The sequence below is a fragment of the Dryobates pubescens genome, chromosome 18 (genome assembly GCF_014839835.1).
Source record: "Dryobates pubescens isolate bDryPub1 chromosome 18, bDryPub1.pri, whole genome shotgun sequence".
NCBI lineage: Eukaryota > Metazoa > Chordata > Aves > Piciformes > Picidae > Dryobates > Dryobates pubescens.
Genome location: NC_071629.1, coordinates 20,010,325 through 20,078,615, shown reverse-complemented (window position 1 = coordinate 20,078,615; position 68,291 = coordinate 20,010,325). Strand labels below are relative to the sequence as shown.

General features: G+C 54.5%; 2 protein-coding genes across 2 annotated transcripts; one reads left to right on the top strand and one right to left on the bottom strand.

Annotated features, from left to right (window-relative positions):
- Positions 1–12,235: 12,235 nt before the first annotated feature.
- On the bottom strand, positions 12,236–16,623 carry MMGT1 (membrane magnesium transporter 1). Its single transcript, XM_054169565.1, has 4 exons — positions 16,526–16,623; positions 15,535–15,587; positions 14,093–14,196; positions 12,236–12,560 (listed from the first exon to the last, which is right to left on the bottom strand). The coding sequence occupies exons 1-4, from the start codon at positions 16,605–16,607 to the stop codon at positions 12,398–12,400; spliced, it is 402 nt and encodes a 133-aa protein (XP_054025540.1). The 5' UTR covers positions 16,608–16,623; the 3' UTR covers positions 12,236–12,397.
- A 1,904-nt stretch (positions 16,624–18,527) lies between these two features.
- On the top strand, positions 18,528–57,898 carry SLC9A6 (solute carrier family 9 member A6). The gene is made up of 16 exons (XM_054169566.1): positions 18,528–18,798; positions 27,650–27,849; positions 29,000–29,077; positions 29,773–29,849; positions 31,703–31,815; positions 37,384–37,489; positions 42,440–42,581; positions 43,418–43,523; positions 43,753–43,841; positions 44,065–44,178; positions 47,437–47,548; positions 48,993–49,146; positions 51,110–51,140; positions 53,484–53,563; positions 54,651–54,756; positions 56,332–57,898. The coding sequence occupies exons 1-16, from the start codon at positions 18,540–18,542 to the stop codon at positions 56,608–56,610; spliced, it is 2,046 nt and encodes a 681-aa protein (XP_054025541.1). The 5' UTR covers positions 18,528–18,539; the 3' UTR covers positions 56,611–57,898.
- Positions 57,899–68,291: the final 10,393 nt, after the last annotated feature.

Genomic DNA, 68,291 nt, shown 5'->3' with positions numbered 1-68,291 from the left:
AACTGGCTAGGGGCTTGAGTTTGCTTCCTTTTGCTCTGTTCTTGAGTGTCTGCTAAGAAACTTCTGATGGGGGGGGAAATAGGACTGGAAACGAGGTGGTTAACACCCAAATGATTGAAGTACCACCTGTGAAGCTAAAGCAGCAGCATGGCAACATCACACCTTGAGCAAATGGACTGTAGAGCACTTGTCTGGAGGAGTATGCAGCCGAGTGAAGTTGAAAGCAAGGCCAGGAACACTTCAAGTCTGGCAGAAAGGAGGCTTGGCAGAGACCTCACGGAAGGATGTTAGTCACTGGATTGCAAAGGAGCTGCTGCTTTCAGGTCTGCAAAACCAAGCTGAACTCTGCCTTCAGGGGAAAAGGAAGAAACTGGAGAAGAAGAATGCCTTGGGATTTAGCAGAAAAAACCACCAGCTTGTGGCCTGCAGGAATAGTTAAGCTGTACTTCTAAATCTGAGTCTTGTGATTGTTTCAGGGAGGGAAGCCTAAACCAAACAGACTGGACTTGCCTGATTTTCTCCATTCCAGGTCAGCTGCAACCTGGCATCTTGTTTCATCTTTGCAAGCAGACTGTTGGCTTGGCTTTAGCATTGCTTTTTGTTGCCTTGTTCTGCACTGTCAGTGTTTGTGCCTTGGTAACGGCTAGAGCAGTTCAGGGGGACCCCTCTTGTTGTCCATGGAGCAGGGAGCACAGGTAGGGACCCTGGGTAGGAAAAGCAGCCTGCATTTGCATGCTGTGAAAGCTGCTTCAGCTTTTGTCTGTTCTGCTGCAGAGCCTTCATTTTGGAAGTCTGAGAGGTGCTTCTGAGGGCTGCTAGTGCCAATCTGGTACCTTCAGCAGCTGATTACTCATGGTTGTTCAGAGGAGTGTGCCAAGGAAGGAGCTGAGCTATTGGTACAGGCTTGTGCTAAACTCACCAGAGGGTATTTTCACAGACAGTGGAAGAACACAGCTGCATCTGCCTTCCCTGAGGGGACAGCCAGGACTGATGACTGCTGGTCCCCTGTTAAAAAGCCCACAAACCAGAACCACCCTTTAACCAAGAGCTGGGAAGCTATCAAAGAACCTGCCTGTGTCTTAAGCTTGGGCTGAAGCTCCTAAAACAATTTATGGTCCAAAAGACTAGTTTGGCCTGTGAAGGGCAGTGGAATGGAAACCCTCCTGTCAAGACTTTTTCCTGGAGATTTATTTGGGCTTTTATTGAGAGCTTGGGAAGTTTCATCTTCACACCTGCAGCTGCAGTGGGAATTTCACAGCTATTTTCCAGTCCTGGATCAGCTCCAGCAGCAGTGGAAGTAGCCAGATCCTGGGCTTTTCTATATGCTTGCTGTCATCTCCATCACTGTCACTCCTCTAATGCAAGCAGTCTTGCATAATGCCCCTTCAAATATTGGGCACCTCTGGCACTTTGCTGTGTCCCAGAGCTCCTCTCACTCCTGCTGAGCAGCTGGGAAGGACAGAGGGCTGTCTGGGAAGCATCCTCATGGCTTGTGCCCCTTGTCAAACCCTCCCAGCCTCCCAAGGTGGTGAAACAGGAGGAGAGGTTTATAAAGCACATTGGTGGTCAGCAGGGTAAAGCTCTTGACTGCATGGTCAGGCTGCTGCTCACCCTTGTAGAATCCCAGCACTGTTTTGGTTGGAAAAGAGCCCCAAGGTCCTTGAGTTCACCCTCTCCAAAGCAGGTGCATATTTCAATGGTACATTTAATTTGCAACTGTTTCGTATGCTGAATAGCTCAAGGGTATGGAGCTGAAAGACTTCAGGCTGCCCAGGGAGGTGGTGGAGCCTCTGTCCCTGGAGGTGTTTGGTAAAAGTGTGGTCATTGGCACTTTGGGACATGGTTTAGTGGCCGTGGTGGTGGTGGGTTGACATTTGGGCCTGATGACCTTAGAGGCCTTTTCCAACCAAATCAGTTCTGTGATTGATTTTGCAGCTGTGACCCAGCTGCTTGTGCAGAGGTGGCCCTTGCAGAGAAGGATGCTGGTGTGTGCCCAGGTTCTCTGCTCTGGAGCCATCCTAGGTCTTGGAGGTGTGATGACAGGCAGCTGGAGCTGGGGTTTTGCTGGATTTGTGGCTGTGTTGTTTCTTGGGGTGGTAGTAGTCACAGATTGATAGAATGGTTTGCTTTGGAAGGGACCTTAAATACCATCCAGTTCCAACCCCTCTGCCATGGGCCAGGGACACTTCCCACCAGCCCAGGTTGCTCAAGGCCTCATCCAACCTGGCCTTGAACACCTCCATGGAGGGGACATCCACAACCTCCCTGGACAACCTGTTGCAGTGTCTCCCCACCCTCACTCTATTCTTCCTAATCTCCAGTCTCAATCTCCTCTCTTCCAGCTCAAAGCCTTTGTCCCTCATCCTGTCACTCCCAGCCCTTGTAGAGCCTTCTCTTCTCCTAGCCCAAACTCCTTCACCCTGTTCCCATAGGGAAGATGCTCCAGCCCTCTGCTCATCTTTGTGGCCTCCTCTGGACCCACTCCAGCAGTACTGTGACCAGTGCCGGCCTGGGCACAACCTTTAAAGCCTGAGAAGCTGGCAATGTGGTTGGGGTTTGACCACAGACAGTTGAAGGTGGTTTCACTGATCTCCACTGCTGCAGTAGCTGCCTGATCTCTTGGTAGCAGGTCCCTCAGGATTCCAGGGTGCTTTCATGAGGAGGGCAAATACAAAGGAGCCCACTGCCCCAAGACTAAAGAGTGATTGCAAAAGAGGGGGGGAAAGAAGGCATTTTGTTGATTGCAGGTGAGGATAATGCAGCTACTCCACCAACAATCCCAGCCATGGGAAGCTAGGAGTGGCTCTTGGAGCTGTTTTCCAGTCCATATCAAGCCCCTTGATGCACAGCTGGCACACAGAACTTCAGTTCTGAAGTGACTGATGGGGGGGGAGCAGCCTGCATCCCACTGGCTGGCAGAGCTCACAAATAAGGTTGTTCCACTTCATCTGCACTTGGTTTGTCTCTCTTCCAAAATAACCACCTCCAGCCCTTTCTAGGGATGCTAATTAAAGTCTTGTGGTGCTCCTGAGAGGGAGCCTTGAAAGAGGGCTGGAGGGACTTAGCCAAGGTCAGATAGTGTGTCACTAGCAGAGGTGATTATAGAATCCATGCCCTCATTTGGCCTTCTACATAGAATTATTTTCCTGCTGTTGCAAATCCCACCCCAGCACAACACCCTGGCTGCTGAGCTCTTGTGCCTCTCTGTGTGCTGCTCCCTGTGCTCTCTGGCTTGCCAGCCTGGGTCTGGCATGGGATGGACTGCCTGGGGCCAGCTTCCACACAGAGGTGGCTGAAGTGGGGTTCCTTTTGCTTCTGGGGTTGGGAAAATGCAGGAGCTTGGAAAGAGGGAGGAGGGAAGGCTGTAGAGAAGTTGTCAAATCCTATGGGTGCTTGTGGTGTTGCTGCCTCTTCAAATTGCAGCCTCACAGCTTGGAAGGGACCCTCAGAAGTCGTCTTGTACAACCCCCCTGCAGTCATCAGGGATAGCCAAAGCTAAATCAGAGTTGCTCAGGGCCCCATCAAGTTTGACCTTGAATGTCTCCAGGGATGGGACCTTGACCACCTCTCTGGGTGGCCTGTAAAAAGCCCAAGTCATAATATCATAGAAGTGTTAGGGTTGGAAGGGACCTCAAGGATCATCCAGTTTTAATCCCCCTGCCATGGGCAGTGATACCTCACACTACAGCAGGTTGCTCACAGCCACCTCCAGCCTGGCTGCAAACACCTCCAGGCAGGAGGCTTCCACCACCTCCCTGGGCAGCCTGTGCCAGGCTCTTACCACCCTCATGGGGAACAACTTCTTCCTAACATCCAATCTCAATCTACCCCTCTCTAGTTTTGCTCCATCCCCCCCAGTCCTATCACTCCCTGACACCCTCAAAAGTCCCTCCCCAGCTTTCTTGGAGCCCCCTTCAGATACTGGAAGGCCACAATTAGGTCTCCTCAGAGCCTTCTCTTCTCCACACTGACAACCCCCAGTCCCTCTGTCTGTCCTCACAGCAGAGCAGCTCCAGCCCTCTGCTCATCCTCCTGGCCCTGCTCTGGACACCTTCCAGCCCCTCCAGATCCTTCCTGGCACAGAGGCTCCAGAACTGGCCCCAGAGCTCCAGCTGTGGTCTCAGCAGAGTGGAGCAGAGGGGCAGAATCCCCTCCCTGCCCCTGCTGGCTCTGCTTCTCTTGCTGCAGCCCAGGCTCTGCTTGGCTCTCTGGGCTGCAAGTGCTCCCTGCTGGCTCCTGTTGAGCTTCTCCTCCCCCAGCACCCCCAAATCCTTTTCTTCAGGGCTGCTCTCAAGCCAGTCCCTGCCCAGCCTATATCGGTGCTTGGGATTGCCCGACCCAGATGTCCTGGCTTCTGAGCCGAGCTGCTCCAGCTCTCTGCCTTCCCCAGCCTTGTGGGGGTGTGCTTCAAACTGCACCGGCACCCCCTGGACCCAGGGCTCTGCGCGAAGCAGCAGACTCTAGAAGCCGCTCTCCAAGAGGCCCCTGCGTGTGAGAGGAGGCGGGGTGGGGGTGGGGAGCGATGCTCTCTGGAAGAGGTCGGCGTGAGTGCTCCGGCAGGACCGCAGCTGTGTGCCCCGGCTGGGCCGGCCGGCGGCTGGCTGCGGGCAGGGCAGGGTAGGGCAGGCCGGGGCTGGACGTGGCGGCCGGGAGGTGCCGGTGAGGCTGCTCACAGCTGCCGCTGCGGGCAGCCCCGCGGCTGCGGCGGGTGAAACGGGGTGAGATGGGCTCCTGGGAACCGGCAGAGAATTCCCCCAGGACAGGCGGTTGCTGCTGAGTCACGGCCCGAGCTGCGGTGGGAAACTGGCGCTGGGTAATAAGGATGAGCGGCGGCGCTTTCCAGAAGCGCACACGGCAGGGCCCCGGGGGGGGCTCTGACCTCGTGGGGCAGCTGAAAGCTCTCTTTTTGTCTGCATTCCGGGTGGCCAAGTCCTGCCTTCCTGCGGGTGTCAGCAGAGAAGGCTGTAAGGACAGCGTCTCTGCTGTCTTGCACCCTGCGCTGGCTTCCCTTCTCCCTCCCTTCTCCCTCCCTTCTCCCTCCCTTCTCCCTCCCTTCTCCCACCCTTCTCCCTCCCCTCCCTCCCTCTCTTCTCCCTCGCCTCCCTCCCTTCCCTAGCCTCCTTCCCTCCTCCCTCCTCCCTCCCTCCTCCCTCCCTCCTCCCTTCCTCCTGCCTCCCTTCTCCCTCCCTTCTCCCCGTAGCCTGTGTACTTGTGCTGTTGAGGCAAAGGAGGGTTGTAAGAGCAAGGAAAGGAACGGGACTGCTCTGCTCACAACAGAAAACCTGCAAGAGCTTGAAAATGCCACAGAATCATGAAGTGACCTTAGGCATCATTGATTTCCAACCCCTCAGCCATAGGGAGGGACACCTCCCACCAGCCCAGGTTGCTCAAGGTCTCATCCAGCCTGGCCTTGAACATGTCCAGGGAGGGGACATCCACAACCCCCCATGGCAACCTGTGCCAGTGTCTCCCCACCCTCACTTCCTAATTTCCAGTCTCAATCTCCCCTCTCCCAGCTCAAAGCCATTGCCCCTGGTCCTGTTGCTACAATCCCTTGTCAAAAGTCTCTTCTGAAAGCATCAGTGAAAGCCCTGCCCCGGTCACCCTCAGGCAGATGTGTGGATGAGGAGCTCCTTGGAAGGTGGAAACCTGCACCAAGATGGTGTCCTGGGGAGGGCCTGCCCTTAGCAGGACCTGCTGAACTGGCTCCTCTGAAGCTGTTTTAGATGCAAGTGTCTTGGTTTGTGCACTTCTGTGTCCCAGACAAGGAAGGAAATCACTGCTTCAGCATCTGCTGCGCGCACCAGGAGCTCCTCCCGCCTCGGGCCTGCAGCAGAGGCTTCCTGGGGACAGGGGATGGATGCAGGAGCAGCCTGGGCCTTGGAGGACGTCAGCACTGGCCTTGCGTGGCTGGCCCTGAGCTGCTCGAAAATATATCTTGGGGAGGAGGGGGAAGGGCTCTTTTTCGTTATGTTTTTCTTTCTTTCTTTTTCTTTGGTTCATTTTCTTTTTATTTTCTTTTCCCTTCTTCCCTCTCTTCCCTCTTCTTCCTTTCTCCCTCTTCTTCCTTTCTCCCTCTTCTTCCTTTCTCCCTCTTCTTCCTTTCTCCCTCTTCTTCCCTTCTCCCTCTCCTTCCCTTCTCCCTCTCCTTCCCTTCTCCCTCTCCTTCCCTTCTCCCTCTCCTTCCCTTCTCCCTCTCCTTCCCTTCTCCCTCTCCTTCCCTTCTCCCTCTTCTTCCCCTTCTCCCTCCCCCTCTTCTTCCCCTTCTCCCTCCCCCTCTTCTTCCCCTTCTCCCTCCCCCTCTTCTTCCCCTTCTCCTTCTCCCTCTTCTTCCCCTTCTCCCTCCCCCTCTTCTTCCCCTTCTCCCTCCCCCTCTTCTTCCCCTTCTCCCTCCCCCTCTTCTTCCCCTTCTCCCTCCCCCTCTTCTTCCCCTTCTCCCTCCCCCTCTTCTTCCCCTTCTCCCTCCCCCTCTTCTTCCCCTTCTCCCTCCCCCTCTTCTTCCCCTTACCCCTCTCCGTGTTCTTACCCGTCTCCCTCCCCGTCCTCTTCCCCTTCTCCCTCCCCCTCTTCTTCCCCTTCTCCCTCCCCCCTCTTCTTCCCCTTCTCCCTCCCCCTCTTCTTCCCCTTCTCCCTCCCCCTCTTCTTCCCCTTCTCCCTCCCCCTCTTCTTCCCCTTCTCCCTCTCCCTCTTCTTCCCCTTCTCCCTCTCCCTCTTCTTCCCCTTCTCCCTCTCCCTCTTCTTCCCCTTCTCCCTCTCCCTCTTCTCCCTCCTCTTCTCCCTCCTCTTCTCCCTCCTCTTCTCCCTCCTCTTCTCCCCCTTCTCCCCTTCATTATTGTTTTTCATTCCCTTTTTTCCTTTCCCTCCTTTACTTCAAATCCAGAGTGAATCTCTCCTGCAGCCCAGCACGCCTCTGGTTCAGCCAGGGCCAGTCCAGGCATGGAGGGCACTGCCAGCCCTGGGTGCTCAGCCTGGGATAGGAACCTGGAGTAAGCAGCTGTGTCTATCTGCGTGGGGGGTGGGTGGGTTCCCCAGGACCACCAGCAGGGGATGAGCCCAGTGGTTTGATAATCCAAATGTCACCTTTTCACTGTTCCTCCCCCCTCCTTCCCACCCACTTCTTTCCATTTGAAATGGCCTGGTGAGCCCTGCCACTGCACAGCCTGGGCCCCTGCCAGAGATCCCTGGGGCTTCTGTTCCTGCTCACGCTGCCAGGCTCCTGCCTGCCTCGCTGCTCCATGAACTCCCATTTGCCTTTCTTGGCTGGAAAAAGGATTAAGTTAGCAGGATGGGAAAATTAATTAGCTGCCATTTTAAGGAGGGAGCTTTGGTTGCAGCCCACAGTGTGTTGAAATGCCATTGTAGCACTGAGACCAACCTGGGGCTGATTAAAAAGCCTTTTACCTGCTGGAATCCCAGATTTATTTCCACTCTGCTTCTCCCCCAGGTGATTACTGCTCAAGGTGAACCTCAAGGCCAAATCAGAGGAGTCACTGCTGGTGCTGGCTGTGGAGAGCTGGTACCAGGTTTGGGGTTTTTTTTTCCTGCTTGTTTAACATTCAAAATAGCCTTTCTTTGCCCTTCCCCTCTGCATGGGCTGCCTGCCAGCTCAGCACAAGGCACTGACTGGGACAGCAGGGAGCTGCAAAGCCAGCTGCAGCTTCCCTGCCCTGCTGAACCTTGGGGCCACAGGACAGGATGGGGAGGGGGGGAAGGGGGAGAGGGCTGTGGCCCCTGGTGCTGCAGGGTGAGCCTCAGCCTTTCCAAATTGGCTGGTGGAAAATTGCTGCCTTTTGGTGCAGGTGACTTCCAAAAAGGAGCAGAAGTGATGCCACTCCTAGGGAACTGCAGGGGCTGTGTCCAGCTGGAGGATGTCCCCATAGCTAATGAGCTGGCTGAAGGTGTTGGGAGACAGAGAAGGGCAGTTCTGCTGCAGAGTGGTGAAGGGCAAGGGAGCTCACAGTGTGGGGAGTGACCAGGAAGCCAAAAATCATTTTCAGGTTAGCAGGTAGTGGCCATCCCCTGCTTTCTCCAGGCAAGGGGCTGCTTTGGTGCTCCAGAGCACTGGGAAGGGGCCAAGAAAGCTTTCCCAAGACAGCTGGAGCAGCACTCTGCACAGTGGCCTCACCCTTCCCATTTCTGGGTTTCACAACTGCACTTTGCTGTCCTGCACTGCAGCGATGGCTCCAGCGTGCTCTCTCTGCTGACAGAGCAGAATCTCTGCATTCTGGGATCTCTGCATTCTGGGATCTCTGGATTCTGAGAGGGGAAGCACAGAATCATAGAAGTGCTGAGGTTGGAAGAGACCTTTGAGGTCATCAAGTCAAACCACTCACCTAGGGCTCACAATGCTGCCACTGCCACTAAACCACATCCCTGAGCACCACATCCATCAGTCTTTTAAATCCCTCCAGGGATGGTGAGTCCACCACCCAAAGACACAGAGCTCCTCTGCAGCTGTTAGGTGTGTGTGCTCAGAAGTGATTTTCACAAGCAGGGCTACAGTTCAGCCCTCACTGAGCTCTCCAGGGAAAGATTTCTGCCAGCTGCATTTCCACCCCAGCCCCTGGTATGGAGAGGGCAGCGATGGTGAACCCCCTGCCCAAACTGTGGTCCTCACCTCCTCAGCAGGTGAGGGTCTAAATGACCTCTGCCCTCCTCAGCTTTAAACAGACAAAATTCACTGACAGAATGATGGGGGTCAGAAGGGACCCCTGAAGATTTGAGTCCAACCCCGCTGCCAGAGCAGGATCACCTCAAGTAGGTCACACAGGAACATGTCCAGGCAAGCCTTGAAAGTCTTCAGAGATGGAGAGTCCACCACCTCTCTGGGCAGCCTGCTCCTGTGCTATGCCATCCTTGAACTGGAGAAGTTCCTTCTTATGTTTAGATGGAACTTCCCATGTTCCACTTTATGCTCATTGCCTCTTGTCCTGTCACTGGGAACCACTGAGAAGAGCCTGGCCCCATCCTCCTGACACCCACTCCTTAGGTATTTGTAAGCATTGATAAGATCCCCCCTCAGCCTCTTCTTCTCCAGGCTAATCAGCCCCAGCTCTCAGCCTCTCCTCAGATGAGAGCTGTTCCAGTCCCCTCAGCCTCTTAGTGGCCCTGCACTGGATGCTCTCCAGTAGTTCTTTGTCCTTCCTGAGCTGGGGTGCCCAGAACCGGACACAGAACTCCAAGTGAGCTCCCCCTGAGCTGTTGAGGAAGGAAACCCCAACAAAATCACCACAGATGAAACTTGGTACTCCAGCAACAACTGCAAATTGTTTGGGCTTTAATCCCCTGCAGCATTTAATGTGGCAGAAACATCACATCCTGTAGCCAAAGCCATTGTAGGTGTGATGCCAACAAACTGGAGCCTTCCTCTTCGGGCTAATCCAAGAAGCTCTTGGCACAGCTTTTGTTTTGCCTGTGAAGAAGGGAAGCTCATCTGCACAGCACTGCACCTGGCAAGGTGAGCACCAGGAGCTGGTGAAGGTGCCCTTTCCCTAACCCCCCCTTGGCTCTTGGGCTTCCCCACGCTCCTGCTGAGTGCAGACCACAGCAGCAAGGAGGCGAAGGGTGAGTCTGCTCTGGTGCAATCGTGATGGATGCTGTGGTTAAGCAAACTCCTTTAGTTCTTTGCTAACTCTTCCACCTCCCCCAGTGGAAAAGCAGTGAAAAGTGAGCTTGCTCAAAGTCCAAGATTTTAACTGACTCCAGCCCCAGCAGCAGGCTGCTCCCCGCAGCAACCGTTGCAATCCCAGGCCTGGCAGGAGCCTGTGCCGTGGGTTGGCAGGGCATTAGCAGCTGGTGCAAAAGCCTTTGCTGTGGTTAAATGGAGGGCTGAACATCTGTCAGCTCTGCCAGGCACAGCTGGCTCCCAATCTCAAAGGCTCATCCTCAGGCTGGGAAGGTTTCCCCCCACTAGATGTTTTAGTTCTACTACTCGTGGTGTGCTAGTTGAATTCGGCACAGGCCGCAGAGCTGGGCAGAGGCAACCTCATCCAGTCCCACAAGGGCAAGTGTAGGGTCCTGCACCTGGGGAGGAACTACTACTTGCACCAGAAAGGGTGAGGAATGACCTGCTGGGAAACAGATTGGTGGAAAAGGACCTGGGAGTGCTGGTGGACAGCAATTTATCTATATGGGATGGCAAAGTGCCCTTGTGGCCATGGGTATTCTGTAGAGCACTGAGTGTGGCCAGCAGGTCAAGGGAGGTTCTCCTCCTCCTCTTCCCTGCCCTGGTGAGGTCAAATCTTGAGTGTTGTGTCCACTTCTGGGCCCCCCAGTTCAAGAGAGACAGGGAACTACTGGAGAGAGAATAATGAAGGGATTGGAACATTTGCCTTATGAGGGAAGGCTGAGAGACCTGGGGCTGATTAGCCTGGAGAAGAGCAGCCTGAGAGGGGATCTGGTCCATGGTTACAAATACCTGAAGGGTGGGTGTCAGGAAGAAGGGGCCAGGCTCTTTTCTGCTGCCCTGTGACAAGACAGGGGGCAACAGCCACAAGCTGGAACACAGGAAATTCCACCTCAACATGAGGAAAAACTTCTTTGCTGTGAGGGTGCTGGAGGCCTGGAGCAGGCTGCCCAGAGAGGTTGTGGAGCATCCTTCTCTGGAGATTCCAAACCCACCTGGACATTGTGATCCCTGGGGGAAACCTGCTGTGGGTGACCCTGCTCTAGCAGGGTGGGGTTGGAGTGGATGATCTCTAGAGGTCCTTTCCCACCCCCACCAAGCTGGGATTCTGTGATTCCCTCACTGCTCTTACCCCACAGCGATGAACACCAGGCCCAGGTGAGTGCTTTCACAGAGCTGCTGCCATCAAGGCAGTCACTTTGAACTATTCAGCCTTGGGGATTCAGTGCAGCAGGGCCCAGGATGGGCAGAAAGAACCAAACCAACTCTCAAACACTTTCAAGGGCATCAGTTGGGTTTTGTTTTGTGGTTTTTTTTATTGGACATTGAGAGATCCATAAGAAAAAATAATTTGTACAGCTTTGTGATATAACCATTGCTGCTGCAGAGTAAGGCTACTTGTCACCAGAGGAGCCCTGATGCAGCCAACAGGGTCTTCCTAGCAGGACCCACGGGAGCAGCAGAGGATGTTCTCCACCAGCCCTGTCCCACAGCAGCACCTTCCACCTCAAGCAGGTCCAGGAAGCCTTACAGTAGCACAAATGGGGCTCCTTAGACACAGAGGGTGAGCAGCCCTGCCCTAAGAGACCCTCTGCAAATGGCTCACTGCCACCCACAGCTTGCAGTGCCAGTGTGGGGCAGTGCTTCCTGACCTCCTGCCTCGCTTCTGCCCTCCCCCTGCCAAGTCCTCTGTGCCTCGCAAGGTCACCTGGCCAACGCTCAGCCCTGGTCCCCCAGGAAAGAGCTCTGCTGCAACACAGACCTGGCCTGACACTCACTAGTTTTGAGGCCTTCGGTGACAGCAGCTGGCAGGAGCCGATTTGTGACACCAGCTTGTGGGGAAACCAGGACACTTGAGGAAGCGATCTGGCAGCTCAGAGGTTTGCAGCTGGCAGAGCAACCCTTTGTAACCGAACCCAGACCCCTAGGGGCGATTGCAGAGCAGCAGCCCTACAGGCACCCCACGGACAGCCACATCCCAGGCAGCCTGCGGGGGGCAACACAGGGCAGCCTACACAGGCCCGAAGAAGGGCAACAAGGAAACGAGGTGAGAACAAAAGACTGGGGGGGGGGTGGTGTGAAAAAAAAAACCCCAACAAAACCCCAAACCTTCACACAACTATTTGTTAAAAAACAAAAACAGGAGAAAAAGAAAGAAAGCAAGCAAGCAACCTTTTGGCCCTGCTGTGCCTGCAGGTCTCCTGGGCATCCTAGGAAGAGGAGACACTGCCCCTTTCTTGTGCTGCTCAGCGATGCAACGCACCCGGCGGCACCTCGGAGAGGGAGCGCCACGAACCGTAGTGCAAGCGGACTGAGCCAATAAATAGGCCCTCCCCAACATTCCACCTTGTCAAAGAACACGGACTGCAGTTCAGGAAAACAAAAGAATTTGTTTTGTTTCCCCCCACCCCCCACCCCCCCCCACTTTTTTGTGTGTTTGGAACTGAAGTTAAGTCAGCTGCTTTCACAAATGGACGTTTGCGCAGCCGGACTGCAGGGTGCTTTTGACACCGAGTTTGCCAATTCACCACTGGGGCCCCTCTTCCACCAACAGTGGTGTACAAAGTAGGTCCCTTCTTAGTTTATATATATATATGTGTATATATATATATATAAAACTCTATAATAAAGTCTGGAAGATCAATATAAATACTGCTCCAGAAATGCAAAAGAAAAGAAACAGTGTTGACATCCCCGACTTGGATATTACAGCTCAGTGTCCTCCTCCTCCTCCTCCTCCTCCTGGGTGCTTTCTGCTCCTCTGGAAAAGTCTTAGCGGCGCAGAGGTTCGAGTTTCCGGAACTTCAGTGCCGAGCTGGATGCCAAAGCATCTTGGTTTGAAGAAGAATTCACTGTGTCTGGGGACTGGAACAAGACTCTGCCGCGGTGGTTGAAGACGTAGAAAGACGGGTGGTTCCGTAAGGTGTCAAAGGTCCTGCGGGAGGAAGGTGACAGCAAACGCAAGGACGACGTTAATGGAGCCAGAGGAGTGTCAGGGGTGGAAGGGGCATCGAGGATCAGCCAGTTCCAGCCCCCACTGCTCGTGGCCAGGGACACCTCACACTACAGCAGGTTGCTCACAGCCACATCCAGCCTGGCTGCAAACACCTCCAGGCAGGAGGCTTCCACCACCTCCCTGGGCAACCTGTGCCAGGCTCTCACCACCCTCCTGGGGAACAACTTCTTCCTCACATCCAATCTGAACCCACTCATTTCTAGTTTTGCTCCATCCCCCCTGGTCTGAGAAAGTTCTTCCCAGAGAGAGTTGTTGGCCATTGGAATGTGCTGCCCAGGGAGGTGGTGGAGTCCCCATCCCTGGAGGTGTTCAAGAGGGGATTGGATGTGGCACTTGGAGCCGTGGTTTAGTCATGAGGTCTGTGGTGACAGGTTGGACTTGGTGATCTTTGAGGTCTCTTCCAACCTTGGTGATACTGTGATACTCCCTGACACCCTCAAAAATCCCTCCCCAGCTTTCTTGGAGCCCCCTTCAGATACTGGAAGGCCACAGTTAGGTCTCCTTGGAGCCTTTTCTTCTCCAGACTGAACAGCCCCAACTCCCTCAGTCTGTCCTCACAGGAGAGGAGCTCCAGCTCTCTGCTCATCCTCGTGGCCCTTCTCTGGGTCAGGTTCCAGCATACCCAGATTCCTCCTGTAATAGAGGCTCCAGAACTGGACACAGTCCTCCAGGTGGGGTCTCACCAGAGCAGGGTAGAGACTCTTGGGCTTGAGAAGATTCAAGCATAGGGGTTTAGAAGAGTCAAGCCTAGGGTTTAGGCATGGAAATACAAGTTTGGAATCCCAAACTCACTCACTTTAGAGGTTTCCTAAGCCAAAGCACAGAGAAAATACAAAGCCCAGTGTGGAAAATGCCAGCTGCTCAATATGCAAAGGTTGAGCAGCCTGCAAACCTCACCTTCCTTCCTGAGCTCTGGGGCATGCACAGGGACCAGCCTTACTCCAGCCCTCGCTTGTCTTAACACCTTGGCAAGCTTTACTTCAGCTTTCCATCCCTTTCTGTGTCTGAGGTCAGGGGGTTTAGGTAAATGCCATGAAATACAACAATGTCAAGTGCCTTGTATAGGTCAGTGTGAGATTCAAATGCAGTTCAGTGTGAGAGTCAAACAGCTCAGACTCTTGCAAAGAAGCCAAGACAGAGGGTGAGCCAGGCACGCTGCCCCATACTCCATAAGACCATCTCATGACAGCAGCTGGTAACTGCTGAGCTCTTACTTCCCAGCTAGGTATTTCATTCCTCTACCAACACTGCAGAGCAGGAGTTTAGATGAGGAAAAGCAGGAATTTCATTCAATCTGCTGTCCAGCTCTGAAATTCAGGCCATTGTTGGTCTTCCCAGGTGTGACACTCTCAGCCTCCCTGCCTGCAACATGCATTTAAGAGCTGAGCTGAAGAGTGAGCTACAGAGGGGAGCAGACACAGGTGTTTAGGACAAGAAGAAGTAAAACATACTTATTCTTTAGTTCTGAAGTGGCATCCATGTCTTTAAACTCTCCTGCAATATGTACTATCCCATAGCAGGTAGCTGCAAAGGCTAAGAGAGTCTGAAGGACTATCTGTAAGAGAGGGAAGCACAAGACAACAGACACATTACTGCAGAGTTACCACAAGCAGTGTCCAGTGACAGCTAGTGTTTACAGAGGGGGGCAGCTCAGCACCAGGGAAACTGAGGCATGAGAAGATCACAGAATGGCAAGTTGGAAGGAAGCTCAAGGAGCATCTGCTCCAACCTTTGCAGTGGAGTTGAAATGAGCTGGCCCAGCACCCTGCCAAGCTGTCTTCAAACTGCCCAATGTAGGAGACTCCACTGCTGCCCTTGGGAGATGATGCCAGTGTCTGACTGTTCTCATGAGGAAACACTTTGTTCTGGAGTCCAATGGGATCTCCCCAGCAGTAACTTCTCCCCACCACCCCTTGTCTTTTCCATGGCACCCCCTGTACAAAGGCAGTCTCCATCCCCCTGGCAGCCACCCTTTATGTACTGGTACATGGTGATAAGGTCTCCTCTAGCCTTCTCTTCTCCAGGCTGAACAACCCCAGCTCTCTCAGCCTTTTCCCACATGGCAGGGCTGCCAGCCCTCTGATCACTCTCCTGGCTCTTGTCTGGGCCACAAGGTTAAATGCCCTGCCTGATGATGGCTGAGCTGAGCAGAGCTTCAGCTGCCTGACACCCTGGGTTGTCCTGGAGGAACTGAACTGATTCACACAGCTCCTCAGCAAGATCCTTAGAACAAAACACCCTGCTCTTCTGCACCTCAGGATCTAATGCTCTCCCCAAAGAACGAGGTGGCTGCCACCACACGCTGTGCAGCAGTGGCCCTGCTTCTTGTGGGTGTTTGATCTCCTCACCTTTCTGATTAAGCAAACCAAAAAAAAACCACCCAAGAGGGAATAACTGGAAGTGGAATTTTACCACCACCACCACTAAAATGTTCCAAATACATAATGCAAATGACAAAAAAAAACCCCACCCCAACCCTCCACCCACTCCTGAAGCACATTATGCTGGGATCAAATGGGCATGCAGCCACTCTGGGTAAACAAATGTCAGCCAACAAAAGCCAGAGGGAGGAGGGTGTTTATGCTGCAAAGGAGGAGATGAATGCAAAAATCCTCTGTGCTGTGTTCAGGGAATTCCTGGCCAAGATGCTTCAGGGTAGTTCTAAAGAAGGAGAGGGAGGTTTTGGACCTGGGGTTTGTTCTCTCTGACAGCTCTGACACAGTGCAGGAAGCTGGGAGAGCAAATGCAGTTTACTTTTGAGAGGGGGAGCTCCAATTGAAGTGCAATGAAAAAACCACTTCACCCTTTATTCTTGCCTATCACATAAAAATGCAAGTGAGAAAGACCAAGCTATCCAGACAGCATCACAAGAGCTGCAAGAGCTTGAACTTACATCTATGGGCAATGTTTCATCTTCCTTTTCTGTTAATCTCATGTAAGAACGATCTACAAAACAGAGAGAGACACAGGCATCAAACACTGGTACAGCAAACAAACAGAACAGCAGGGCAGAGACCCCACAAGAGCTGGCTGTAGGTCTCAGACATACACCAGACCCAACCATCCCCAGGCAGCTGGTCTTGCTTTGAGACTCTGCTCCCTCTGAATACAGCTGATCCCACTGAACTGAAATGGGACTTTCCTGTGACCCTTCATTGCACTGCAAAACTCTGGCACAGTTATTTCTTCTAGAATCATAGAATGATTGTGGTTGGGAAAAACCCCTAAGATCCAACCATTCCCTACTTCTACTAAGGCTGGTGCTAAACCATGTCCCTCAGCACCACATCTCTGCTTCTCTGAAACACTTTCATGGATGGGGACCCAACCATCTCCCCCGGGGAGCCCGTTCCAGCGTTTGAGAATCCTTTCAGGGAAGAAGTTTCTTTTCCCACCCAACCTAAACCTCCTCTGGTGCAACTTGAGGACATTTCTTCCCGTCCTGTCACTTGTTATTAAGGAGAATCGTCCCTGGCGCCAGGACGACGGTTGCGAGGACGGCAGACGCAAGAAATGAAGCCGCGATCCAGCGACGGGCACCCTCCCGCCCTCTCTCCCCTCCCTGCCCCGGCTGCCGCGGCGCCTGCCCGGGGCGAGCCCCGCTCTCCTGCCGGAGAGTTCCCGGCGAGCACCGACTCCGCTCTTTCCGCAGCGCAGCTCTCAAGGGCAGGAGCGCCCCAGCCGGCGTGCCCGGCGGCGCCGCGGGGCCCCCCGCGGGCACGGTGATGATGATGCCGCCGCGGCCCGGTCCGCTCCCCGCCCCGGAGCTCCTCCGGCGGCCGGGCGAGGGTGACGGGGCCCGGCAGGCCTCCCCGCGCCGCAGCCCCCTCCCTCCTCAAGCGGTGCGGCCGGCGCAGGCCAGCCCCCGCCGCCCGCTCACTCACGCTGCGCCGCCGAGAAGGCCGCGTGGGCCAGGGCGAAGAGGCCGAGCCCCACCAGCCCCTTCCACACCGAGGCGGCCGCCATCGCTGCTGCCGCCGCCGCCGCCAGGGGCGCCCGCAGCCCGCGGCGCCTGCTGATGGCGTCACTCGGGGGCGGAGCTTCCGGGGCGGGGCCGCGCCGCCGCTTTCCCGCGCGGGGCCGAGGCCGGGGAAGGTGCCCCGCGGGTAGGAGGGGGAGCGCTGGCAGGGAAGCGCCCGTCGGGCAGATGAGAGGCAAGCGAGCCTCAGGACCGGGCCAGGAGGATGGCCTCATGGCTGAACGCAGAGTGCGGGGCCACAGGAGCCCGCGGCAGTTCCCACGTTCCATGTGGGTAACCTCAAAGCTTTGAAGCTCCCATGCAAGAGCAGTGGTGCCAAGGCGTGCGCGCACCGACTCCCGACTGAGCAAGGCATGGGGCACAGCAAGGAAACCCGGCTGTGCTGCAGGGACAAGCATCCTCGCTCCTCCATGCCACCTAAGGCACAAAGATCACAAAATCTTTGTGGTTGGAAAAGACCTGTAAGATCACTGAGTCCAACCATTCCCTAACTCTGCCATGGCTGGTGCTAAACCATGGCCCTCAGCACCACGGCTCTGCCTCTCTGAAACACCTTCACGGATGGGGATCCAACCACCTCCCTTGGGAACACTGCTGCCAAAATGTATCAGAATCCTTTACAGGGAAGAGGTTTCTTTCAATGCCAAAGTGCACAAAGGCAATTAGATTCTGCAAATCACCTTTAAGATGATCACTGTGGTATTTACTGCAGCCCTTGCCCCATCAACTGCACAAATCCTCTCTTTATTTCTTGGTAAAGTGGGTGAGAAGTTTAGACTTGATCCCACCTCAGGGCTGACCGCAGTTCCTGGCACTATCCACAGGCCTTGGCGCGGTGTGAAGGCACCATTGTCCTCCAGGTTTCCTCCCAGCTCCAGCTCTGGGGAGCAGTGCAGGCTGCTGCTGTCCCCCAGGAGCCTGGGACAGGGGCAACACACCCCTCCACAGCATCCCACCCCCATCATCACCAACTGCTCCCGTGCATGGGAGCATTAAGTCTGCTGTTTGGTCTTTCTCCCTCTTGCAAACCTCCTTTGACCCTGGCCATCCTTCCATCATTGGGAACTTATTTTTGCACCCTTGAAAGCTGCTTTCCCCACTTCAACCCTCTTGCAAACCTTGTGCCCACTTCTGGGCTCCCCAGTTGAAGAGAGAGAGGGAGCTATTGAAGAGTCCAGTGGCGGCTACAAAGGTGCTGAGGGAACTAGAGCACCTCCATGAAGACGAAAGGCTGAGAGACGTGGGGCTGTTTAGCCTGGAGAAGAGCAGCCTGAGTGGGACTCTTCCAAGAGCTGATCAATAGCTAAAGAGTGGCAGGCAAGAGAGTAGGGCTGGGCTCTTTTCGCTGGCACCCAGTGGTAGGACAAGGGGCAAGGGACGCAAACTGCAGCTCAGGTTTCACTCGAACTGAAGGAGAAACTTCTTTGCTGTGCGGGTGCTGGAGCCCTGGAGCAAGCTGCCCAAAGAGGTTGTGGAATCTCCTCCCCTGGAGACTTTCCAAACCCACCTGGACATGATCCTGGGCACCCTGCTGTGGGTGACCCTGCTCTAGCAGAAGGGCTGGACTGGAGGACCCTTCCAACCCCCACCACGCTGGGATCCTGTAATCTCTGCTCGCTTTCAACTCACTTTCCCTTTTCCCAGCATCCAGACACCGCCTTCGCACCCCGCATCGACCCTCCGGACCTTCGCTGGCTGAAAACATACCCCCAGCCCTTCTCCGGGCCGCACTCTCTCCCCCAGACCCTTTTCCCCTGCCGCACCCTCTCCTCGAGTCCCACTCCCCTGCCCGGCGGCTCCCGTCCCCGCCCCGGCCCGTTCCTATCCGGGCTCCCGGCGGCTCCTGTCCCCGCCCCGCGGCGCCTGCGCCCAGCGCCGCTTCCTGGTGGTGGCGGCGGGGCCGAGCCGGTGCCGGAGCGATGGCGGGGCCGGTGCTGGCGGTGCTGGCCGGGCTGTGGGCGCCGGGGGCGGCGGCGGGCGGGGAGGTGGTGGCGGCGCGTCCCGGGGCGCTGGAGGAGGAGATCGTGTCGGAGAAGGCGGCGGAGGAGAGCCACCGGCAGGACAGCGCCAACCTGCTCGTCTTCATCCTGCTGCTCACCCTCACCATCCTCACCATCTGGCTCTTCAAGCACCGCCGTGCCCGCTTCCTCCATGAGACCGGCCTGGCCATGATCTACGGTGAGGGGCACCCCCACGCACCGCACCTCCCACCCCCGGCACCCTCGCCGTGGGCAGTGCCGCCCTTCTCCTGCCCCGGGCACCGGCACCCCATCCAAGCCGCCCCCGGCTCTGCACTCGGCCGGCTGGTGCGCCTGGGTTGGTGCCTGACCGCCTGCTTCGGTGTCACCACCCGCCCAGGACCGGCTGCCTCACCGCTGCCTGGCGGCCCCCTGCCCGGGGGCTGTGACAGGGCAGGTTGCGTGGGTGTCAGTGTGTGCCAAGGGGTGCCACGGGGACATGCTGCATCCCCTCCCAGTCCCACTGGGACAGCTGGGCTGCGTGTCCCATAGCAGCTCACCCCATCCCCGGCCATGCCTGGGTGTCGCTGGGAGGAGGGTGGGTTGGTTTCCAATCCCGAGATAAGAAGGGCTCTTGAGGGTGGAGTTACTCCCAAATCTCCGGCAGTGGGGATCTAGTTGGCTTTTCTCGGGTGGCCTGGTGGGGCAGCTGCAGCACAGGTAAAGATGGTGGGATTGGGGCTACCACATGCCAAGGAGCATTGAAACTGTCACCAAGCACCAGCAAGCCCCAGTTCCCTCCTCTGGGGCTGAGAGTGGGGACTTGCACTGGTCAGAAGCCTTGCGTCCTGCAGGCTGGGGCCAGAGGTTGTGTTACCACCCTACAGAGCTCCTGAATGTCCATGAAGAAGCTGTCCATGAAGAATGGAGAGGCAGCCTAGGGAGATCCTTGCACCTTTTGCCATGCTCAGGGACCCACAGGGCCAGCAGCTTATGTCCTGCTGCTCAGGAACCTATGCACACAAGCTCCTACTTTTGGGGTTCCTCCTCCTGCTGTGACAGGACCTCTTGATGAGATGCCCTGCTTGAGTTTGCACAAGAAGTGGAGCAAGGCTATGGGTCGAGGGTGTGGGTTCGCAGCTGGTGGCCTGTGATTTCCTGAGGTGATGTGTCCTCTGAAGTGGCCTGAACCACTGCATGGAGATGCCATATGTGGCTCTGCCTGGGTTGTTTAGCATGGCTTGGAGTTCAACCAAAGTAGGACTGGGAGTTGTGGTGGGGGGAGTGATTAACACAACCATGGATCCTTATCTAGACAAGATGTGTTGAGTTTAGCCTGGAAAAGGTGTCTTCTGCTGAGTGCCGTGCTCTCTCCTCAGTGCTGGGTCTCTCCTCAGTGCTGTGTCTCTCCTCAGTGCTGTGTCTCTCCTCAGTGCTGTGTCTCTCCTCAGTCCTGTGGTCTCTCCTCAGTGCCGTGGTCTCTCCTCAGTGCCGTGGTCTCTCCACAGTCCTGTGGTCTCTCCTCAGTGCTGTGTCTCTCCTCAGTGCTGTGTCTCTCCTCAGTCCTGTGGTCTCTCCTCAGTCCTGTGGTCTCTCCTCAGTCCTGTGGTCTCTCCTCAGCGCCGTGGTCTCTCCTCAGTGCTGTCTTTGCCCTTGCTAGTTTTGGATGGTGTGTGACCGAGCTTGGTTGGCGCAGCACCGTGGCCAAGTCCTCTGCCCAGCAGAAAGCTTTGCTGTGATGGCTGTGGCTGGACCCATTTGTGCTGTTGACTTCTGAGATCTTAAGATCCTAAGTTTCAGTTAATTGCAAGCATCCTTCCAAAGGGGAAAAAACAAAAGGAAGAGTGGAGACATTTGTGTCAGCCCAGAGGCACAAAATACTGGTCTGTCATTTCTGATTCCTGCAAGCCACCACTGAGGCAGGTGCAGGCACTGCTGGCCTCCTGCCCCGGGGCAGGGGTGGTCCCCTCCCTGGGATGGGAGCTGTGCTGTGCTGTGCTTCCAGCACAGAAGCTTCTCTTTCTCCTGCTGCCCTGGAGCTCACCGACACGTGGGCCTTCTGTTCCTTCATGCTTTTCAACTTGCCCTTAACCTGTTCTTTGAATCCTGCAGTTTTCTTTTGCTTGGCCCTCTCTTCTCCCTGCCTCACCTGAGTGCTGCCCTTGTTCTCAGGAGACAACCCCAGGTCATTTCAGTCTCCTGCCTATCTGTAAGAGGCATCTTTTCCGTCTGCTCTTTGGCAGGCTCTGCTTAGAGAACCGCTGGCGAAATCGGTCACGTCACCTGCCTGCTCATGCAGAAAATCCCCAGGTTTTCCCAGCTTCTCAGCCTGTGACAGCTGCCACAGGGAAAGGGATGGGTGATTTCCCAAGGAGTGGAGAGATGCTGTTGGTTTACAGCAGCCACTTCAAAGCTGCAGGGAGCAGGGCAGGTGCCACTTCTGCTTCACTGTCCTCGCCCCGCTGCGATGCTTTGCTTTCAGCCCTGGGGAAGTCCACTGAAAATGTGGAAGTGCTGCAGTGGGCAGGCTGCCAAACAGACCCTGAAATCTGGGCAAGAAGGGTAATTTGTAAAAGCTTGTCTTTTTCTGATTCAAAAAAACCCCAAACCAAGCAAACAACTAAGTCAAATCAAACTTTTGCCTACGTCTTTTCTAGCTGAAATACATCAAAGTTCCCTTGGGGTCTGTTTTTTCTCCTGTTCCTCTAAGTTGTATAAGCTCTTGCTCCAAGTGGATTTGTATCTTACTGTCAGCTCAGAGCTGATGTTCAGGAGCTGGGCACAAGGCTGGAGTCATTTCACAGTGATGCAAAACAGGTGGTTAGTAGCCCCTGAGCTTCATTTCAGTGTTCAAAACGAGATCCCCACATCTGAGGTACTCAGCGTTCAGGATTATGAATTATCATCGTATCATAGAATCAGTCAGGGTTGGAAGGGACCACAAGGATCAGCTAGTTCCAACCCCCCCTGCCATGGGCAGGGACACCTCACACTAGATCAGGCTGGCCAGAGCCTCCTCCAGCCTGCTCTTAAACACCTCCAGGGATGGGCCCTCAACCACCTCCCTGGACAACCCATTCCAGGGCTTCACCACTCTCATGGGGAAGAACTTCCTCCTCACCTCCAGCCTGAATCTCCCCACCTCCAGCTTCATTCCATTCCCCCTAGTCCTATCACTACCTGAGATCCTGAGAAGTCCCTCCCCAGCCTTCTTGTAGCCCCCTTCAGATACTGGAAGGCCACAATGAGGTCACCTCAGAGCCTTCTTTTCTCCAGACTCAACAGCCCCAAACTGAACCATTTCGTTTCAGTTCTTCCTGGGTCTCATGGTGGTAGTGGCAGGAACCTCTCTAGAAGCTTAGCTTCCTTCTACATGTTCCTACTTGGCCCCCTGGATTGCCTGTGTCTAAATTGCTTGGGTTTGGAATGCCTTCAGTTGCTGTCTAGCTTTCTCTTTCCTTTTTGGTGTCCAGGTGAATGCTTGCCTGGGGATCCTGTGTGCTTCCACTGCTGCAGAGTGCCTGGCCGGTAACAGATTAGTCTGCGTTTAAAGCCTGGCCTCGGAAATGTTCAGCAAGCACCTGAGGAAAAAAGACAAGACAGAAAAAGCCCATGGGCTTCTGTTCTTTTTAATGAAGTTGGGGCAAGTGGAATGAAAATAACTCCTGCACTTTGCATGAAAGAACTCAATTAATTTCCCAGCTTTGCCCCCTAGCTTCTCCGCTGGTTGCAGCTTTGGGCTGGCGGCTTGCTCGGTGTCAGGTTCCCTCTGCTCTGCTCCCTCCCAGGCCTCTGTTTTGTCAGACCTGTGGCTGCAGCAGCGCGTCGATACTGGCAGAGCAGCTCACCAGTTGCAGCTGCAGCAGCCCTTCGAGCACCAGGAGAGTCTGAGCCGTGAGAGACCTGGGGCTGGTTGGCCTGGGGAAGAGCAGGCTGAGGGGAGATCTTCTTTATAAACACCTGAAGGGTGGGCATCAAAAAGAAGGGGCCAGGCTCTTTGCAGTGCTGTGACAGGATGAGGGACAAACTTGGAACCCAGGAAGTTCCCCATCAACATGAGGAAAACTTCTGTGCTGTAAGGGTGCCGGAGCCCTGGAGCAGGCTGCCCAGGGAACTCATGGAGTCTCTTTCCCTGGAGGCTTTCAAGACCCACCTGGATGTGCTCGTGTGTGACCTGCCCTAGGTGATCCTGCTTTGGCAGGGAGGTTGGACTCAATGATCTCTCAAGCTCTCTTCCAACCCTTAACATTCTTTGATTCTATGAGACTGTCAGAAGCAGGACTATACATTCCATTCTATTCTATTCTATTCTATTCTATTCTATTCTATTCTATTCTATTCTATTCTATTCTATTCTATTCCCTTCTCCTTCTCTTCTCTTCTCTTCTCTTCTCTTCTCTTCTCTTCTCTTCTCTTCTCTTCTCTTCTCTTCTCTTCTCTTCTCTTCTCTTCTCTTCTCTTCTCTTCTCTTCTCTTCTCTTCTCTTCTCTTCTCTTCTCTTCTCTTCTCTTCTCTTCTCTTCTCTTCTCTTCTCTTCTCTTCTCTTCTCTTCTCTTCTCTTCTCTTCTCTTCTCTTCTCTTCTCTTCTCTTCTCTTCCTCTTTCTATTCTCTTCTATTCCACCCTACCCCACCCCACCCCACCCTACCCTACCCAACCCAACCCTACCCTACCCTACCCAACCCAACCCTATCCTACCCTACCCAACTCTATTCTATTCTATTCTATTCTATTCTATTCTATTCTATTCTATTCTATTCTATTCTATTCTATTCTACATGGTCCCCTGAGCTTGGTTGAAGTAGCCTGAGCTCAGGGCCGGTTTTGGTGTCTGAAAACCTCTGGCATCTGAGTTGGGTTTGTCCCAGGAGCCTCCAACGAGCATCATTCTCCCTAGTATCAGGTGATAGAATGAGAGGAAATGGCCTGAAGCTGTGCCTGGAGAGGTTTAGGTTGGAGAGTTGGAGTAGGAACAGTGCCTTTGTTGTCAGAGTGGTCAGGGATTGGCACAGGCTGCCCAGGGAGGTGGTGGAGTCCCCATCCCTGGAGGTGTTCAAGAAATGTGTGGCCATGGCACTTCAGGATGTGGTTTAATGCTCCAGGTGGTGTTGGGTTAAGGGTTTGACTCGATGGTCTCAGTGGACATTTCCAACCTTAATGATTCTATGATTGGGTGGGGAGGACCCATTAGAGGTCCACTGTTGGGCAGGAGGGGCATCTTCATGTTGGCAGAAGAATTGGCTTTAAGCAGAGCAGCACCATGTGCTCCCTGGAGGTTACTCTGATGGTGTGTTGGGAGCCACTGGTGCCAGGCTGGCTGCTTCCCATTCAGCGCCCAGGAGGGGCATGTGTGGATGTGTGGTTGCACATGGTTGTCTTTTCCCACATGGGTTTGGAGAGTGTGTTACAGGGCATGATAAAATGCTTGGGTTTTGGAGCCTCAAGCCCAGTGGTCTTGGCAGATACTGTAGGCTAACCTCCTTTTGCCCTTATCCCATTCCTGGCCAGAGTGGGAAGTTGGCTGCGTGGGGCTGGGAGCGGCTGCCTGGGGAAGCGAGACAGCGAGGACAAGCAGGGCTGCTGCCAGCTGTAGTGCTGCTTTGGGACAGGGATTAAGAGTGGAGAGGTGAGTCAGGATCCCTTCTGAATTCCCAGCAGCCATGTCCTGCCCTTGGTCTGTCCCTCTCTCCTCCTGCCAGCCTCTCACGTCAGAGTGCTGAGCCTGGGCACTACAGAGGTCGCTGGATGTGTTTCCAGCTGAGCGAAGGCAGGCAGCTGCTCCTGCAGGTTTCTGAGGCCTGCATGAAGCTCTGAAAAAAAAAAGATACTGAAAAAGCCACCCCAGGCAGCTCTGGAGGGCTGCAGTGTGGTGTGCCTGGTGCTGCCAGCTCTGTGGGAGTGGAGGAGCAGTTGCAGGGGTAGAGGGTAAATGAGCTCTCCAGTAACTGTCTGGTCAGAAGCAGGCGTGAATAACCCTTGGAAGCTTGCTTTATCCCAGTGAAGTTTTGGCCCTCTCCCATGGTACCTCAAGGGTCACCATAGAATCAGAGATTCACAGAATGCATCAGGTTGGAAGGAGATCATCTTGTCCAACCCCCCTGCAGTGAGCAGGGACATCTCCAACTAGATCAGGTTGCACAGGGCCCCCTCAGGTTTGACCTTGAATGTCTCCAGGGATGGGGCCTCCACCACATCATCTTCTGGGTGAGAGGGAAGCTGGATGTTTTGTCCCAGTGGTGCCATGCATCCCCCTGCCATGTGCTCATGTAAATACATGCTGTGGCATCTTGATTCCTTGACATCCTTGCCTTCATTTCCATACTTGTATTTCTGGAGCACTGGGAAGTCACAGGAGCTAAGAAGCTAGCAGGAAGGTAAGCCAGATGATTCCTCTTTGGTTCCCCCTGTTAGTGATGCTGCTGTGAGAGCAGCTCTCAGATGCTCTCAGTGTGGTGTTGCCTGGAGCAGCTCTCCTAGCTGGAGCTGACCATGCCTAGTTGTGCTGAGAGGGACCTTCTCTGCTGCTGTCAGGGTGATTCTGTACCAGCAGTGCAATGCAGGACAAAGCCCAAAGCTCTGGCGTTGGAAAGCCAAAGCAAGGCTCTGGAACAGGCTGCCTGGGGGGGTGGTGGAGTCACCATCCCTGGAGGTGTTCAGAAAAGGGGTAGACAAGGCACCTGGGGACATGGTCTAGTGGTCATGGAGGTCTTTTCCAACCTTAATGGTTCTGTGCTTCCATGATTCTCTGTGGTGAGCACACCTCTGTGTGTGTGGCTGAAAGGCACTGGTACCTTTGTGAGGACACCTCAGGTGTGCTGCAGGAGTGCCATCTTAGACCAGGGCCTGGGTTTGGGGGGCAGCTCCTGGGTCTGTCAGCCTGCTCCTCAAGGTGGGCCATCTTTGGTGCTGCTGTGATGGCTTAGCAGTAGGGAGTCTCCTTGCAGCCAGTTCTGCCTCTGTTCATGGGCTGGATGTGTGCTCAGGTGGCCCTGCGGTGCATGGACATCCCCTGGCGTGGGAGATGGGAGCTTTACTGCTGTCAAAATGAGCAAATCTTATCCTGGAAAGGTTCTCCTGGGCAGAGAAGACAGAAACCAGGCAGTAGGTTTGGAACTGGCTGCGGGAGGTGTAGAATGCACCAGGAATGCACCGTGGGCTCCTGCCCAGCCATGGCAAAGCTCACAGCCAGGCTCTGTGCCCATGAGATGGTGATGGAGGAAGTGTTTGTTGTTCCCTTTGGTTGGGTGGTGCCCTGCCTGTAGGAGAGCACAGAACAAGGCCTTAATTAAGGCAGCAGTAAAGAAACAGGAGTGTCCTGGGAGGCAAATGGAGAAGACTTCCAAGCCTTGCAGTCTCCCTTTAGCTCCCACATGCCTGAAAGCTTTTCATAAACGTTGTGTGGTTCGGGGATGGGGTTAAGATCCAGGGTTTCTGTGGCCACCCAGATCAAGGAGTTTCCAAACCCTGTTGTGCTGAAGGCTACATGGAAAGGTGTCTTGTGGGACATCCCTCCTCCCCAGCCTGCAGAGGTCAGGAAGCTCTGCCAGGAGAGCGCTCGGTGCGGGTCAGGAGGAGCCGGAGGAGCCAGCGCCGTGTGAGCGCCGTTGATCTGGATGTGAAGCCTCAGAGGGCAGCTCCTCAGCTCTGCTGCCACCCACAAGTGCCATAGAATTGCTGACTTGCAAGTGAAGGCCACAGCCTCCTGTGCAGCAGCGGAGCTGGCAGCAGCATTGGCTCAGGGGGCTGCCCCGAGCCTGCTGGTGCAGAGTTGGAGCTTTGCAGAGGCTGAGGAGCAGACCTGAGGGGCCAGCATGGTTCTCCTCCCCCTCTACTCTGCCCTAGAGAAGAGGAGGCTCAGGGGAGACCTTATTGCCAGCTACAACTACCTGAGGGGAGGTTGTGGACAGATGGGGGTTGGTCTCTTCTCCCAGGCAACCTGTGGCAGAACAAGAGGACACAGTCTCAAGCTGTGCCAGGGGAGATCAAGGCTTGATCTTAGAAAGAAATTCTTCACAGAAAGAGAGGTTGTCCACTGGGATGGGCTGCCCAGGGAGGTGGTGGGGTTGACATGCCTGGAGGTGTTTAAGAAAAGCCTGGATGAGCCACTTAGTGCCATGGTCTAGTTGATTAGCTAGGGTTGGGAGATCAGTTGGACTTGGTGATTTTGGAGGTCTCTTCCAACCTGGTTGCTTCTGTGATTCTGTGCCCAGTTCTGGGCTGCCCAGTTCAAGAGGGACAGGGGACTGGAGAGAGTCCAGCAGAGGGTTATGAGGATGCTGAAGGGACTGGAAGGTTCTGCTCGAGCATGGAGTGTTTGCAGGGCTGATGGGAGGGTGTGGAAGGCTTAATATTGTGTGGGCAGTTTTGTGGGTGGAGGTGGGGCTCAGGTCAGTGAGCAGAGGTCAGGATCCTGGCATGCCTAATGCTGCATCCATGCTCCATGTCCTGAGTGGCCTCAAAAGATGTGTATCCATCGGGTCAAGGGAGGGGGTTCTGCCCCCCTACTCTGCTTTGGTGAGACCCCACCTGCAGTACTGTGTCCACTTCTGGAGCCCCCAATGCAGGAAGGATATGGATCTGTTGGGGAGGCTCCAGAGGAGGCTGCAAAGATGATCAGAGGGCTGGAGCACTTCTCCTTATAGGGACAGGCTGAGAGAGTTGGGGCTGTCCAGCCTGGAGAAGAGAAGGCTCTGGGGAGACCTTAGAGCAGCCTTGCAGTACCCAACGGGAGCTAGGGGAGAGCCCTTCATAAGGACCTGTGGTGATGGGACAAGGGGCAACGATTCGAGACTGAGCAGGGCAAACTTAGGTTGAACATTAGGAAGAAGTTCTTTGCTGTGAAGGTGGTGAGAGACTGGAACAGGTCGCTCAGAGAAGCTGTGGCTGCTTCATGCCCGGAGGCCTTCAAGGCCAGCTCGGACGAGGCCTTGGGCAGCCCGCTCCAGGGGGAGCTGTCCCTGCCCAGGTTGGAGCCGGACGGCGCTGAAGGTCCCTTCCGGCCCAAGGCAGCCTGCGGCGGCGCGAGTCCGAGCGTTAGCCAGGGCTCGGCTCAGCAGCACGTGTCCCCCGCAGGCGTGCTGGTCGGCGTGGTCCTGCGCTACGGCATCCACGTGCCCAGCGACGTCAACAACGTGACGCTGAGCTGCCAGGCGCAGGGCAGCCCCGCCACGCTGCTGGTCAACGTCAGCGGCAAGTACTACGAGTACACGCTCAAGGGCGAGATCAGCGCCCACGAGCTCAACAACGTCCAGGACAACGAGATGCTCAGAAAGGTCAGCCCTTCCCTTCCCTTCCCTTCCCTTCCCTTCCCTTCCCTTCCCTTCCCTTCCCTTCCCTTCCCTTCCCTTCCCTTCCCTTCCCTTCCCTTCCCTTCCCTTCCCTTCCCTTCCCTTCCCTTCCCTTCCCTTCCCTTCCCTTCCCTTCCCTTCCCTTCCCTTCCCTTCCCTTCCCTTCCCTTCCCTTCCCTTCCCTTCCCTTCCCTTCCCTTCCCTTCCCTTCCCTTCCCTTCCCTTCCCTTCCCTTCCCTTCCCTTCCCTTCCCTTCCCTTCCCTTCCCTTCCCTTCCCTTCCCTTCCCTTCCCTTCCCTTCCCTTCCCTTCCCTTCCCTTCCCTTCCCTTCCCTTCCCTTCCCTTCCCTTCCCTTCCCTTCCCTTCCCTTCCCTTCCCTTCCCTTCCCTTCCCTTCCCTTCCCTTCCCTTCCCTTCCCTTCCCTTCCCTTCCCTTCCCTTCCCTTCCCTTCCCTCCCCTCCCCTCCCCTCCCCTCCCCTCCCCTCCCCTTCCCTTCCCTCCCCTCCCCTCCCCTCCCCTCCCCTCCCCTCCCCTCCCTTCCCCTTCCCTCCCCTTCCCTCTCTTTTCCCTTTTCTTTTTTTCCCCTTCCCCTTCCCCTTCCCCTTCCCCTTCCCCTTCCCCTTCCCCTTCCCCTTCCCCTTCCCCTTCCCCTTCCCCTTCCCCTTCCCCTTCCCCCTTTTCCTTTCTCTGCTCCACTGTGATCAGCCCTACATTACTGGCACAGGCTGCCCAGGGAGACTGTAGATCCTGCCTCCCTGCAGGTGTTCAAGGTGTTGCACAAGGCCCTGAGCAGCCTGGGCTGGTGGGAGGTGTCCCTGCCCATGGCAGGGGGGTTAGAACTGGGTGATCCTGAAGGTCCCTTCCAACCCACCCCGTTCTGAGAGGAGATTCTGTGACTCTCTGAATGGAATGAAACTCTGGCTTCAGCTGACCTCAGTGGAAGCTCCTTAAACTCTGACCTGTGCCTCCCAAAGATCCCAGACAGCTCCTCACTATTGTCCCCAGAGCATTGCCCCTGGTGTGTGCCCCCCACCCCCCAGGTGTTTTCTGTGACCTTTCTGGTTGTGCCTTGTCTGGCAGGCTCTCAGGAAGTCCTTTTACTGACTCCTTTCTTTCTTTCTGTTTTTCTCCCCAGGTGACTTTTGATCCTGAAGTATTTTTCAACATTCTGCTTCCCCCAATTATCTTCTATGCAGGCTACAGCTTGAAAAGGGTACGTGCAGGGCCTGCATTTGGAGTTCCTCTCCCTCCAGAGTGTTTGTCACACTTGAGGGTGCTTCAGTGCTGGCTCAGCAGGCCAGGGCTGCAGAGCTGGGCATGGCTTTCCTCGGCACACTTGGGACAGAAGGAGAGCAGGGCTGAGCATGCCCCTGTCAGTCTCATCCATCCCTCTGCCCTGAGGAGGCTCAGCAGCTTCCAGCATGGGTTTGTGCAGGGCTGGGAAGGGTCAGCAGCTTCCAGCATGGCTTTGTGCAGGGCTGGGTGAGGTCAGGCTGGGCCATTTCAGCCATCCTTGCTTTGGAAGCACAGGGGAGGGTGGGAGGCTTTGCGAAAGCAGCAGCTCTCTGCCACGCTGATGGGGAAGGAGAGGAAAATGATCAGGTGTAGCCTGTGGGAGAAGGAAGAAGGAATGCTGCTGAGTTGGGAAATCAGCTCCCAGGGCTTGGAACAGCACCTTATGAGATGCACAGGTAGCAGAAAATGTTCTGTTCATGCTTATTTATGCTGCTTGCACTTGTGCTGGGCGCTGTTCAGCCGTGCTCGTCCACTCGTGGTGTCTGAGCTGGCCCCAGATACCCTCAGACTCTCTGTGGCTGCCTCTGCAGGCTTGAAAGAAATTGTTAGCAAATTATAATTCAGGGTTTGTTGGGTTTGGGTTTTTTTTTTTCTTCTCTCTCCTCTTTCTAGAGGCACTTCTTCAGAAACCTGGGCTCCATCCTAGCATATGCCTTTCTTGGCACTGCCATTTCCTGCCTGGTCATTGGGTGAGTAGCTGGAGCTGGTCTGCTTCTTCTATGGGGTTCTGAGCTGTGCTCTGAACCTGGAGCTGTGGCTGCTAACCCCAGCCCTGAAAGATCTCACAGGCTCTTTGGTGCAGCTGCTTGGCAGCAGCAAATAATACTGTTTACTGTCCAAGCTTCTGCTGTGTGGACAGGGTGAGGGCTGTCTGCCTGCATAGTGCTTCCTCAGCATCCCAGACAGAATAGTTCAGTACATAGCAGGGAAAGTTTCACTCTTCTCTGAAGGCTGACATGATAAAATAGGCTGGAAAAGAGGGGATTTAGACTGGAGGTTTGGAAGAGATTCTTTAGAGTGAGGGTGGGGAGGCACTGGCACAGGTTGCCCAGGGAGGCTGTGGATGTCCCCCTCCCTGGAGGTGTTCAAGGCCAGCTTGGGTGAGGCCCTGAGCAAGCTGGGCTGGTGGGAGGTGTCCCTGCCCATGGCAGGGGGTTGCAGCTAGATGATCTTTAAGGTTCCTTCCAATCCAAGCTATTGTATGACTCCATGGAAACAGTCAGTAGCTTCAAGTGGTTGAAAGCACAGCCCTGACAAGTGTGAGACACAGGAGAAGAGGGCAGGATCCTGTCCTTACAGCTTGCTTCCACATTATCTGCCCACATGTGCAGAGGGAGCTGGATGATTCCCACTCTGAACTGCAGCACACAGGCTGCTGTGGAGTGTTTTCCACTGGAGAGTCCAAGTGGATTCAAGCAAACTCAGCATCCCCATTATCTGTTCCTCAATGCAACTTTGATCCCTTCCTAGGTCAGGCCAAGGTCATGCCACTGAAGGGTGTTAATGGAAAAAGTGAACCCTGCAGGGGGATCAGGAGCCCCCAGGAGCCTGGCTGCTGCTTTTCTTCAGCCACAAGCCTGATCTCTCATTTGCCTCCCAGGCTGTGACCCCAGGGTTTCACCAGGCTCAGCTCACACAGTACAGCTCTTTGGTGTTCTGGTGTCTGGACAGGATGGAGAGTGGGGCAGAGGGAACCTCCTGGAGTTCAGTAAGGGCAAGTGTAGAGTCCTGCACCTGGGGAGGAACAGCCTCCTGCACCTGGGGAGGAACAGCCTCCTGCACCTGGGGAGGAACAGCCTCCTGCACCAGGACAAGTTCCCCATGAGCCAGCAGTATGCCCTCATGGCCAGTGGTCTCCTGGGGTGCAGCAAAGAAGAGTGTGGCTAGCAGGCTGAAGGAGGTTCTCCTGCTCCTCTGCTCTGCCCTGGTGAGGCCACATCTAGAGTATTGAGTCCAGTTCTGGTCTCCTCCAGTTCAAGAGGGACAGGGATCTGCTGGAGGGTGTCCAATGGAGGCTACAGGGATGATTAAGGAACTGGAACATCTGTCTGATGAGGAAAGGATGAGATACCTGGGACTGTTTAGCCTGGAGAAGAGCAGCCTGAGAGGGGATCCTCTCAATGCTGATCAATAGCTAAAGGGTGGAGTCAAGAGGATGGGGCTGGGCTCTTTTCAGTGGTGCCCATTGACAGGAGAAAGGCTAACAGGCACAAACTACAACACAAGGAAGCTTCACTTGACCTTAAGGAGAAACTTCTTTGCTGTGAGGGTGCTGGAGCCCTGGAGCAGGTTGCCCAGAGGGGTTGTGAAGTCTCTTTCCCTAGAGACTTTCCAAACCCACCTGGGCACATTGCTGTGCAGCCTGCTGTGGGTGACGCTGCTCTGGCAGGGTGGGCTTGGACTCCATGATCTCTAGAGGTCCCTTCCAACCCTCACCACACTGTGGTTGATAGCTTCAGGGGTTAATGCAGCGGGCTGGAGCCCATCTGAATGTCACTTTGGTGCACTGCAAAGATGAGTAACTGCCACTTCTGCTCCCCAGCTCTGTGGTGTATGGCTGCGTGGCGCTGATGAAAGTCACTGGGCAGCTGGGGGGAGACTTCTACTTCACTGACTGCCTCCTGTTCGGTGCCATTGTGTCAGCTACTGACCCAGGTATGCTGCATGGGTTTTTTCCCTTCCCCCCCCTCATTTTACAAACATTTTGGGGGTTTTTGGGTGGTGGTGAAGAGGGCAAGAAAGTCCCCTGCAAGTTCAAGCAACCTGCTGTAGTGTGAGGTGTCCCTGCCTGTGGCAGGGGGGTTGGAACTGGCTGAGCCTTGAGGTCCCTTCCAACCCTGACAATTCTATGGTGCTATGATTCCCTGCTTCTGAATGTTGGAGTTCAGTTTAGCTGCAAGATTCTCAGAGGTCCATTCTGTCTCCATGCCTTTTGATTCCCCCCCAGTTACCATTAAGAGCCCTTCCAAGCCTTTGCTTACCCTGAATCATTGTTTGCAGTGAAGTCTCAGCAATCTCCCCCTTGACTTTGCTGGGGGATGGGGCATGGAGTTCTATTTAGCTGCAAGATTCTCAGAGGTCCAATCTGTCTCCATGCCCTTTGATTCCCTCTCAGTTACCATTAAGAGCCCTTCCAAGCCATTGCTTACCCTGAATCATTGTTTGCAGTGAAGTCTCAGCAGTCTCCCCCTTGACTTTGCTGGGGGATGGGGCATGGAGTTCTATTTAGCTGCAAGATTCTCAGAGGTCCAATCTGTCTCCATGCCCTTTGATTCCCCCCCAGTTACCATGCAAGAGCCCTTCCCAGCCTTTGCTTACCCTGAATCATTGTTTGCAGTGAAGTCTCAGCAGTCTCCCCCTTGACTTTGCTGCACTGTGTCTCTGCCATCCTGTGTCAACAGGACAAGATGTGCAATGTGGGGAGGCTTCAGCTGATGGTTTCAGTTCAGCTATTTTCTTCTGCTGCCATTTGGAAGGTGCTAATCTGGTTTGAAATGGATCTTGATGAGCAGTCCTGAGGACAGGAGCGACCCCTTGGTCTGCTGATGCACTCTATACATCAAAACTATGAGAGACATGCCCTGCCCAGCTGGATTCCACTTCGTTTGTGGCTGCTTTCACACAGTAGCTGTTTATTTGTGTGTTCCAACTTCAGTTGAAAACACAGCACCACAAAAAGCCTTCTCTTTCCTCCTGCCCTTTGCTGAACAGGGCTTGAATTTCTTCCTGCACCAGCCTGGGGGGGCTGGGGGGTGTGTGACAGCATTAACTCCTACCTCTCAAGCTGACAGTGGCTTTGGGGGGATCCTTTTAAATGCAGATCTTGGCCAGTTTTGCTTGGAAGGGAGAGGTTTACAGGATCACAGGATGGCAGGGGTTGGAAGGGACCCAAAGAGATCATTGAGTCCAACCCCCCTGCCAGAGCAGGACCATACAATCCAGCTCAGGTCACAAAGGAATGCATCCAGATGGGCCTTGAAAGTCTCCAGAGAAGGAGACTCCACAACCTCCATGGGCAGCCTGCTCCAGTGCTCTGGGACCCTGACAGTAAAGAAGTTCCTCCTCGTGTTGAGGTGGAACCTCCTGTGCTGGAGTTTCCATCCATTGCCCCTTGTCCTATCCCAGGGTGCAAGTGAGCAGAGCCTGTCCCCTGCCTCCTGACCCCCAGCCCTCAGATATTTATAGACATTTATTAAATCCCCTCTCACTCTTCTGCAGACTAAACAGCCCCAGGTCCCTCAGCCTCTCCTCACCAGGCAGTGCTCCAGTCCCCTAATCATCCTGGTAGCCCTCTGCTGGACTCTCTCCAGCAGATCCCTGTCCCTGTTGAACTGGGGAGCCCAGAGCTGAGCACAGTACTCAAGATGAGGTCTCAGCAGGGCAGAGTAGAGGAGGAGAACCTCCCTGGATCTGCTGGCCACACTCCTGTGAATGCACCCCAGGATCCCATTGGCCTTCCTGGCCAGCAGGGCACATTGCTGTCCCATTGATAACTTGTTATCCACCAGGACTTCCAGGTCCCTCCCCAGGGAGCTGCTCTCCAGCAGATCACCTCCCAGCCTGTGCTGCTGCAGTTTATTCCTCCCCAGATGCAGGACTCTGCACCTTGCATGTCTGGCTAAGCCCAGGCTTCTGTCCTTTTGAAACAAGTGCCAGTGGCTGTTGTTCCCAGATGAATTGGGACTTTGGACTTTCCCTGCTCCTCCTAACAATGAGCCATTTCAGTTTTGCAAAGGCAGAACCAGGAGCATTGTATCTATAGATCAGGGCAAGAATCATGCTGCAGAGCATGACCTGCAGTAGCCACATCTGTCTGCCAGGTGGAGATGCCAGATGTGCCTTGCCCAGGAGTTACTAGAATAGGAAATGGAATAGAAATAGAATTCACCAGGTTGGAAGAGACCTTTGAGAGCATCGAGTCCAACCTATCAGCCAACACCATCTGATCAACTAACCCACGGCACCAAGGGCCTCATCCAGGCTCTTCCTAAACACCTCCAGGGATGGGGACTCCACCACCTCCCTGGGCAGCACATTCCGAAGGCCAATCTCTCTTTCTATCATAGAATCAACAAGGTTGGAAAAGACCTCAAAGGTCATCAAGTCCAACCTGTCACCCAACACCTCATGACTGCTAGACCATGGCTCCAAGTGCCACATCCAATCCCCTCTTGAGCACCTCCACTGATGGTGACTCCACCACCTCCCTGGGCAGCACGTTCCAATAGCCAATCTCTCTTGCTGGGAAGAACTTTCTCCTCACCTCCAGCCTAAACCTCCCCTGGCACAGCTTGAGACTGTGTCCTCTTGTTCTGGTGCTGGTTGCCTGGGAGAAGAGACCAACCCCCACCTGGCTACAACCTCCCTTCAGGGAGTTGCAGAAAGCAAGAAGGCCTCCCCTGAGCCTTCTCTTCTCCAGGCTAAGCAACCCCAGCTCCCTCAGCCTCTCCTCACAGGGCTGTGCTCCAGACCCCTCCCCAGCTGGTTTTTTTTATTAATCATCTGTTTTCTTTTGTTTTTGGGGGGTGGTTATGTTCCCCTAAGCTTTGTCAGGTACTGGTGTGGCTGTTACTGCTGATACTTTGATTAAAACCAAAACCAGATACATTAAAAAGATAAAGCAAACTGATTTGTGTCCCTGCCCGTGGCAGGGAACTAGGAGGTCTTCAAGGCCCCTTCCAACCCAAATCATTCTATGTATCTATGGTGTCCCAAGTTGTCTGGATGTATCTTGGGTGGGGTTGTGGTTTCAGGCTACCTGTAGTGGGGGGGCTGTTCCCATGTCGCTGGAAGGTTGAACATGAGCCAGCAGTGTGCCCAATGGCATCCTGGCCTGCATCAGGAACGGTGTGGCCAGCAGGAGCAGGGAGGTCATTCTGCCCCTGTACACTGCACTGGTTAGGCCACACCTTGAGTCCTGTGTCCAGTTCTGGGCCCCTCAGTTTAAGAAGGACATTGAGAGACTTGAATGGGTCCAGAGAAGGGCAATGAGGCTGGGGAGGGGTCTGGAGCACAGCCCTGTGAGGAGAGGCTGAGGGAGCTGGGGTTGCTTAGCCTGGAGCAGAGGAGGCTCAGGGGAGACCTTCTTGCTCTCTACAACTCCTTGAAGGGAGGTTGTAGCCAGGTGGGGTTGGTCTCTTCTCCCAGGCAGGCAGCACCAAAAGAAGAGGACACAGTCTCAAGCTGTGCCAGGGGAGGTTTAGGCTGGAGGTGAGGAGAAAGTTCTTCCCAGAGAGAGTTGTTAGCCATTGGAATGTGCTGCCCAGGGAGGTGGTGGAGTCCCCATCCCTGGAGGTGTTCAAGAAAGGCTTGGATGTGGCACTTGGAGCTATGGTTTGTCAGGAGGTGTTAGGTATTAGGTGATAGGTTGGAGTTGATGATCTCTCAGGTCTCTTCCAACCTGGCTGATTCTGTGATCCCTCCTTGTAACTTTGCAAGGGGCTAACAGGCCAGGGGGCTGTGTTTGCCAAGCGGGGAGCACCTCACACACCTGCTGGTGGTGTGGTTTGGATTGGATGGCAGAGGCACAGAAGGCAGGCAGGGAGCAGAGGGAGAAGGGATGCTTAGGAATGCTGCAGCTGAGCTGCTGGCATCGAGTCCCTTCCTCAGGCTTCCCCAGAGGAGCTGGAAGATTTCGGCAGGTCAAAGCCAGAGCCTTTCCCCCTGCAGAAGTGGGGTTAAGCCCAGGGCAGTGGGCACAGATGAGTCCCTGAATGCTGGTTTAAAGGACTTCCAGAGGAGCTGGTGGGAATGAGCTGAGCCCCCTGCAGCAGCCTGGGCCCTGCCCTGTGTGCCACCTCTCTCTCGCTCGGGGGCTTGTGGGTTGTGGTTTTGTTTTGCAAGGCTGATAGGCAGAACCTGCTGTGCTTTCATTATCTTCTTGCAGCTGCTGAGTTGGGGAACAGCTTGAGGGTTGCTCTGATCTCTGCCATCTGGCTGTAAATCACAAGAAACCCTCACTCAGGGTTTGAGCTGCTGCCTGGCTTATTTTTTTTAACCCTTTGAATCCAAAGATTTCTCTTGGAGTATCAGAGATGGAAGGAAAAGACAGCAGCCATAGTCCTGGAAAAGACTCATCCTCCTGGCTTTCTGCAGGTGGAGCAAGGCCCTGGCCTGATGCTCTGAGCTAGTGGCAGCCCAAAAGCTGGGTGGCTTGTGTCAGCATGGTACCACAGCCCAGCCCACGAGCTCAGCCCCTCAGGAAGCACAGAGCAGAGTTTGCTCAAGCCTGCCCTCCAAAAGCTCAACAGGCCTAGTGCCCAGGAGGTGTTTCAGTAAAAGGAGGAGGAGGGAAGTGATAAAGCAAACCCAAACCTGAAAGGGCAGAAGGAAGACACTCAAAGGGAGCACGGAGGGATGGCTGGCACCATGGCAGCAGGGTGGCACAGACATGGCAGGAGGGCAGCTTGCTAGAAAGGGGCATTTTGTCTTTGCCTGCAGCAACCCCATGCAGTGCTACAGGCTGGGGACACAGGGGCTGGAGAGCAGCCAGGAGAAAGGGACCTGGGGGTACTGGTTGACAGTAGGATGAACATGAGCCTGCAGTGTGCCCAGGCAGCCAAGAGAGCCAATGGCATCCTGGCCTGCATCAAGAACAGTGTGGCCAGCAGGAACAGGGCCACACTGCCCCTGTACACTGCACTGGTTAGGCCACATCTTGAGTCCTGTGTCCAGTTCTGGGCTCCTCAGGTTAGGAAAGATGTTGAGCTGCTGGAAGGTGTCCAGAGAAGGGCAACAAAGCTGGGGAGGGGTCTGGAGCACAGCCCTGTGAGGAGAGGCTGAGGGAGCTGGGGTTGCTTAGCCTGCAGAAGAGGAGGCTCAGGGGAGACCTTCTTGCTCTCTCCAACTCCCTGAAGGGAGGTTGTAGCCAGGAGGGGGTTGGTCTCTTCTCCCAGGCAAGCAGCACCAGAACAAGAGGACACAGTCTCAAGCTGTGCCAGGGGAGGTTTAGGCTGGATGTTAGGAAGAAATTCTTCCCCAAAAGAGTAATTGGCCCTTGGGATGTGCTGCCCAGGGAGGTGGTGGAGTCCCCATCCCTGGAGGTGTTTAGGAAGAGCCTGGATGGGGCGCTTGGAGCCATGGTTTAGTTGATCCGATGGTGTTGGGTGATGGGTTGGCCTCGAATGATCCCTGAGGTCTTTTCCAACCTGGCTGATTCTGTATTGTGTGTTCTGTAAAATCACAGCACCTTTTTGAATGTCTCTCTATTTTTCTGTTTGTCAGTGACTGTTCTTGCCATCTTCCATGAACTCCAGGTCGATGTTGAGCTCTATGCCCTGCTCTTTGGCGAAAGCGTCCTCAACGATGCCGTTGCCATAGTGCTGTCTTCGTAAGTGTCTCCTGGTTTGATTTTTAACTGTGCTGTGTGTTACATGTCAGGTGTTGAGGGGAGCCACTGGCCCTTGCTCCTGCAGCCTTTGCAAGAGCAGATTTCCCTGTGAAGTGTCCCCACAGCCCGTAGTCACCTCTGACATGTCTCGCCGCAGCTCGGGGACCGCAGGTTGTCCTTACAGCTTCTCCCCGCGTGATGGATGGGTTTTGGTTTGCTTTTACGGCCAGCTGGCCCAGCCAGAAGGAAGCTTTTATGTTCCTCTGGAATGGGGAAAGCACCATGCCTGCCTTTCAGCCAGAAGGAAGCCTTGATGTTCCTCTGAAACGGGAAAAGCACCATGCCTGCTTTTCAGCCGCAGGATCCCACTGAAACCCTTTGCTGATGGCTCTGCTCCTGCTCTTCTCCCTTCCCGCCCACAAACACCTCCTTTTGTTGAGGTGGAAATAGTTGGCCCAGCAGCTGTTTCCTTTTCCTCCTCCCTTTCTGTGCCTCAAGAAGATGGGTTGTTTTCCCACTGAATGCATGGGAAACTCGCTGGCTTTGTAAAGAGTGTTTCACATTCTCCCAGGCTTCGTGTCCTCTGCACCTAGGATGCATTCTGTCTGCATCCTCACTGTGTTGTCCTCATGGGGGTTGGTTTGGAAGTGTGGGATACCTGCAGCAGTGACAGGTGAACACAGAGCTGAGACCAAGGCAGAAAAGGGTTCTGGAATATTTGTCACTCTGGTGTGCTGGCTGTGTGGGTTGGGCTGAGGTGGAGGCAGCAGGTTGTGTTTACTGGGTGGAATGCTGCTGTCGAGGTTTGTGCTGCTTTGCTGGCTTTTATGATGGATAGGAGGAAGTGCTGCACAGCCAGGCTGTGTTTAAGAAGTGATCCTGAGTGGAGAGAACATGGTGGGGGCTGCCAGATAGGAGGTTGTGGCTGGGACTAGATGGGTTCAGCATCATCAGTGACTCTCTGCACACGTAGGTGACCGCACCGTGCATGGCCGCTTGCTTCTTGCACGGCTTCAGGAGCACCTTAGTAGCTGGTGCTCAAATGTCCTGCTTTCCTCAAGCTGACTTCAATCCACCCCACTCCCTGAAATAAGACAGTTTGCAGCAAAACAGCAGCTCCAAGCTGCAGTGGAAGGTTGTTTAGCTGAAAGGCTTTGGTGCAGGCTGGCCCAGCAGCATGCTGGCTTCTCAAGGGCTTCTCAGCAGCTGATCTGTGCCTGCTTTCAAGCTTATAGAATCAGAAGTGGTTTGGTTGGAAAAGGCCTTTAAGATCATCAAGTCCAACCATTAGCTAACTCTGCCAAGTTTGGAGCTAACCCATGTCCCTCAGCACTGCAGCTCTGCCTCTCTGAAGCACCTCCAGGGATGTGGATTCTGCCACCTCCCTGGGCAGCCTGGGCCAGGCTTTGAGAACTCTGTGAAGAAGTTTCTTCTAATATCCAACCTAAATCCCCCCCAGGTGCAAGTTGAGGCCATTGCCATGGGTTTTGTGGTCACTTTAAGCAGCATACTGAGGCCCTGGTCAGCATGGCAGGTGTCAGATCAGTGCAGGTGCTTCAGGGACAGCCTCAAGTCACCTGGATGCAAAAACATCTTGGGTGCAAGGAGGAGGTGAGGGCCTCTTGCTCTGGGAGTGTTCCTCCAAGAGCAATCCAGGGCTCCTATTTATGGTTCCCCTTTTTCAAACTGAGGTTGGCATTTGCCTGTTTCACAGCAGAGGCATAAGTGAGGGAACCACATGGGCATGACTCAGCTCTCACAAGCAGCAGATCTGCTCCCCAGGTTAGGAAATGCAGGGGTGAGTTGGGAAGGTGGAGATCTGGGTGATTTCTGGGCAGGTAGGTCGGCTGGGTTGATGGAGGAGCTGCTGCTGTTGACGGGGTCACAGCTGGTGGTGAGTCCCTACCTTGTCCCAGCGGTGAAGAAGGGCTCCAGCCCCAGCTGGCTGAGGGCAGAGGTTCAGTGGTTGCCCCAGGAAGCACCACCAGTTGCTTGTGCCTGGTGAAAGCTGGCACTGTGGGCACCATCCCCGTGCTGGGGGAGGCCAAAGAGCTGGGACTCCTCCAGTTTGTGGGAGCTGGGTGCCTTTGAGGCTCCTCCTTGCTTTCAGACCTGGACAAACATCCATTCCCATGCTTGAGGAGCAGGATCCGTATTTTTCTGTGCCTGCCTCACACTCTCCTGGCCTGGCTTGGCTTGGTTGCAGAATGAAGAGGAACTGAACCCAGAACTGAAAACTTGTGGGCAGTGAGGTGCTGAGGCTGTGGTTCAGGAGCAGGGAGTAAAATGGAGCTGTAGAGCCTCTGCCTGCTTCTTCTGAGGGGATGTTTCAGAGGGGCTAAATGCCATGGGGAGCCCTGTGGGCAGGGGAAATAAAATCATTGAATCAACCAGGCTGGAAAAGACCTCAGAGACCCATCAAGTCCAACCTATTACCTAATACCCAACACCTCCTGAACAACTAAACCATGGCTCCAAGTGCCACATCCAAGCCTTTGTCGAACACCTCCAGGGACAGGGGTGTAAAAGCACGGAGGTGAAGCACACCAGGGGCAGCTGGCAGCAGTGTCTTGTTAGCCAGGAGAGATGCAAAAGCAGAAGGAAAACTGTTAAGAGGTGAACTCACAAACCCAACACCCAAACAGTCAGTTATGGAGGGGGAAACAAAACCAGCCTGGATCTTAAGGCAAGCCCCAAACCCCAGAATGAGAGCAGGCTGGGGAATGGGAAGTAGAGGACGGGGCTGGCAAAAGAAACCAAACCACAGGGCTTAGAACTGTGGCTTGCAGCGTAAAACACAGTGCAGGGAAGTGAAATGCATTGAAAGCAGGAAAGTTTAGCAGGGGAAGTGACCTCTTGGATCGCTTAGGGGGGGGTTTGTCACTGGTGCTGCAGGAAAAGGTCGGTGTGCGGCTGGGGGAGAAAGCTGCAGGGTGTGTGCATGAGGCAGTAACTTTCCACTCCAACATGGCTGGGGAGGTCAAAGAGCAACTGTTGAAAGGTCACATCCAAGAGCTTTAAGAGACAGCCAAGGGATTGCTAACCAGGAAGTTAATGGTTTGGGGAAGTTTCTGTTGATGAAAGCAGCCTAAGGAGCTGCTGTTGTAACAGGAGGTTGGAGGTGGTTGGGGGATTCCAAGTGAAACAGTGGAATGGCTGATGGGAGGCTCAGCTCATCAGGAGCTAGGAGGGAGCAGGCTCAGTGCTGCAGAGCCATTTGGCACCTGATGACAAAGGCCTGTTGGGGTTTGGGGAGTGAAGGCAGAAGTGGTGCTGTAGTGAGCCGGCACCGTGCCGTTTGCCACCCCGTGGCGCTCCCCTCCAGGACTCAGAGCGGTGCTCAAGAAATGTGCTGTACATTACATGTGGTAAACCAGCAGAACTCTCAGCTCCCCAGGGGCTGTTCAGCTCAGCCAGCTCTGTGGAGTTGACAGAGAAATGTGGGCTTCTCAGCTGAATGCTTTGTGGTCCCACAGTGCCTGGCTTCGTAGAGAGCTGATGGCAAACCTCCCAAATGCCTCCATGAGCGATGGACTGTCACCCGGCAGAGAGATTTGCAAGGAGATCATGCAAGGGAAGGGCTGTGGTCTGCTGCTTTCTAACATCCAGAAGGAGCAAATGCAGAGCCATACCTCTAGAAAGCTGACTGGCAGTGAAGGAGATCCCAAACTCCTCGGGGCAGGGTGGGCTTGCTGCTGGCGCATGCCACGATCCCGGGGGGGATTGCAGCGTGGGGCTCAGGTTTTGTCTCCCTGGTTGCTCAGGCTTGGTGTTTGCAGCAGTTGTTCAGAGCTAATGAAGCACCACAGAGGTGCCTCTCCCTCCAGACTAAGGAGTGTTTTGCTCTTGGGGGTGATGGTGAATGGTGCCACAGCCAGCTGGCAGCCAGGCACTAGTGGTGTGCCCCAGGGATCAGTGCTGGGCCCCATCCTGTTCAATATCTTCATTGATGATCTGGAGGAGGGGATTGAGTCCATCAGCAGTAAAGTTACAGATGACACCAAGCTGGGGGCAGGAGTTGATCTGTTAGAGGGTAGAAGGGTTCTGCAGAGGGACCTTGCCAGGCTGGACAGATGGGCAGAGTCCAAGGGCAGGAGATTGAACACATCCAAGTGCCAGGTGCTGCACTTTGGCCACAACAGCCCCATGCAGTGCTACAGGCTGGGGTCAGAGTGGCTGAGAGCAGCCAGGCAGAGAGGGACCTGGGGGCTGAACATGAGCCAGCAGTGTGCCCACATGGCAAAGAAAGCCAGTGGCATCCTGGCCTGCATCAGGAACAGTGTGGCCAGCAGGAGCAGGGAAGTCATTCTGCCCTGTGCTCAGCACTGGTTAGGCCACACCTTGAGTCCTGTGTCCAGTTCTGGGCCCCTCAGTTTAGGAAAGATGTTGAGATGCTGGAAGGTGTCCAGAGAAGGGCAACAAAGCTGGGGAGGGGTCTGGAGCACAGCCCTGTGAGGAGAGGCTGAGGGAGCTGGGGTTGCTTAGCCTGGAGAAGAGGAGGCTCAGGGGAGACCTTACTGCTGTCTACAACTCCCTGAAGGGAGGTTGTAGCCAGGTGGGGGTTGGTCTCTTGTCCCAGGCAAGCAGCACCAGAACAAGAGGACACAGTCTCAAGCTGTGCCAGGGGATGTTCAGGCTGGATGTTAGGAAGAAGTTCTTCCCAGAAAGAGAGATTGGCCATTGGGATGTGCTGCCCAGGGAGGTGGTGGAGTCCCCATCCCTGGAGGTGTCTGGATGAGGCACTTGGTGCCATGGTTTAGCTGATCAGATGGTGTTGGGTGATAGGTTGGACTCGATGATCTCCAAGGTCTTTTCCAACCTGGTTGATTCTATTCTATTCTATTCTATTCTATTCTATTCTATTCTATTCTATTCTATTCTATTCTATTCTATTCTATTCTATTCTATTCTATTCTATTCTATTCTATTCTTCCCCCCCTCCTCTTTCAGTTCCATTGTTGCATACCAGCCAGCAGGAGACAACAGCCACACGTTTGATGTCACAGCCATGTTCAAGTCCATTGGGATATTCCTGGGGATATTCAGTGGATCTTTTGCAATGGGAGCAGCTACTGGAGTTGTGACAGCTTTAATATCCTTTTTGTGGTGTTTTATTGGTGGTTTTCTGTGCTACATCACACTCAGATGCAGTGTTTCATGGGTTTGTGTCTAAATTAATGCCAGGCAGAGCCTTAGCCTGATTAGGGGCAGGCTGTGTGGTGTTGCTGGTACCCAACTGCATTTCATATCATGGAATCACAGAGTGGGTTGGGTTGGAAGGGACCTTCAAGATCATCCAGTTCCAACCCCTCTGCCATAGACAGGCACACCTCCCACCAGCACAGGCTGCTCAAGGCCTCATCCAACCTGGCCTTGAACACCTCCAGGGAGGGGACATCCACAACCTCCCTGGGCAACCTGTTGCAATGTCTCCCCACCCTCACTCTAAAGAATTCCTTCCAAGTCTCCAGTCTCAGTCTCCCCTCTCCCAGCTCAAAGCCATTGCCCTCATCCTGGCACTCCCAGCCCTTGTCCAAAGTCCCTCCCCAGCTCTCCTGCAGCCCCTTCAGGTACTGGAGGCTGCTCTGAGGTCTGCCCAGAGCCTTCTCTTCTCCAGGCTGAACATTGCCAACTCCCTCAGCCTGTCCCTGTAGGGGAGGTTCTCCACCCCTCTGATCACCTTTGTGGCCTCCCCTGGCCCCTCTCCAACAGCTCCACGTCCTTCCTGTGCTGTGGGCACCAGAGCTGGAGGCAGTGCTGCAGGTGGGGTCTCGCAGAGCAGAGCAGAGGGAGAGAGTCCCCTCCCTGTGCTGCTGCTCACTCTGCTGTTGCTGCAGCCCAGCACAGAGCTGGGTTCAGGGCCTGAGGCACACCTGATATGCTTTTAGCCTCCAGCTTCTCTCCAGATTGTCCTTAACCATCTGCAACGTCACCAAGTTCACCAAGCTTCGGGAGTTCCCTCTGCTGGAGACTGGTTTGTTCTTCTTGATGTCCTGGAGCACCTTCCTGCTGGCTGAAGCCTGTGGCTTTACAGGCAAGCTGCAGCACAGCCCTGCATCTGGCATGGGGGTCTGCAGGGGTGATGGGCTGGGGAGGTTTGTTTCTCCCAGCATCAACCAGGGCTGGAGCTCTGCCTCTGCTTCGGCTTTCAGAGGTTTAGTTGCTCTGGGTTCTGGGGGTGTTGCATTGCCCTCTGCAGCACTGAGGTGCAGATCAGCTCCCTTTTCCTGACCAGGGGCCTAACCTGATGCTCTGCTCCCCAGGTGTGGTGGCTGTACTCTTCTGTGGGATCACACAGGCCCATTACACCTACAACAACTTATCTACAGAGTCCCAACACAGAACTAAACAGGTGAGAGCTCCTCAGCCCTCTTCAGCCTCTCTGAGTTTCCAGTTCAGTGCTTTTCCCTTCCCTCTAGCCAGAATGAAGTGCCTCTGCCTCTCTACAGCTGGATTTTACTGGGGCTGCTTCTGCAGAAGCATGTCTTGCAGGGGTGCTGGAGGGGCTAACATGTTTTTCTTGTTCAATCTCTTATGTCTAACTTGCTTTTTTGTCATTTGTGTTTCTCTTTCAGTTGTTTGAGCTGCTGAATTTCTTGGCAGAAAACTTCATCTTCTCCTACATGGGACTTGCACTGTTCACCTTCCAGAACCATGTCTTTAATCCCACCTTTGTGGTGGGGGCTTTTGTATCCTTTGGAGCCCCTTTTAGAAGAGGGCAACCCACCCATTTGTGGTTTTCACTCCAGTGTGTGGCTTGGGCTTTGGGGTTTCTGTTTTCAGTCAGCCTGGCTTTATCTTGCAAAGGGGATTGCTGCAGTGTAGTGCTGCCTTTGCTGCTTGGATTAAGAATCATAGAATCACAGAATTGCCAGGGTGGGAAGGGAGCTCAGGAATCATCCAGTTCCAACCCCCCTGCCATGGGCAGGGACACCTCACGCTACAGCAGGTTGCTCACAGCCACAGCCAGCCTGGCTGCAAACACCTCCAGGCAGGAGGCTTCCACCACCTCCCTGGGCAGCCTGTGCCAGGCTCTCACCACCCTCCTGGGGAACAACTTCTTCCTAACATCCAATCTCAATCTCCCCACTTCTAGTTTTGTTCCATCCCCCCCAGTCCTATCCCTCCCTGACACCCTCAAAAGTCCCTCCCCAGCTTTCTTGGAGCCCCCTTCAGATACTGGAAGGCCACAAGAAGGTCTCCTGGGAGCCTTCTCTTCTCCAGGCTGAACAGCCCCAACTCCCTCAGTCTGTCCTCATAGCAGAGCAGCTCCAGCCCTCTGCTCCTCCTCGTGGCCCTTCCCTGGACACCTTCCAGCACCTCCAGATCCTTCTTGTAAGAGGATGAAGGAGGTTCTTTTCCCAGCTCTTCTGTTCTTTTTTCTTCTCCCTGTCTCATCTCCTTTTCTGGACATCCCAATCAGCTGCTGCAGAGACTGGGTGTTTGATGTGAAGGTGGTGCTGAAGCCCCAGGCCTTGTTCCTCATGTGGCAGTGTGGCACCAGGAGTGGCTTTACAAATGGGAACTGCTTGGTGTAGCTCTTTGTTTCCTCTTTTCTCTGCTGTTCCATTTGTTAGACCCTGAGAATAGCTGGTTTGAGGTATTTTTTTTGGGGTCAAATAGCCCAACTGGAGCTGCAGTAGATGCCTCTGAATGCTGTCATGAGAAAGATTTCCCCTTTTGCATGCTGATGCTAATGGATACAGGTTATTGGGACTGGTATGTCCCAGGAAAACAAGGATTTGGGAGGAATTTTCTTCCTACAGCATGGGAGCCAGTTCAGATGTCCAGAATCATTTTTACCCTTTGTTCTGGAGCAGGTTTCTGCTGATAAACCTGGGGAGGGACTCTTGGGGTGTCAGGGAGTGATAGGACTGGGGGGAATGGAGCAAAACTAGAAATGGGGAGATTGAGATTGGATGTTAGGAAGAAGTTGTTCCCCATGAGGGTGGTGAGAGACTGGCACAGGTTGCCCAGGGAGGTGGTGGAAGCCTCATCCCTGGGGGTTAATGCCAGGCTGGATGTGGCTGTGAGCAACCTGCTGCAGTGTGAGGTGTCCCTGGCCATGGCAGGGGGGGTTGGAACTGGCTGAGCCTTGAGGTCCCTTCCAACCCTGGCAATTCAGTGATTCTCTGCTAAATAAAACACTGTTGTCTTTGCCCTGCTGGGCCACAGGGTTTGCAGCAGGAGCTGCTGAATCTCCCTGCTGAGTTCTGCAGGGCTGCAGTGGGGTGAAGGGAGGGAAGTGCAGGGGAATGTCATCTGGGTGGTTAGATGGCAATTTTGTGCTGTGCCTCTCGAGTCAGAAGGGGCTAAACTGACTGATGAAATAGCTCATTCAGGAGAGAGAGAGAGAGAAAGATCATGAAATCCATCTCTTATGCAAATGCAGGGTGTTCAGCAACCAACATAAAAGCTGGAAGCCTTTCCCATATCATCATTCAGGGCTGCACTGAATGGTGGCTCCAAGATAATTTTTGCCATCTGGGTGCTGGTATTATAAAGCCCCAGCTTCAAAGATAAAAGCAGTGTGAAGGGGCTGGTGGTTCTTGGATCTTGCAGGCTATACAAACAGGGAAAGTATTCCATTTATTTTTGGTCCCCCTCTCTGCTGCTGCTGCTTTCATTTTGCTGAATAATCTTTGGGAGTGGGACTTGGCTTAAAGCTGCCCAGCCCAGCTGTGGAGTGTGGTGTGCTGGGGAGTGTCAGAGGGGTTGGGATAGCTGGGATAAGCTTGAGCTTCACAGAGGGCAAGTATTCCTTGTGGTGGAGAATGGACCCAGTAGGGGAGAGCATGCAGTGGGAAGTGGTGGTTCTCCTCTCTTCTCCCTCATCTCACGTGCCCCCCTCCCCTGTTAATGTGTGCTACTCCTGAATTGCACTGTGTGCTCTGCTTCAGTGGGGCAGCACTCAGAGCTGGGTTAGTGTCTTTGCATCTAGAGGACCAGCCTTCCTGAGGCTCCTCAGCCTTTCCAGCAGGCAGCAGAAGTTGGCTCTGTGCAGGGGTGGGATGCAGTGGGAGAAACAAAGGTGGTGAAGGTCTAGGGGAGAAGTCTTACGAGGAGTGGCTTTGGGTCCTCCAATGCAAACTTTAAAAGAGGCTTTTTATCCCAAAATGACTATGAAATCCATTTTAGTCTGGAGAGGAGAAGACTGAGAGGGGATCTGATCAATAGCTATAAATACCTGAGGGCTGGGTGTCAGGCAAGGAAGGGACAGGGAGGACAGGGACAGGCTCCGCTCACTTGTGCCCTGTGATAGGACAAGGGGCAGTGGATGTGAACTCCAGCACAGGAGGTTCCACCTCAACATGAGGAAGAACTTCTTTACTGTAAGGATCACAGAGCCCTGGAGCAGGCTGCCCAGAGAGGCTGTGGAGTCTCCTCTGGAGACTTTTCCAGCCCCATCTGGATGTGTTCCTGTGTGACCTGTGCTGGATTCTATGCTCCTGCTCTGGCAGGGGGGGTTGGACTCGAGGATCTCTCTGGAGGTCCCTTCCAACCCCTAACATCCTGTGAGCCTGTGAACTGGGGTTGTTCACTGTGGAGAAGAGGGGGTGAGGGGACTGACCTCCTTTCTTTCCACAACTCCCTGACAGGAGGTTGCAGTGAGGTGGGGCTTGGTCTCATCTCCTTCATCATCAAGTGATAGGACAAGAGGAAATGGCCTGAAATCGTGGCAGGGGAGGGTTAGGTTGGGTAGTAGGGAAAACATCTTTGCTGGAGGAGTGATCAGGCATTGGAAGAGGCTGCCCAGGGAGGTGGTGGAGTCACCACTGGAGGTGTTCAAAGGATGTGTGGCCATGGCACTTGGGGACATGGTTTAGTGAGCATGGTGGTGCTGAGTTGAGGATTGGACTGGATGATCTCAGAGGCCTTTTCCAACCTTCCTGATGGTCTGGTTCTACAGAGAGGAAGAGCAACTTCCTTAACAAGTGCAAATACAGCTTGCTATCTTCCTAGGAAGAGCTGCCAATATTTACCCACTCTCATTTTTACTGAATCTGGGGAGAAGAAATAAGATTGGAACAAACTTGCAGCACATGATGATGTTTGCCGGTACGTTACCGCCGCCGGCCCCCTGGCCCCACCTGCGCTTCCTGGCCCCTGAGCACCTGGAGGTGTACACCTCTAAACCTCTGCCTGGCAGTGCCTGGAGAAGAGGCTGGGAAGGGAAAAAGCTCCCTAAGGCTCACTGGTGTGGATGCCTTGGCTTTGAGGTGTAGGAGTGAGCTCCCCCTGCGCTGTGCCTGAGTGTGTGGTGTGGGGCAGGAGGAGGGTTTGCCTTTCTGGGCTGGGAAGGAGCAGTGGTAGCCTCAACTTTGACAGCATTTTGCTGTTGAATCATCCCTGTTAAAGCACTGTGGTCTCCTCCAGTGGTGGATGTCCTGTCAGAGAGACAGGACCACACATAGGGGAGTGTGAGGTAAACCCTGGGTAAAGCCTGCAGTGGGGATGGCTGCTTGTGCCATGGGCTAACACAGCTGCTCAGCTGTATGAGATTCAACAAGGCCAAGTGTGGAGCCTTGTGTTGGGGTCACAACAAGCCCATGAATGCTCCAGGATTGGGGCAGTGGCTGGAAACTGCCCAGCAGAGAAAGACCTGGGGGTGCTGGTTAGCAGCTGGGTGAACATGAGCCAGGGTGTGCCCAGTGGCCAAGAGGGCAACAGCATCTTGGCCTGGATCAGCAATAGTGTGGCCAGCAGGAGCAAGGCAGTGATTATCCCCCTGGACTCAGCACTGGTAGGTCACACCTTGAGTCCTGGGTTCTGTTTGGGGCCCTCACTCCAAGAAGGACATTGAGAAGCTGGAGCAGAGAAGGGCAACGAAGCTGGGGAAGAGTCTGGAGACCAGGGCTGGGCAGGAGCAGCTGAGGGACCTGGGGAGGCTGAGAGGAAACCTCATTGCTCTTTACAGCTCCCTGAAAGGAGGCTGGAATGAGGTGGGGCTTGGTCTCTTCTCCCAGGTAAAAAGTGATAGAATGAGAGGAAATGGCCTCAAAGTGCACCAGGGGAGCTTTAGATTGGAAAAATGCCTTTGCTGAGAGAGTGGTGAGGCAGCTCCCTGAAAGGAGGCTGGAATGAGGTGGGGCTTGGTCTCTTCTCCCAGGTAAAAAGTGATAGAATGAGAGGAAATGGCCTCAAGGTGCACCAGGGGAGCTTTAGATTGGAAAAATGCCTTTGCTGAGAGAGTGGTGAGGCAGCTCCCTGCGAGGAGGCTGCAGTGAGGTGGGGCTTGGAGGTGATAAAGCAGGAGGAAATGGGCTGAACTTGTGCCAGGGGAGGGTTGGGTTGGAGATGAGGAAAAATGCCTTTGCTGCAGGAGTGGTCAGGGACTGGCACAGGCTGCCCAGGGAGGTGGTGGAGTCGCCACCCCTGGAGGTGTTCAGGAGCCCTGTGGCCATGGCCCTGGGGGACAGGGTTTAGTGGCCACGGTGGTGCTGGGCTGGAGGACGCGAGGTGCTCCAACTGGAATGACTCTGCCCCCTGGGCTCCCCGGCAGGGCTGCGAGGAGCCATGGCCTTCGCCTTGGCCATCCGCGACACGGCCACCTACGCCCGGCAGATGATGTTCAGCACCACCCTGCTCATCGTCTTCTTCACGGTGTGGGTGTTCGGCGGGGGCACCACGGCCATGCTGTCCTGCCTGAACGTCCGGTGAGTGCTGCCCGCCCGCGGCCTGCGGCCTGCGCCCGGCCCGGCAGTCGCCGCCCCTGGGGAAGCGTGGCTTAGAGAGCAGCGAGATGGCACCGAGGGCAGCACGGCCAGCAGGGCCAGGGAGGGCATTCTGCCCCTCTGCTCTGCTCCAGTGAGACCACAGCTGGAGCTCTGGGGCCAGTTCTGGAGCCCCCAGCACAGGAAGGATCTGGAGGTGCTGGAAGGTGTCCAGAGAAGGGCCATGAGGAGGAGCAGAGGGCTGGAGCTGCTCTGCTCTGAGGACACACAGAGAGTTGGGGTTGTGCAGGCTGGAGAAGGCTCCCAGGAGACCTTCTTGTGGCCTTCCAGGATCTGAAGGGGGCTCCAAGAAAGCTGGGGAGGGACTTTTGAGGGTGTCAGGGAGGGATAGGACTGGGGGGGATGAAGCAAAACTAGAAATGGGTAGATTGAGATTGGATGTTAGGAAGAAGTTGTTCCCCAGGAGGGTGGTGAGAGCCTGGCACAGGTTGCCCAGGGAGGTGGTGGAAGCCTCCTGCCTGGAGGTGTTTGCAGCCAGGCTGGATGTGGCTGTGAGCAACCTGCTGCAGTGTGAGGTGTCCCTGGCCATGGCAGGGGGGTTGGAACTGGCTGATCCTTGAGGTCCCTTCCAGCCCTGACAGTTCTGTGATTCTGTGGATTAGGAGCTGGTTACACAATAGAGTGCAAAGAGTGGTGATAGATGATGCTGAATCCAGCTGGAGAGCTGCAACCAGTGGAGGCCCCAGGGATCAGTGCTGGGTCCAGTCCTGTTCAACATCTTCATCAATAACATTGATGAGGTCACAGACAGAGTCTGCTCAGTGAGTTTGCTGATGCTACCAAACTGGGAGGCTTGGCTGAGATGCCTGAAGGCTGTGCAGCCGTTCAGGGAGACTTGGACGGACTGAGAGCTGGGCAGAGAGGAACCTAATGAGGTTCAATGAGGATAAGTGCAGAGCTCTGCACCTGGGAAGGAAGAATAAGCTGCTCCAGTACAGGTTAGGAGGTGATCTGCTACAGAGCAGCCCTGTGGAGAAGGACCTGGGAGTGCTGGTGGACAACAAGTTCTGCATGGGATAGGAACGTGCCCTGGGGGCCAAGAAGGCCAATGGGGTCCTGAGGTGCATTCAGAGGAGTGTGGCCAGCAGAGCCAGGGAGGTTCTCCTCCCCTTCTACTCTGCCCTGGTGAGGCCACACCTGGAATATTGCATCCAGTTCTGGGCTCCCCAGTTCAGGAGGGACAGGGATCTGCTGGAGAGAGTCCAAGGGAGGGCTCCAAGGATGGTGAAGGGACTGGAGCACTGCCCTGTGAGGAGAGGCTGAGAGCCCTGGGGCTGTTCAGTCTGGAGAAGACTGAGAGGGGATCTAATAAATGTCTCTCAATATCTGAGGGCTGGGGGTCAGGAGGGAGGGGACAGGCTCTGCTCACTTGCACCCTGTGACAGGACAAGGGGCAATGGATAGAAACTACAGCACAGGAGGTTCCACTTCAACACGAGGAACAACTTCTTTGCTGTAAAAGGATCACAGAGCCCTGGAACAGGCTGCCCAGAGAGGTTGTGGAGTCTCCTCTGGAGACTTTCCATCCCTGCCTGGATGTGTTCCTGTGTGACCTGTGCTGGATGCTATGGTCCTGCTCTGGCAGGGGGGTTGGACTTGATGATCTCCAGGGATCCTTTCCACCCCCTAACACCCTGTGATCTGTGCTCCTGTGATTTGAAAAAGGGAGGGATGTGGTGCTGAGGGATGTGGTGCAGAGGCAGCGGCTCAGCAGCAGCGGTGGCATTGTGAGCTCTGGGTGAGCAGTTGCTGATCTCAGAGGTGTCTGCCAACCTGGACAGCTTTCTGTTAGTTTTTAGAAGCAGGAGGGGGAGCAGGTGCCCCCCACGTGGGCCATGGGGTGTAGCTGGCTGTGCTAACCCTCTGCTTGTTTTCTCCTCTGCAGGGTGGGTGTGGATGCAGATCAGGAGAACGTGGTGAGTGCTGTGCTTGCTGGCACGGTGACCCTCTGAATGCCTCTCTGTGCTCTGCTCCCTGCCAGCTGTGGGAGGCTTTTCATCTGCCCTGGTGAAAGCCTTTGCAGTCAGTGGGAGTCGTGGCTTCTCTCTGCCCTCTGTGGTCACAGTGAGCCTCGCTTTTGTTCCCTGGGGAAGAGGCAGCTCTGGGCTGTTGAGTCAGCCCACGTTGCTGCTGCAGCAGCTTCAGCCTGTCCCTTGCAGAGCCTGACATAAATACCAGAATGGGCATGACCTGGAGGCTTTCTGCCCCGTCCCAGTGCCCAGGGCAGCACAGATCTGCCATTTACTGCCCCATTTTAGGTGGCATCCTCCATCCTCTTTTAACCCACGGCTGCCCTCAACCTCTCCTTCCCCCCTATGGGTAGTTATTTAGCAGCCCATGCACCATTGCCCATGCTGAGATAAATGCTGAAGCCCTGCAGCATCAGGAGTTTTCCTGCCCAGTAGCCCCAGGCTGCCTCACTCATGCTTCTGCAGCCCAGTCGTGCTGTGGCTCCACTTGATTGCAGTGTGGGGTCTGCACTTTGGAGCCTCATTTCATTCAGAGCCATTTATTGGGCTGTTCACCTCCTGGAGAGAAAGCCTCATATGCTCAAGGCAACCCAGAGCCATAAATAGGAAAGCCAAATGTGTGATTGTGTTCACAGTCACCTCCAAGCAGTCACATTTTCCTCTCCCAATTTAAAAGAAGACAGGAGTCCCCACAACACCTGATCAGTGGCAAACAGAAAGCTCAGGTGAGCTCTGATGGAGGTTGGACCTGTCAGTCACTGTTAAATGTGATGTCTGGATGCAGCAGCAGGCCCTGAGGCACTTTAAACCTGGAAGCTTATGGCAGAGAAGCAATCAAGCTGTGCTTTGGTACCACCTCCATAAGGCTGTTGTATGCTGCTAGAGGCAGAGTGTGGTGCTGGAAGCACCTTCAGCTTCTCATGGTGTGGGTGTCCTTGTGCTTGCTGCAATCCAGAAACTTCTGGAGGGGCAGAGGGAAGGTGTGTGTCCTAATGTCCCCTGGAGATAACCTGCTGCCCCATGGGGGCTCCATGCCCTAATCCAGGCTGTGGCAGGTTGCTCTGCTGCCCCAGTCCAGGCTGTGGCAGGTTGCTCTGCAGCCCCAGTCCAGGTTGCTGTGCTGCCCCAATGCAGGCTGTGGCAGGTTGCTCTGCAGCCCTAATCCAGGCTGTGGCAGGTTGCTCTGCTGCCCCAGTCCAGGCTGTGGCAGGTTGCTCTGCTGCCCCAGTCCAGGTTGCTGTGCTGCCCCAATCCAGGCTGTGGCAGGTTGCTCTGCTGCTCCAGTCCAGGTTGTGGCAGGTTGCTGTGCTGCCCTAGCCCAGGTTGCTGTGCTGCCCCAATCCAGGCTGTGGCAGGTTGCTCTGCTGCCCCAATCCAGGTTGTGGCAGGTTGCTGTGCTGCCCTAGCCCAGGTTGCTGTGCTGCCCCAATCCAGGTTGTGGTAGGTTGCTCTGCAGCCCCAATCCAGGTTGCTCTGCAGCCCCAATCCAGGTTGCTCTGCAGCCCCAGTCCAGGTTGCTGTGGTGCCCCAATGCAGGCTGTGGCAGGTTGCTCTGCAGCCCTAATCCAGGCTGTGGCAGGTTGCTCTGCTGCCCCAGTCCAGGTTGCTGTGCTGCCCCAATCCAGGCTGTGGCAGGTTGCTCTGCTGCTCCAGTCCAGGTTGTGGCAGGTTGCTGTGCTGCCCTAGCCCAGGTTGCTGTGCTGCCCCAATCCAGGCTGTGGCAGGTTGCTGTGCTGCCCCAATCCAGGTTGTGGCAGGTTGCTGTGCTGCCCTAGCCCAGGTTGCTGTGCTGCCCCAATCCAGGTTGTGGTAGGTTGCTCTGCAGCCCCAATCCAGGTTGCTCTGCAGCCCCAATCCAGGTTGCTCTGCAGCCCCAGTCCAGGTTGCTGTGGTGCCCCAATCCAGGCTGTGGCAGGTTGCTGTGCTGCCCTAGCCCAGGTTGCTGTGCTGCCCCAATCCAGGCTGTGGCAGGTTGCTGTGCTGCCCTAGCCCAGGTTGCTCTGCTGCCCCAATCCAGGCTGTGGCAGGTTGCTGTGCTGCCCTAGCCCAGGTTGCTGTGCTGCCCCAATCCAGGCTGTGGCAGGTTGCTGTGCTGCCCTAGCCCAGGTTGCTGTGCTGCCCCAATCCAGGCTGTGGCAGGTTGCTGTGCTGCCCCAATCCAGGTTGCTCTGCAGCCCCAGTCCAGGTTGCTGTGCTGCCCCAATCCAGGCTGTGGCAGGTTGCTGTGCTGCCCCAGTCCAGGTTGTGGCAGGTTGCTGTGCTGCTGTTCAATGTGTTCCTCTCCCCCAGGGTGTCCCTGAGAGCGAGAGGAGGAGCACGAAGGCAGAAAGCGCCTGGCTCTTCCGCATGTGGTACAACTTTGATCACAAGTATCCTTGAGTGGCAGCTGGTGCCACTGCCTGCCTGCAGCTCCACTGACCCAGTTTGCTTTCCAGTCACACTGCTGAGTTTGCATTTGCACCTCTTCATGTCTGTGGCTATAGGAAATTGCCATTTTCACCTGCTGTGAGCTGGGAATGCAGCAGTAGCTCAGCTCAAAGCTGGGTTCTGTGAGGCTGGAAGCCCAGGGCTTCCTTGATTCTGGTGGTGGGAAGCCCAGGGGTCCCTTGATTCTGGTGGTGGGAAGCCCAGGGGCCCCTTGATTCTGGTGGTGGGAAGCCCAGGGGTCCCTTGATTCTGGTGGTGGGAAGCCCAGGGGTTCCTTGATTCTGGTGGTGGGAAGCCCAGGGGTCCCTTGATTCTGGTGGTGGGAAGCCCAGTGGTCCCTTGATTCTGGTGGTGGGAAGCCCAGGGGTCCCTTGATTCTGGTGGTGGGAAGCCCAGGGGTCCCTTGATTCTGGTGGTGGGAAGCCCAGGGGTCCCTTGATTCTGGTGGTGGGAAGCCCAGGGGTCCCTTGATTCTGGTGGTGGGAAGCCCAGGGGTCCCTTGATTCTGGTGGTGGGAAGCCCAGGAGTCCCTTGATTCTGGTGGTGGGAAGCCCAGGGGTCCCTTGATTCTGGTGGTGGGAAGCCCAGGGGTCCCTTGATTCTGGTGGTGGGAAGCCCAGGGGTTCCTTGATTCTGGTGGTGGGAAGCCCAGGAGTCCCTTGATTCTGGTGGTGGGTGGGCAGGGAGGGAAGGGAGGGCAGGGGGTCTTGTCATTTGAAGCCCTCTTGCTAGATGCATGCCTCTCTTCCCTTGCAAGTGCTTGGCCCTGAGTCAGTGGAGGATGATGGGACAAGTGATGCTACTAAGCCTTTTCTTACTGGGCCTGTGTCCTGGTTCACTCATTTCCCACTGCTTGGTTCCATTCATGCCTTGCTCATCCCTGTAAGTTTTGTGCTTCCAGGGATTTGTGTTTCTTTCCTCTCTGTGATTTCCTCAAGACACTGAGTCCCTCAGCTGCTGCCTCTGCATCCCACCCCTTGTCTGACCAGCATCACCCTGTTCCCCTTTCTTCCTTAACCCTCCCTGCAGCTATCTAAAGCCTCTGTTGACACACAGTGGTCCTCCTCTGACGACCACCCTCCCGGGGTGCTGTGGACCTATTGCCCGGTGCCTGACGAGTCCACAGGCGTATGAAGTGAGTCCATCAGGGTCCTTTCTGTCATGGTGTTGGTGCAGTTTGAAGTGTTTACACAATCACAGCGTGGGTGGGGTTGGAAGGGACCTCTAGGCCAACCCCCCCTTCTAAGGCAGGGCCACCCGGAGCGGGTTGCACAGGAACATGTCCAGGTGGGTTTGGAATCTCTCCAGAGAAGGAAGACTCCACAGCCTCCCTGGAGCTCCTCAGGGAGTGGCTAATGGAGTGCTGTGATGTAAGCTTTTCCCAGACCCCAAAGTGGAACAGGTTTAGGTTGCCTCCCCTCTCCCCTTTTCCTGGTAGGGAAAGCAAACTTGGGCAGGAGGAGAAGAGAGAGGGCAGCTTGCTAGAAAGGGGCATTTTGTCTTTGCTTGCAGCACCCCCATGCAGTGCTACAGGCTGGGGACAGAGTGGCTGGAGAGCAGCCAGGCAGAGAGTGACCTGGGGGTACTGGTTGACAGCAGCTGAACATGAGCCAGCAGTGTGCCCAGGGGGCCAAGAAGGCCAATGGCATCCTGGCCTGGATCAGGAATAGTGTGGCCAGCAGGAGCAGGGAAGTCATTGTGCCCTGTGCTCAGCACTGGTTAGGCCACACCTTGAGTCCTGTGTCCAGTTCTGGGCCCCTCAGTTTAAGAAGGACATTGAGAGACTTGAATGTCCAGAGAAGGGCAACAAAGCTGGGGAGGGGTCTGGAGCACAGCCCTGTGAGGAGAGGCTGAGGGAGCTGGGGTTGCTTAGCCTGCAGAAGAGGAGGCTCAGGGGAGACCTTCTTGCTCTCTCCAACTCCCTGAAGGGAGGTTGTAGCCAGGTGGGGGTTGGTCTCTTCTCCCAGGCAACCAGCACCAGAACAAGAGGACACAGTCTCAAGCTGTGCCAGGGGAGGTTTAGGCTGGAGGTGAGGAGAAAGTTCTTCCCAGAGAGAGCTGTTAGCCATTGGGATGTGCTGCCCAGGGAGGTGGTGGAGTCCCCATCCCTGGAGGTGTTCAAGAGGGGATTGGATGTGGCACTTGGTGCCATGGCTTAGTCATGAGGTGTTGGGTGACAGGTTGGACTTGATGATCCCTGAGGTCTTTTCCAACCTTATTGATTCTATGCTTCTAAATGAAAGAACAGCCTTGAAGTGATTTGGAAGTAACAAGGTAAGTTTGGCAAAATAGAAGAGGCATTTGAGGAGAAGGAAGGTTACAAAGGTATAAGGAAAAAGGGTAAATAAAAATGTATGCAAAACCAGATGCAGCTGGCAAAGGATTCTCTGGATGCAAGATGGATTCTCTTTAGATGCAGTCCCCTTAGGGGTCTGGAAGTATGTGGCCCAGGCCCAGCCATGTGGTTAGCAGCAGCAGGAGGATATTGGCAAGCCGAGGGGCAGGAGAAGAGAGGCAGGCAGGAAATGATTTCCCCTTAATTAGGGTCATGGAGAGGGAGTGGGAGTGGAACAGACTTTGAGCTGCGAACCCCTTTGCTCCGGGACGGGGCCAGCTCTCTGCCCATCCGAGGCTGGGTTCTTTCCAGCCCACCCCCTCCTGGGCTGGGCTTAACCTAGCGCCCGGCGCTTTCCTCCCGCCCGTTGCCCAGAACCAGGAGCAGCTGAAGGACGACGACTCCGACCTCATTCTGAACGACGGAGACATCAGCCTGACCTACGGGGACTCCACCGGCGGCACCGACTCGGCGGTGCCGGGCGGCCCCTCGCGGCGCCTGGCGGGGAACAGCACCTCCGAGGACGCCCTGGACCGGGAGCTGGCGTTCGGGGACCACGAACTCGTAATCCGGGGGACACGCCTGGTCCTGCCCATGGACGATTCGGAGCCGCCCTCCAGCATCCTGGACAACGCCAGGCACGGCCCCGCCTAAGGGCACTGCCGGCTTTGACTCTCGACGCTCGGTATTTGCATCTATGATCCAGAAGTATGTGCTACCTAAAAGTCTTTACTGCATGTCGCCCCCCCACAAATGTCTAAAAGCTGTATCGATTATTATTTATATGGTGTCAGAAGAAGCTCAATATTCTCTGCCAGGCACTTGTAACAGAACAAGCTGCAAAGTGGGTTGGTATTTTTTTTTGCCCCCCCCCCCGCCCCCGTTACCAAACCGTTGTGGACTGCACTGTGTTAGGGTGGAACTGTTTTTAGCCTAAAGAGTCTTTTGCACACGGTGAGCTTCTCTTTGAAACGTGTGATTTGCTGGAGGGTGGAGTTCCCAGCAGGCTTAAGCAAAGGAGATGATTGCTCTGATCGCCCCTGGAGCCTGGGAGAGGAGGGTAGGAGCGGTGGGAATCGCTTCCTGGCCGGGTGAGGCTTTGTGCCCTTGCTTTGGTTTTGTTCTTTCCTTTGCTTTTTGGATAGCCACGTTTGAATTGGCAGCAAGAGATCTGCCTGCCGGAGCCTCTTCACAGGGCAGTGGACAGTGATCAACTCCTTGACTTCTGTGGGAAGCTGAGCCAGGAGCTGGAGACTTTCTGCTTTTCAGTGAGCCTCCTGCCCCAGCCTGGCTGACGGCAGGCACCGGCCAAAGCTGCGAGCCAGGACTGCGGCTGCCTGGCCGCTGGGATGGGAGCTGGAGCAAGGGGATGGTTTGTATCTGGAGTCACGTTCAGGAGAAGGAGGTGAGATCCCACAGCGACTACAGCAGGTATGCACAGGTTTTTAGGGTCGAGTCCATCATGCCAGCTTTTCCAGAAGCAGCCATCAAACCCTCAGCTTGGCAACTGAAACTCCAGCTTCGGGGAGCGCCTGCGGCCCGGCGTGAGCCAGTCTCCTCTCCTGTGGTCACAGGCACTGCTGCCCCAGCTGACTGTGGGGCTGTGGAGCCCAGCCAACCTCCAACACAAAGCTTTACAGCTGGACACGGACCTCTCCAGAGGGATTGAGCCATCTGGGTTGGGGAGGGACTTAAGGGGGAGTTGTCTGTCCGTCCATCCCTCCTCCTGTACAGTCAGAAAGTCATTGCACTTTTGTTTAATAGCTCCTTAGCATGCTGTGTGTGTCAAACCCCCACCCTTCTCTCATCCCTCTTCCCATTTAAGGAGAAACGTTTGCAAGTTGCTGGTTTCATTTTATTTGATGTTCTTTTCTTTTGTGTTATTTTAGTGTCGATTTTCTTCCTCTTTTTCCCTCATTTTCCAAGGAAGAGCACAGAACAATTAGCAGGGTTTTTTTTTTCCCCCCTTCTAGTCTGAAAGGATTTGCTCTGTAGTTACAGGAATGGTTAAAGGTGCAGTGAAATTGTTAACCTTCTGGGTTTGTGGGTTTGGGCCTGAAAAGGAGGGGAGGGAATCCCAGGAATTTACTGTTTGTAGCTCTGTTGTCTGGTTTAGCTGCAGTTTTGCTATCCAAACCTTTCAGGGTTACTGGTGCACTACAGGCTTGTCCTGGGAGGGGGTTAACCCTCTCCTAGAGGGCTGAGGCAGAGGTGTTGGAAAGAGAATAAATGGGGGGTGGGAAAAGCTGGGTGAGGCCAGGCACTCCCAGCTGCTGTTAACTTCCCTTGCAAACGACTCTGCCTCTCTCAGCATCCAACCCTTGAGACCTCGGAGCAGCATCCCCGTGGCAAGGAGGGGAGCACAGACCAAGGAAGAGCACAGAACAATTAGCAGGTTCCCCCCCCCCCCCTACTTATAGTCTGAAAGGATTTGCTCTGTAGTTACAGGAATGGTTAAAGGTGCAGTGAAACTGTTAACCTTCTGGGTTTGTGGGTTTGGGCCTGAAGAGGGGGGGGAGGAAATCCCAGGAATTTACTGTTTGTAGCTCAGTTGTCTGGTTTAGCTGCAGTTTTGCTATCCAAACCTTTCAGGGTTACTGGTGCACTACAGGCTTGTCCTGGGAGGGGGTTAACCCTCTCCTAGAGGGCTGAGGCAGAGGTGTTGGAAAAGAGCATAAATGGGGGGTGGGAAAAGCTGGGTGAGGCCAGGCACTCCCAGCTGCTGTTAACTTCCCTTGCAAACGACTCTGCCTCTCTCAGCATCCAACCCTTGAGACCTCGGAGCAGCATCCCCGTGGCTGTTCTCCTCAGCACCACTGGAGAGCTGGAAGGAGCCAGGAAAAAACAAACCAACCACCCAATAGGGAAATTTCAAGGACATGTGTACATTTGAGAAAAGAAATTCACACTTCTTTGTTGTTGTTTCATTTTCTCAGGTCTAAAGTAACTGTTGCCTTAAATTTACCAGTCGTGACACTTAATGCTTTGGGCATGTTTATCCCCGAGGAAACGTTTGGGTTGTTTGTGGTTTGATTTTGGTTTGGTTTTGGTTTTGTTTCCTTTCTGAACAAAATGTCTTAAGTGTTGCCATAGGACTCCTCTGGAAGTGGAGGGAGGGGGTCAGGCTCTGTTTTAATTCGGGCAGGGCATCTTCCTTGCACCGGTAAGTGGCAGTCTTGCTGTGCGTGTAGCTGTTGGATTAGCATTAGCTTCTTTGTTTCCTGCTATGCAGGAATCCCATAAAGTGTGCATTTTATATGATGTCTGTAACTTAACTTCATGTGTCAAAAGAAAAAAAAACACCACAAAAAAGCAACCAAAACACCCCCCCAAGCAAGGTAAACCCTTCCCCCCCCCCAACTTAGGTACCTGTTGACTTTAGCTTTACTGCATCACTTCGACATCCTGGGTTTTGTTTTGCCTTCTGGAAGAGGTATGGCAACTGCCTGCCTCTTGGGTTCTTTTTCCTGTCTGATCTATGAATTCAGTTTACAAAGCTGGCGTTGGTGCAGCTGGAGGTGCAGCGTTGGCTCTGCTCCCCCCTGCCAGCCCAAGGTCCCATCAGCAGGCCCTGGGCGCAGGGTTCCCTCCCAGCTGTGGCGCAGGTCAGCAGCTGAGCGCTGGGAGATGCCCGCGGCCTGAGGTTTTACCCCAGCCTTGGTGGCATTCCTCTCTTTCTCTGACTCTTTGGCCTAGGATGATTTCTCCACTCTCTTTAAGCTTGCCAGCACATTGCCATGAGCCTCAGCTGTTGAGGCCAGTGACAGCTCAGTACACTAAAGAAATAAAAGCCGAGTTAACCAACGTTGATTTTTATAGGTTACCTGTCACCTTTTGTGATCGATCCAGAACATAACCAGGGCTGCTTGGAATAATCTTGGGGGGGGATGAATGAATGAATGAAGTTCAGGAGTGATTTAACAAATGGCTCAGATTCCTTCTCAGTTGATTATTTCCTCCATCCTGCTGTAGCAGAAGAGCACAGGGGTGCCTGGGTTTCGGGTGCAGAGCCCCGTTGGCTCACATGCTGCAGATGGAGGGAAGGCTAGGTACCCTGAGACCTTCTGCCAAATAGGTAAGAGAGCCCCAAGGAGGCAGTTCACAGCTCCCACCATGATGCAGAGAAGGTGCCCTTCTCCTGTAAATTGAATTTCCATGGGTTTTGCACATGAAAAAGCCTCGTTAGGTTAAAGCTCTGATTTGTCCTGGTACTGTCAATTTGTGTGGTAATGGCATTAACTCTGTAGTTGTGGTGTTTGTGCAGCTGATCTGTGATAGCTGAAGATCACTGTTGGACCTTCTGTTTACACTGGCTAAATCCTTTACTGTTGCATTGTACTGTGAAAGAAGGATTCTGGGCCTGTCAAAAGATTTCTTCTTCTTCTCCTCCTGTTTCCCCTCTGGAATTCCTGTGTGCACCGTTTTCGTTCATTCACACAGAAATAAATCTGTAGCAAAGTGACACCCTGCTGCTTGACCTTCTCAGACCACTTTGTTCCAGGGGGTAAAGGCAACAGATGTTCAGCTTGGTGGGTGGAGGGCAGCCAGGCTGGGGTGCACACTCCTGCCTTCACCCCAGCTCCTGAGACATGACCTGGCCCTGGGAGGATCTGGCACAGGAGACGTGGATGTCAACTAAAAGCTGCTGCTGCTGTACCTCCTGGGCTCCTCCATGACCAGCAAAACCCAGCTGGGGCAGCAGTGCTGACTGCCACATGTCCTGCAAGGGAGAAAGGGATCGACTGGAGGGAGTCCAGCAAAGAGCTGCAAGGATGACTGGGGGACTTGAACATCTCTCCTGTGTAGAAAGACTGAGAGCCCTGGGGCTCTTGAGTCGAGAGAAAAAGGCTGAGAGGGGATCTAATCAATGTCTATCAATATCTGAGGGGTGGGTGTCAGGATGAAGGTGCCAGGCTCTCTTTGGTGGTGCCCAGTGATAGGATAAGGAACAGTGGGTACAAGCTGGAACACAGGAGGTTCCACCTCAACATGAGGAGAAACTTCTTTATGGGGAGGGAGATGGAGCCCTGGAACAGGCTGCCCAGAGGGGTTGTGGAGTCTCCTTCTCTGGAGACTTCCAAAAGCTGTCTGGATGTGTTCCTGTGTGACCTGCCCTAGATGATCCTGCTCTGGCAGGGGGGTTGGACTGGATGATCTCTGGAGGTCCTTTCCAACCCCTGACATTCTGTGATTCTGTGGGGTGGACCTGCATGAGTGGCATCCCTAGGGGGTGTTCAGAGTCAAGGCTGCTGAGCTTTCAGGGGCTTGTATGTCCTGTGGTTTTGTGGCAGTTGCAGTTGGGCTGGTGGCAGCTGCCATCCTCTGGAGGTGATCCTGCCCTCCATCTCTGCTGGCTGCACCTGGAGTTTTGGTGCTGTGTGCTGTTGGAGCAGCTGAAGAGGTTTGTTGTTCACATGCTTTACAGTCCTCCAATGCAGAGGGCACCTTGGAAACATCAGGGATCTGCTTCTGGAGAGCTTTGATTCGCAAAGGCCAACCTTCACCTTGCCCTTGGTATAGAAACCCATTCTTGGTAGCTCTGCATGGCTGCAGGAGGACAGCCTCTGAAAGCTTGGTGAACACACCTTTCTCCCACTCAGCAGTGACCAAAGGGACATCTGTTCTGCTTTCTGAAAGGACTGTGGACCTGATGTAGGGTGGTGAGCCCTGAGATCTCACCCTGGCCTTCATCAAAGCATTGCCTGCAGCCCACAGAGGTGCTGTGAGGCTGTGAGCAAGAAGGGCTTGCCCAGGGTGATGCTGGTGGTGGGTGGCCTGTGGTACTAGAAGTCACAGGAGCAGGACAAGAAACAGTGGTATAGAACTGAATAGGAATAGAATAGAATAGAATAGACCAGGTTGGAAGAGACCTTTGAGGTCATCGTGCCCAACCTATCACCCAACACCACCTAATCAACTAAACCACGGCACCAAGCACTCCATCAAGTCTCCTCCTAAACACCTCCAGTGATGGTGACTCCACCACCTCCCCAGGCAGCCCATTCCAATGGGCAATCACTCTCTCTCGGAAGAATTTCTTCCTAACATCCAGCCTGGTGCTCTTACTGAAATGATGCTCATTCCACAGTGCACTCTCACACCTCAGCAGCACAGAATCAGAGAGTCATTCAAGTTGGAAAAGACCCTAAGGTCATCAAGTCCATCCTTCTACCCAACACCTCGCTGACCATGTCTCAAAGTGCCACTTGTTTCTTGAACACCTCCAGGGATGGTGACTCCACCACCTCCCTGCCAGCCTGCTCCAGTGCCTGACCACAGAATCACAGAAACATTCAGCTTGGAAAAGGCCCTCAGGATCACCAAGTCCAACCCAGAACCCTGCTCTACAAGGTTCACCCCTAAACCATAGCCCCAAGCACCACATCTTCAAAGCACCATCTTCAAACATATCCAGGCTTGGGGACTCCACCACCTCCCTGGGCAGCACATCCCAATGGCGAATGACTCTCTCAGTGAAGAACTTTCTCCTCCCCTCCAGCCTAAACCTCCCCTGGTGCAGCTTGAGACTGTGTCCTCTTGTTCTGGTGCTGCTTGCCTGGGAGAAGAGACCAACCCCCACCTGGCTACAACCTCCCTTCAGGGAGTTGTGGAGAGCAAGAAGGTCTCCCCTGAGCCTCCTCTTCTCCAGGCTAAGCAACCCCAGCTCCCTCAGCCTCTCCTCACAGGGCTGTGCTCCAGACCCCTCCCCAGCCTCGTTGACCTTCTCTGGACACCTTCAAGTCTCTCAATGTCCTTCTTAAACTGAGGGGCCCAGAACTGGACATAGGACTCAAGGTGTGGCCTAACCAGTGCAGAGTACAGAGGCACAATGACTTCCCTGCTCCTGGATTGGATGCTAGCAACAAGTTCTTTACACTGAGGGTGGCTGAGCACTGGTACAGGTTGCCCAAGGAGGTGGTTGGGGTCCCTTCTCTGGAGATATTCAAGGTGAGGCTCAACAGGGCTCTGGGCAACCTGATCCAGTTGAGGATGCCCCTGCTCACTGCAGGGAGTTTGGACTAGATGACCTTTGGAGGTCCCTTCCAACCTGAGTGATTGTATGATTCTGTGTAGCTCTCTTGACTCCACATCAGGCTGGGGAAGCCTCATTTGTCTGAGCCTAAATGTAAAAAAACCCCACCAAACCAAACCCCATTTTGATTCTTCTTCCTTATTCTGGCCTGCAAGGAGCTCCTGTCCTTGCTGGGCCCTCTAGATGGCAATATTGGAAAGTAATTGTCCAGCACCTCCATGCCCTCGCAGGCCCAGGCACTGCAGAGGCTGACAGCCCACCCCCTTCAGAGACCCTCTCCATCCCTTGCCACCTTTGCAATGCCTTAGGCACCATCCAGCTCGAGTCTTTATCTGCAGAAAGAAGAGACCCTGGTGGAATGGGTTGAGCTGGAAAAGCCCTTTCAGATCAAGCCCAACCATTCTCTAGCTCTACCAAGCCTGGTGCTGAGCCACGTCCCTCAGCGCCACAGCTCTGCCTCTTCTAAACGCCTCCAAGGATGGGGCTCCAACCACCTCCCTGGGCAGCCTGTGCCAGGCTTTGAGAAGCCTTTCTGTGAATAATTGTCATCTAATATCCCCCCCCTGGTGCCACCTCACTGCACCACTGACTGCTCTCACACCCTTGAGCCCCTTTGCCCACCTTCTGGAACACCCCACAGTCTGGAGGCAGTTGAGGTGAGCCTGTGCTCAGAGGCTGTCCAGCTGCCCTGCATCTTGCTTCCCCCCTCAAGGCCAGCTGCTTGTTGGCTTTACTCTTTTTTTCTTTCCCCTCTTAGGCTTTTATAATCAGGAAGTTTCAGGCTGGTGGCCACAAGCTGCCTTCAGGATCAGTTTTAGACCCTCAGAGGTAGCTGCAGACCTTGCAGGAGCTGGTGACAAGTGTTAGAGCTGGTTCAAACCCTGCACACAGCATCAGGCCAGGCACAAACTAGAACACAGGAGGTTTCACTTGAACTTGAGGAGAAGCTACTGTGAGGGTAGTCCTGGAGCAGGCTGCCCAGAGGGATTGTGGAGTCTCCTTCTCTGGAGACTTTTAAAACCCACCTGGACACATTCCTCTGTGACCTTCTCTGAGTGACCCTGAGTCATCAGGGTGTTGGACTAGATGATCTCCAGAGGTCCCTTCCAACCCCACACCGTTCTGTGAGCCTGCAAGGGCACCTTCCTCTGCAGTGCTTCTCCTTCCAGGCTCCCCAGCTCTCACATGGGCTTTAAGCCATTCCTAGCAGCGGAAGCTGCCGACATCTGCAGTGGATTTGTGGTCAGGATGGTGGTTTGCACTCTTGGCAAGAGGGCTTTTGCCTCTGCTTGGCTCTCGTTCTTCACAGCCCCAGCACAGTGCTTGTCACCAGGTGCGTGGGGGAAGCATCTTGGCAAGATGTCTGTGGTGAGGTGTTTACAAATCTCTGCAGGGTGGGTGTCAAGAAGAAGGGGCCAGGCTCTTTTCAGTGGTGTCCTGACAAGGGGCAATGGACACAAACTGGAATACAGGAAGCTCCACCTCAACTGAGGAAAGAATTCCTTCCCAGGAGGGTACTGGAGCCCTGGAGCAGGCTGCCCAGAGAGGTTGTGGTGTCTCCTTCGCTGGAGACTTCCAAGAGCCATCTGGCTGTGTTCCTGTGTGACCTGCCCTGGGTGATGCTGCTTTGGCAGGGGGTTGGACTTGATGATCTCTAGAGGTCCCTTCCCACCACCATCATTCCCTGATTCTATGATGAAGAGAGGAGGTGGGGGTGAAAGTGGCTTTGGGATGCCTGTGGGCCCCGATGCATTCTTGGAAGACTAAATGGCCAAGGAATCTTTTGGCCATGTGTGTCTGGGACTGGGGAATGACTGGAAGGCCAGGCAAGTAAAAGGGAGATGAAGAAATGATGTCCTTGCTGACAATCAGGACAAGAGCTGCCAGGCTGCTGAGAGAACCCAGAGGCAGTGTTTGTGTACTCTGCGTGTCCAGTGCAAGCGTAGCAACACTGCCCAGCACGGACACCGCCTGCCCCTGCTGCCTTCCAGCTCCCCTGCTCTCCTCTGAGCCGGGGGCCCTGGGGGTGTCACTCTGTGCACAGGCATTGACAGCTCTCCTGGTGCCTTCAGCCATATCCACATCAGAGGCCACTTTGCACCTTGCTGGCAGGAGCAGCCCTGGGGGCAGTCTGGCTCCCAGCGCCCTGACCTGTCTCCCACAGCTACAAAGAGAGCAGCACAGCAGTGCGGTGGGGCTGATGTCCCTGAAGGCTCCTGGCCCTCGGGCAAGCCTGACAAAGCCTTCATGGGTTGGCCACTGCAGAGGTGAGAGGGAGTCTCCTTCTCTGGAGACTTTCAAGCCCTATCTGGATGTGTTCCTGTGTGACCTGTGCTGGATTCTCTGGTCCTGCTCTGGCAGGGGGGGGTTGGGCTCTATGACCTGAAGGAAGGTTGTAGCCAGGTGGGGGTTGGTCTCTTCTCCTAGGCAAGCAGCACTAGAACAAGAGGACACAGTCTGAAGCTGTGCCAGGAGTGGTCTAGGCTGGATGTTAGGAAGAAGTTCTTCACAGAAAGGGTGACTAGCCATTGGAATGTGCTGCCCAGGGAGGTGTTGGAGTCCCCATCCCTGGAGGTGTTTAAAAAGAGCCTGGAGGAGGCACTTGGTGCCATGGTTTAGTTGATCAGATGGTGTTGGGTGATAGGTTGGACTTGATGATCTCAATGGTCTTTTCCAACCTGGTTAATTCTGTATTCTGGTCCCTTCCAATCCCATCAATCCTGGGATGTCAGGGGTGAGGCTGTGACTGGAAAGCCCAAGGCTGGGGAACGCCGAACTCTCGTTTGTCACCACTCAGTGTTGCAGGATGATACCAAAGGTGTGCAAAGGTCTGCTCCCAGAATGGAGTTTGGGAACCAGGGGCTCTAAACCATCTTACTTGCACAGCCCATCTTGAGGCTTTTCCTTACTCCAGATCTTAGAGTCCATGCTGGGTACTTTAAGATAGAATAGAAGAGGACAGGATAGGATAGGATAGAATAGAATAGAATAGGATAGAATAGAATAGAATAGAATAGGATAGAATAGGATAGGATAGGATAGGATAGGACAGGATAGGATAGGATAGAATAGAATAGAATAGGATAGAATAGAATAGAATAGAATAGGATAGAATAGGATAGGATAGGATAGAATAGAATAGAATAGAATAGAATAGAATAGAATAGAATAGAATAGAATAGAATAGAATAGAATTAACCAGGTTGGAAAAGACCTTTGAGATCATCAAGTCCAACCTATCACCCAACACCATCTGATCAACTAAACCATGGCACCAAGTGCCACATCCAATCCCCTCTTGAACACCTTCAGGGATGGGGACTCCACCACCTCCCTGGGCAGCACATTCCAATGGCTAGTCACCCTTTCTGTGAAGAACTTCTCCCTGACATTCAGCCTAAATCTCCCCTGGCACAACTTGAGACTGTGTCCTCTCATTCTGGTGCTTAGAGCCTTGGTCAGAGGCTACAAGGTCCCTTAACGAGTGCAGGAGACTCTGCAAGGTTCAGGACTGTGGGGTAGCAGAGGCTTGATGTTGTTGTTCAATATTTAGACACTTGTATATACAGGAGGATTTGGTCTTGATTCATTGGCCTTTCATAGGAAATTCCACCAGCTGTTCTCCCTCGATGGGTGCCAGCGATGCTCCAGCCCCAGGGGCTCCATATATGGCTGCAATCTCCTAACCCTTCGTGTTTCACAGAATAGTGTGGTCATAGCTACTTTTAAGGCTATGTGTGAACAGTGCTCCCTTATCCTCCAGGCATCAGCTCCCAGGAATGTGGACAAAGAGGGGGAAAGTGCCTCAATTCAAGCTGTCAGCTTTAGCCAGCCTGCCAGCGTTGCTACCTGCAGCTGCAGGGCTCCTGAGTCACCGTCCCAGGAGGTGTTCAAGAGGGGATTGGACGTGGCACTTGGTGCCATGGTCTAGTCGTGAGGTCTGTGGAGACAGGTTGGACTTGCTGATCCTTGGGGTCTCTTCCAACCTTAGTTATACTGTGAGACTCTGATACTGTGATTCCAGCCTGCTCACATGGGCTGAGCAGGGAAGGCAGCACGGTGCAGGGGATGCTTTGTGAGCAGGGAAGGCAGCACGGTGCAGGGGATGCTCTGTGAGCAGGGAAGGCAGCACGGTGCAGGGGATGCTCTGTGAGCAGGGAAGGCAGCACGGTGCAGGGGATGCTCTGTGAGCAGGGAAGGCAGCACGGTGCAGGGGATGCTCTGTGAGCAGGGAAGGCAACACGGTGCAGGGGATGCTCTGTGAGCAGGGAAGGCAGCACGGTGCAGGGGATGCTCTGTGAGCAGGGAAGGCAGCACGGTGCAGGGGATGCTTTGTGAGCAGGGAAGGCAGCACGGTGCAGGGGATGCTTTGTGAGCAGGGAAGGCAGCACGGTGCAGGGGATGCTTTGTGAGCAGGGAAATCCCAACCAGCTGAGCAGCAAAGCAGCTCACAGAGGAGATGTCCTTAGGCTGAGACAACAGTAGACATATTTCCCCCTGCCCTTCCTCCTCCTCTAAGAAATCATAGAATCAATAAGGTTGGAAGAGACCTCAAAGATCATCAAGTCCAACCCATCACCAGAGACCTCATGACTAGACCATGGCACCAAGTGCCACATCCAATGTCCTCTTGAACACCTCCAGGGATGGGGACTCCACCACCTCCCTGGGCAGCACATCCCAATGGCTAACAACTCTCTCAGTGAAGAGCTTTCTCCTCAAGTGATACACCACTGCAAATGCACAAGCTGTGTCCAGGCTTTGTTTTCCAGCCTGGGGCTTCAGAACTGTGCCTCCTGCTCACATAAGAATGCCCAAATGACTACAATAGGCTAAAGAATTTCCCTCATGACATTCCTTCTGCTCTGCATGGGCTGGTTTGCCAGCTGCAGCCTTGTGGCTGAGATATTTGCTGTCAATAAAATGCCTGAACTCTGGGTCAGATGCTGGCCTGCTGGAGAGAAGTCATCAGCACCTGGCATGGTTACATCTCAAACTCAGCCCCACTGCTGACTTGTTGCTTCAGCTGCAATCTGTCTGGGCTCTGATGGCAGAGCTGGTAGGAGACTGATGGCACACCTGAAATGGGTGGAGGGATTGAGTGAAAAGTTCCCCTGGGAAAAACCAGCTTGCATCACCCTGGCTCTGCAGGGTGTTGCATGTGGGATTCCACAGCCAGCACTGCTTGCAGAGCTTGGCGGTTGTGAGCTGGGCTGTGAGCCCAGCTGGGGGTCAGGCAGTCCTGCCCAGATGGCATTGCAGCAGTTGTGGTGATGGACTCACAGCATGGCAGGGGCTGGAA

Coding starts and splice junctions, on each gene's coding strand:
- MMGT1 (XM_054169565.1), bottom strand. CDS start 16,607: ATGGCGGCCGCCTCGGTGTGGAAGGGGCTGGTGGGGCTCGGCCTCTTC. Junction 15,588..16,525: donor GGCCTTCTCGGCGGCGCAGC/GTGAGTGAGCGG, acceptor TCTGTTTTGTAG/ATCGTTCTTACATGAGATTA. Junction 14,197..15,534: donor ATGAAACATTGCCCATAGAT/GTAAGTTCAAGC, acceptor CCTCTCTTACAG/ATAGTCCTTCAGACTCTCTT.
- SLC9A6 (XM_054169566.1), top strand. CDS start 18,540: ATGGCGGGGCCGGTGCTGGCGGTGCTGGCCGGGCTGTGGGCGCCGGGG. Junction 31,816..37,383: donor TGTGTCAGCTACTGACCCAG/GTATGCTGCATG, acceptor TCTGTTTGTCAG/TGACTGTTCTTGCCATCTTC. Junction 44,179..47,436: donor CCTTTGTGGTGGGGGCTTTT/GTATCCTTTGGA, acceptor GTGCAAATACAG/CTTGCTATCTTCCTAGGAAG.